The 72,089-nt window shown below is 38.7% G+C and overlaps 1 protein-coding gene across 1 annotated transcript; it reads right to left on the bottom strand.

Annotated features, from left to right (window-relative positions):
- Nucleotides 1-16,904: 16,904 nt before the first annotated feature.
- On the bottom strand, nucleotides 16,905-56,477 carry LOC128713548 (guanine nucleotide-releasing factor 2). The gene is made up of 16 exons (XM_053808412.1): nucleotides 56,039-56,477; nucleotides 30,503-30,842; nucleotides 29,203-29,450; nucleotides 27,559-29,101; nucleotides 27,326-27,495; nucleotides 26,614-26,637; nucleotides 22,674-22,827; nucleotides 21,713-22,610; nucleotides 20,777-20,945; nucleotides 20,348-20,365; nucleotides 18,200-18,368; nucleotides 17,758-18,120; nucleotides 17,527-17,679; nucleotides 17,329-17,454; nucleotides 17,111-17,242; nucleotides 16,905-17,040 (listed from the first exon to the last, which is right to left on the bottom strand). Exons 1-16 carry the CDS (start codon nucleotides 56,475-56,477, stop codon nucleotides 16,905-16,907), a joined length of 5,082 nt encoding a protein of 1,693 aa, XP_053664387.1.
- Between the last annotated feature and the right edge of the window lie 15,612 nt (nucleotides 56,478-72,089).

Here is a 72,089-nt window from a genome sequence, read left to right as displayed (position 1 = left end):
TCGCTTTCTATACTTACACATAGATGACACTGCACATACAAGTGCTTCTCATACTTACACATAGATGACGTCTCCAATTTTCCGCGCTTGCTATTCTCACCCATAGTTGTCGGCGCCGTAGCAAAAGGGATTTTATTAGCCAAGCAACACAGTTTGGAGAAATTTAATGTGATCATTTTACAGTACAACTATAAATTACTTTTCATACAAATGTATTATAAAGCCAGAAGTAACTGCGGACAGTTTATCATGCTACCACTAACGACGTCTAATCCTCGAGCTAGCCGTTCTCGACCGACATTCGCATTGCAAAGAAAAACAGTTAGATTGCGATGAAGTGCGAAGAATACAATGGTAGTTGTATAAGCATTGAGATGATAATCAAATATTTATACGTTTATTAGTGCGAATAATAGTGAATATGCTGTATGGCGTCAATTTCTGAAGCAAACCTTGGTATCAGCAGCAACGAAAGCGAATATTGCCGCGTCTCAGGAGAGTTGTTTTGCTCGCATTAGATAAATTTGTCAAAGCTTTTAAAAAAACATTGAATCTCATCTCAACTTTTATCGTCTGGCGACCTTTGCTGGTTTACTCTGATGTTTTAACGTTTTTTGTTAGTTCAGACGTTTGTTCGATTCTGCTTGAATATTTATGTGATAATAAAATTTTTAGCTTATTTACGCGGTTTACGACTTACGCGGATTCGGAGATGAGTGGATTTTATAAATTTGACAGTTCGTGTAGTTTTGCATGTGACATTCAACTTTTACTTTGCAAATTTGAAATAATTTCAAAAACGTAGACGTTAGATTTTATTATTATTAAACAAATAATTTCATAAAATGTTACTCTAGTTCTTTAAAAGAACGTAGAAATATCCATTTTGAATGCGTTTCGAACTATGGAAATTCGTATTCGATCAGTTAAATAATTAATGGAGCATCGATTGTTGAAGGAATTAGGGCTGGAGGGTTCTACCAAGCCACTCTGTCTTAGCTGGACCGGTGGACAGATACGCGAAGAAAATGATTCCGTACAAACGAATCTCTACATTTCGGGAACGTGGGCTAGTGATCTTCAGTACGAAATATCCGCAGTGCGCACCATACGATCCCTGGGGCTCCCACCGCAGTCTGTCTGTGCAAAGATGCTTGACGAAAAGTACCGACATTTAAATGCACTTCCGATTCCTTCTTTCAAGTCAGCTGTCCCGCGTATATTAATTGGCATCGACAATTACCGTCTAACGCGAACCCTCAAAACCATCGAACGAACGTCAAACGAACCAGTTGCTACAAAAACTCGACTCGGATGGGTAGTATCCGGTTGCTGCCGCTTAGATGGTCAGGGGGGCAACGAACGAGTGTTTAACCATGGCATTGCCGTCTGTGAATGCCAAAACATTGAAGAACGAACAGATGCAGCGTTGAAAGGTAGCTTTGCCCTGGAAGACGTTAGATCATCGAACGCAAAAGCCTTCCTATCAAAAGAAAACGAACGCGCACGTAATATATTAACTAATCATACCCACAAGATTGGAGACAGGTATGAAACGAGATTATTGTGGCGTTATGATGACGTACGTATGCCAAACAAACGCCTCACGGCATTGAGAAGGCTAGAGTGCCTAGAGCGTCGAATGAAGAAAGAGCCACAACTACAAGAAACAATAAGAGACTATCTTCTAAAAGGGTATATTCGTGAGTTGTCTGCAGAAGAAAAGTCGACTGAACATCCAAGAAAGTGGTACCTTCCGGTTTTTCCTGTAGTGAACACCAACAAACCAGGTAAGGTTAGAATAGTGTGGGATGCGGCGGCATCATTTCGAGGTGTATCGTTGAATTCGATGCTATTTACTGGGCCAGATCTGCTTTCACCTCTTCCGAATGTGCTACAGAAATTCAGAGAATATTGAGTAGCTGTTTCTGCAGATATACGCGAAATGTATCATCAAGTATATGTGAACAAAGAGTTTCTATGGCGCTGGAGCAACGCACATAGTGAACCTGATGAGTACATTATGCTGAGGATGACCATTGGGGCATCCTGTTCACCCAGCTGCGCCCAGTTCGTCAAGAATCAGATGGGCGACCGGTTTATCAATACACATCCACGCGCGGTCGATTGCATAAAAAATGAACATTAAGCCGACGACATGCTCACCAGCTCCGAGAGTACGCTAGAAACAATTGATATAGCGCGTGATGTTACGCGTATCCACGCCGAAGGTGGATTCCTGTTACACAATTGGCTTTCTAACTCGCAAGAAGTGCTTCGCGAGGTTAGGTGGTGGTTAGGAGTTCGGCAAAAAGGATCTTAATATGGCCTCGACGGCATCGGCGCAAAAGGTACTAGGCATGTGGTGGAAAACGAGTACAGATACGTTTCGCTTCAAGATACCCACTCGCAGACAAGAGATTCTGCAAGTCGGAGTAACACCAACTAAGCGCCAACTGCTGCAGTTTCTAATGACTATCTATGACCCCATAGGTTCGATCGCTGGTCTGCTCTTATATTTGAAGGTCTTACTTCAGGAGGTCTGGAAAAGTGGCGTTGGTTGGGACGATCCCATACCGTTCGAGCAAGAACTGCGATTGAAACAATGGTTAACCTGTTTGCCTGAACTGCGGAAGGTCTCAATTCCACGATGCTATAGACGATCATTGCCTTTAGACGGCTGTGTATTGCAGCTTCACGTTTTCGTGGATGCCGACAAGGACGGTTTTGCAGCGGTTGCATACTTCCGTTACGAAAGACAAGGAACTTTTGAGGTAGCCTTAGTGTCCGCAAAAACCCGAGTAGCGCCGTTAAAATATATCTCCGTTCCACGACTCGAGCTTTAGTCAGCTATTTTAGGCGCAAGAGTAGCCACCGCAATAGCAAACGCTCATCGACAACAAGTAAATCAACGTTATTTCTGGACTGATTCAAGAGACGTCATCTGCTGGATTAATTCTGACCACAGAAGATATAGTACCTTTGTGGCCCACCGTGTAGGGGAAATCATGGAGACTACCGACAGTAAAGAGTGGTCGTGGATATCTACCAAATCCAAAGTTGCTGACGAAGAGACAAAATGGTCACAGCTACATCGACATTTGAGTTCCAGCAGATGGTTTGAAGGACCAGAATTTCACGGTCGCCCTACACCAGAGTGGCCGTCAGAAAAAATAGAAAACAACAAAACACTCGAAGAAGAACGAAAATGTGTTAATGTTCAATGCAAGCAGGCACCGTTGTTCAATCCCGCACGATTTTCTCGATGGACGAGGTTGCATAGGGCCATATCCTATGTACTGCGTTTCAGAACCAATGCTCAATCGCCAACTGTTCATCAACGGGGTCCGTTGTCACTAGCCGAGCTGCAAGATGCAGAACTCACCATCCTTCGCGAGTTGCAGCAGCAATCATTCAACGAGGAATATCAAATACTACGCGATGCTCGAGACAACCCTAACCAAACTATGCAGCTCAATCGGCAAAGCGCGCTGTTTAAGCGTAGCCCATACATGGACGACAAGGGCCTCCTGCGCGTGAAAAGAAGAATTGATGCGTGCTCCTTCGTCGAAGACAGCGCGAAAAGGACGATTTTTCTTCCAAAATCAGCAGTTGATCGTTGCAAAATTGTTGATGATTACCATCGTCGGTACTGGCACTTGAACCATAGTATCGTTGTAAACGAGGCGCGACCAAAGTACGAGATCCCTGCGCTAAGAGCCACTTATCGCAGGATAAGAAACAAATGTCAGCTGTGTCGAGTAAAGAACGCAAAACCGATCCTACCATTGATGGGCGAGCTTCCTTCATGTCGCTTGTCTGCCTTCACGAGACCCTTTACCTTTACTGGGATCTGACTTGATCTCTTCAGGTAAATAGAGACAAAAAGGCCAGAAATGACAGGCTATTACTCTTGAGGCTAGCCCTAGCCCTCTTAAAGTTGTTGTGCCGATACAGAAGAAAGAAAGATATTCGGTTTGGGTAAGCTGCTGATCATTATCACGCTGAACGTGGATCAAGCATTGGTAATGAGCTTGACGGTGAAACCCCAGGGGTCCATTTTCTCTAAACTTTTTTCGTCTTAAAGATGACATGTGTAGGCCAACGGTTTTTCATGAATGCATCTGAACCTGTGTTTTACTTTTTCCCTCTTATCTGCGGTTTATTACAAATGCAGGTTACTGCGGTCAAGCGAAAGACAGTTTGTCATTGTTTTTGGCCATTGTGTCTACGGTTACGCGTTCACCAACATACATCAAGTATCGAAATTGTCACAAGTTCGAATTTGATATCCATAGCCACAAACGAACGCAGAAGGTCCAATTTCAACAAGAGATACTGAATCAGTAATTTCACTCTTTAAGACTTTTACGCAGTAGAATGTAAATTATCATTCAAAACTATTTGGGAAACCGTCAAAACACCACGGAACGAATTCAAATATATGTAGGAAACCGTCAAAAAACCTCGGGACGAATTCAAACATATATAGGACGCAGTCAATTAATCTCGGGGCGGATTCAAAAATTGATGGGACGCGGTCAAAACATCTCGGAACGGATTCAAAAATTGATGGGACGCAATCAAAAAATCTTCGGAAACTGTAAAAAAATTGTGGGACATCCTGTATCATGCGCATTGTACAACACTCGCTATTCAAAATAGCCGATAGGTGGGCGTAAAACTTCAATTTCTGCGTTCAGCTTCCACTTAACGCTCGAAGTGGAAGATGCTAAATCCTACACATAGAGCACACTGCATACAATATCGCTTTCTATACTTACACATAGATGACACTGCACATACAAGTGCTTCTCATACTTACACATAGATGACGTCTCCAATTTTCCGCGCTTGCTATTCTCACCCATAGTTGTCGGCGCCGTAGCAAAAGGGATTTTATTAGCCAAGCAACACAGTTTGGAGAAATTTAATGTGATCATTTTACAGTACAACTATAAATTACTTTTCATACAAATGTATTACAAAGCCAGAAGTAACTGCGGACAGTTTATCATGCTACCACTAACGACGTCTAATCCTCGAGCTAGCCGTTCTCGACCGACATTCGCATTGCAAAGAAAAACAGTTAGATTGCGATGAAGTGCGAAGAATACAATGGTAGTTGTATAAGCATTGAAATGATAATCAAATATTTATACGTTTATTAGTGCGAATAATAGTGAATATGCTGTATGGCGTCAATTTCTGAAGCAAACCTTGGTATCAGCAGCAACGAAAGCGAATATTGCCGCGTCTCAGGAGAGTTGTTTTGCTCGCATTAGATAAATTTGTCAAAGCTTTTAAAAAAACATTGAATCTCATCTCAACTTTTATCGTCTGGCGACCTTTGCTGGTTTACTCTGTTGTTTTAACGTTTTTTGTTAGTTCAGACGTTTGTTCGATTCTGCTTGAATATTTATGTGATAATAAAATTTTTAGCTTATTTACGCGGTTTACGACTTACGCGGATTCGGAGATGAGTGGATTTTATAAATTTGACAGTTCGTGTAGTTTTGCATGTGACATTCAACTTTTACTTTGCAAATTTGAAATAATCTCAAAAACGTAGACGTTAGATTTTATTATTATTAAACAAATAATTTCATAAAATGTTACTCTAGTTCTTTAAAAGAACGTAGAAATATCCATTTTGAATGCGTTTCGAACTATGGAAATTCGTATTCGATCAGTTAAATAATTAATGGAGCATCGATTGTTGAAGGAATTAGGGCTGGAGGGTTCTACCAAGCCACTCTGTCTTAGCTGGACCGGTGGACAGATACGCGAAGAAAATGATTCCGTACAAACGAATCTCTACATTTCGGGAACGTGGGCTAGTGATCTTCAGTACGAAATATCCGCAGTGCGCACCATACGATCCCTGGGGCTCCCACCGCAGTCTGTCTGTGCAAAGATGCTTGACGAAAAGTACCGACATTTAAATGCACTTCCGATTCCTTCTTTCAAGTCAGCTGTCCCGCGTATATTAATTGGCATCGACAATTACCGTCTAACGCGAACCCTCAAAACCATCGAACGAACGTCAAACGAACCAGTTGCTACAAAAACTCGACTCGGATGGGTAGTATCCGGTTGCTGCCGCTTAGATGGTCAGGGGGGCAACGAACGAGTGTTTAACCATGGCATTGCCGTCTGTGAATGCCAAAACATTGAAGAACGAACAGATGCAGCGTTGAAAGGTAGCTTTGCCCTGGAAGACGTTAGATCATCGAACGCAAAAGCCTTCCTATCAAAAGAAAACGAACGCGCACGTAATATATTAACTAATCATACCCACAAGATTGGAGACAGGTATGAAACGAGATTATTGTGGCGTTATGATGACGTACGTATGCCAAACAAACGCCTCACGGCATTGAGAAGGCTAGAGTGCCTAGAGCGTCGAATGAAGAAAGAGCCACAACTACAAGAAACAATAAGACTATCTTCTAAAAGGGTATATTCGTGAGTTGTCTGCAGAAGAAAAGTCGACTGAACATCCAAGAAAGTGGTACCTTCCGGTTTTTCCTGTAGTGAACACCAACAAACCAGGTAAGGTTAGAATAGTGTGGGATGCGGCGGCATCATTTCGAGGTGTATCGTTGAATTCGATGCTATTTACTGGGCCAGATCTGCTTTCACCTCTTCCGAATGTGCTACAGAAATTCAGAGAATATTGAGTAGCTGTTTCTGCAGATATACGCGAAATGTATCATCAAGTATATGTGAACAAAGAGTTTCTATGGCGCTGGAGCAACGCACATAGTGAACCTGATGAGTACATTATGCTGAGGATGACCATTGGGGCATCCTGTTCACCCAGCTGCGCCCAGTTCGTCAAGAATCAGATGGGCGACCGGTTTATCAATACACATCCACGCGCGGTCGATTGCATAAAAAATGAACATTAAGCCGACGACATGCTCACCAGCTCCGAGAGTACGCTAGAAACAATTGATATAGCGCGTGATGTTACGCGTATCCACGCCGAAGGTGGATTCCTGTTACACAATTGGCTTTCTAACTCGCAAGAAGTGCTTCGCGAGGTTAGGTGGTGGTTAGGAGTTCGGCAAAAAGGATCTTAATATGGCCTCGACGGCATCGGCGCAAAAGGTACTAGGCATGTGGTGGAAAACGAGTACAGATACGTTTCGCTTCAAGATACCCACTCGCAGACAAGAGATTCTGCAAGTCGGAGTAACACCAACTAAGCGCCAACTGCTGCAGTTTCTAATGACTATCTATGACCCCATAGGTTCGATCGCTGGTCTGCTCTTATATTTGAAGGTCTTACTTCAGGAGGTCTGGAAAAGTGGCGTTGGTTGGGATGATCCCATACCGTTCGAGCAAGAACTGCGATTGAAACAATGGTTAACCTGTTTGCCTGAACTGCGGAAGGTCTCAATTCCACGATGCTATAGACGATCATTGCCTTTAGACGGCTGTGTATTGCAGCTTCACGTTTTCGTGGATGCCGACAAGGACGGTTTTGCAGCGGTTGCATACTTCCGTTACGAAAGACAAGGAACTTTTGAGGTAGCCTTAGTGTCCGCAAAAACCCGAGTAGCGCCGTTAAAATATATCTCCGTTCCACGACTCGAGCTTTAGTCAGCTATTTTAGGCGCAAGAGTAGCCACCGCAATAGCAAACGCTCATCGACAACAAGTAAATCAACGTTATTTCTGGACTGATTCAAGAGACGTCATCTGCTGGATTAATTCTGACCACAGAAGATATAGTACCTTTGTGGCCCACCGTGTAGGGGAAATCATGGAGACTACCGACAGTAAAGAGTGGTCGTGGATATCTACCAAATCCAACGTTGCTGACGAAGAGACAAAATGGTCACAGCTACATCGACATTTGAGTTCCAGCAGATGGTTTGAAGGACCAGAATTTCACGGTCGCCCTACACCAGAGTGGCCGTCAGAAAAAATAGAAAACAACAAAACACTCGAAGAAGAACGAAAATGTGTTAATGTTCAATGCAAGCAGGCACCGTTGTTCAATCCCGCACGATTTTCTCGATGGACGAGGTTGCATAGGGCCATATCCTATGTACTGCGTTTCAGAACCAATGCTCAATCGCCAACTGTTCATCAACGGGGTCCGTTGTCACTAGCCGAGCTGCAAGATGCAGAACTCATCATCCTTCGCGAGTTGCAGCAGCAATCATTCAACGAGGAATATCAAATACTACGCGATGCTCGAGACAACCCTAACCAAACTATGCAGCTCAATCGGCAAAGCGCGCTGTTTAAGCGTAGCCCATACATGGACGACAAGGGCCTCCTGCGCGTGAAAAGAAGAATTGATGCGTGCTCCTTCGTCGAAGACAGCGCGAAAAGAACGATTTTTCTTCCAAAATCAGCAGTTGATCGTTGCAAAATTGTTGATGATTACCATCGTCGGTACTGGCACTTGAACCATAGTATCGTTGTAAACGAGGCGCGACCAAAGTACGAGATCCCTGCGCTAAGAGCCACTTATCGCAGGATAAGAAACAAATGTCAGCTGTGTCGAGTAAAGAACGCAAAACCGATCCTACCATTGATGGGCGAGCTTCCTTCATGTCGCTTGTCTGCCTTCACGAGACCCTTTACCTTTACTGGGATCTGACTTGATCTCTTCAGGTAAATAGAGACAAAAAGGCCAGAAATGACAGGCTATTACTCTTGAGGCTAGCCCTAGCCCTCTTAAAGTTGTTGTGCCGATACAGAAGAAAGAAAGATATTCGGTTTGGGTAAGCTGCTGATCATTATCACGCTGAACGTGGATCAAGCATTGGTAATGAGCTTGACGGTGAAACCCCAGGGGTCCATTTTCTCTAAACTTTTTTCGTCTTAAAGATGACATGTGTAGGCCAACGGTTTTTCATGAATGCATCTGAACCTGTGTTTTACTTTTTCCCTCTTATCTGCGGTTTATTACAAATGCAGGTTACTGCGGTCAAGCGAAAGACAGTTTGTCATTGTTTTTGGCCATTGTGTCTACGGTTACGCGTTCACCAACATACAGCAAGTATCAAAATTGTCACAAGTTTGAATTTGATATCCATAGCCACAAACGAACGCAGAAGGTCCAATTTCAACAAGAGATACTGAATCAGTAATTTCACTCTTTAAGACTTTTACGCAGTAGAATGTAAATTATCATTTAAAACTATTTGGGAAACCATCAAAACTCCACGGAACGAATTCAAATATATGTAGGAAACCGTCAAAAAACCTCGGGACGAATTCAAACATATATGGGACGCAGTCAATTAATCTCGGGGCGGATTCAAAAATTGATGGGACGCGGTCAAAACATCTCGGAACGGATTCAAAAATTGATGGGACGCAATCAAAAAATCTTCGGAAACTGTCAAAAAATTGTGGGACACCCTGTATCATGCGCATTGTACAACACTCGCTATTCAAAATAGCCGATAGGTGGGCGTAAAGCTTCAATTTCTGCGTTCAGCTTCCACTTAACGAAAGCTCGAAGGATATAAGATGCTAAATCCTACACATAGAGCACACTGCATACAATATCGCTTTCTATACTTACACATAGATGACACTGCATATACAAGTGCTTCTCATACTTACACATAGATGACGTCTCCAATTTTCCGCGCTTGCTATTCTCTCCCATAGTTGTCGGCGCCGTAGCAAAAGGGATTTTATTAGCCAAGCAACACAGTTTGGAGAATTTTAATGTGATCATTTTAAAGTATTTAGCTTTCTTTCTGATTTGTGCTATTTTTTTTTATTTTGGGACCTCGGATGTGGCTCAAACGCACTTTTCTTTATTTTTAAGAATTCACCGTTCACTGTTCACCTTTTTACTGCTGTTCGCTCTCTCTATGTCTCCTCAATTGACGTCCTTTCCCAAACGTCAATGATGTCGAGGTGTCTATACAATATCGCGATTAAGGTTTTTAATGTTTAAGATTGTGGCACCTCAGAAGATATATTTCGCCACAAGTACAACTATAAATTACTTTTCATACAAATGTATTACAAAGCCAGAAGTAACTGCGGACAGTTTATCATGCTACCACTAACGGCGTCTAATCCTCTAGCTAGCCGTTCTCGACCGACATTCGCATTGCAAAGAAAAACAGTTAGATTGCGATGAAGTGCGAAGAATAAAATGGTAGTTGTATATGCATTGAGATGATTATCAAATATTTATACGTTTATTAGTGCGAATAATAGTGGATATGCTGTGTGGTGTCAATTTCTGAAGCATACCTTGGTATCAGCAGCAACGAAAGCGAATATTGCAGCGTCTCATGAGAGTTTCTTTTTAAATGTTTTATTTCTAATTCCTTTCAAATGTATCACATCAAGTTTATTTCTTTTGGGGCGGCCCGGTGGCGTGATGGTAGCGGAGCCGGTCTTCACACGAACGGACCAGACCAAAATCCCATCCGGGCCAATCCCCCGTAGCAAGGACTGACTATCCGGCTACGTGGTAAAATAAGACGATACGGGCCAGGCCGTTCTAACGAAAAAAAAAGTTTATTTCTTTTTTATCTGTCATTTCTAAATAAAGTTATGTGTGGCATATCAATTTGATTTTTCTGAATGATTTTATATGAATGATTGCATTGGTGAGCTGGTGTTCATTACAGTAATCAATTAAAGTACTACTACTTTTCGAACTATGGAAATTCGTATCCGGCCAGTTAAATAATGATATTTTGAAGGAAATTCGATTTAAGCAGAAGTTCGAAATACGCCGATTTCTCTGGACCATATTAGCCGCATATCTTGGGTACTAAATGTACACTATGGTATGTTGCTTTTTAAAAGTTTTATTTCTAATTCCTTTTAAATGTATCACATCAATTTTTTTTTATTTTTTATATGTCAATCTTAATTAAAGTTATGTGTGGCATATCGATTTGCTTTTTCTGAATGATTTTATATGAATGATTGCATCGGTGAGCTTGCGTTCATTACAGTAATCAATTAAAGTACTACTACCTCTGGTTGTTCTACATCTCACCATCTCACGATGGAATCGCAAACAATTATTCACAATACGAAATGAAGATACAGCAGAGAAATAAAGAATAAAGAAAAATTGTTACTTTATTCATTCATTCCATAAGTACAGCTTTGATTATGCCTCTAGGAGTGCTTGTAGTATGATACTTATGTACTGTAGTGTTCGTATTCGTGGTTAATAAATAAATGCTTATGGGTAGTACATATTCATTAATATTTACTAATACAAATATGTGTGTAAATAAATCACATGCCCATCCATGACCATTTGTATAGTTATCATGTAAAATAGCATTAATTCTCACTGATTTCTATAACATATTTGTTATGTCTTATCTGTCTTTCTTTATCTCTATCTCCCTTGCTCTTTACGTTTCGCATTTGTATTAACATTCCTCAGTCGCTGCATCCCGATTTTTCTGTTACACTGTCAACCTGACCCATTATACCTTTGTCTCAAATGGTTAAGTAGATGACACAAACGACACACTTGTACATTTAGAAGAAACATTGAGGCGATATCTTTATAAAAAAAATTTAATATTTTGGAGAACATTTTGCAACTTCGGATTATGGCTCTACTTAAAGTAGTTGATTATCTTCCAGTTGCATAATGTTACCAACGTTTTCTATTAATGAATCCATATTTGAAAAAAATATGACGATCGCTCGGGCTCAGTCATATAGCCAGTCGATCTAGTAGACACAGAGATGCAAGATGCACACAATTATTTTCCTCATCCGTCTTACCTGTGAAGGAAGAATTGTATCCTCTAGTAGCAACAATTTTTTCTAGTACATTATTGTGATATGTGCTTTCTGTCGTACATCGGAAAAAGGAAGTCTGTAGTGAAGTAAAGGTTAACTACTGCAGCATTTGTAGTGCCAATTTCCCTTCCATTAGCACACGTACACGGACATTATCGTTTCTGTTAGATTGGTCCAATCATATAGTTGTTTATGAACAGACAAGAAAACACTGCAGTCGAATAATAGATATATGGCATCTAATCTTTGGGGCTATAGTAGCAGCATTGGTTATCTGATGAAAATGATCCAGATGAAATCATTATTTATAGTACACCACATGCTCGTTCCAATTTTCTTAAAATTACATTATTGCGAACAGATTTTATAATATGTGTGTTCATTTTTCTACTATCTTGACAGAAGTTTATTTGTGCTCCAGAACATTTAAAAATGTGTAATAATGTATATATTCAGTTACTTGCTAACTCTTTGTTTATTACTGTTGTTTAGAGACCCACTATGATACGCTTTTTTTTAAATACTTATGCTTTTATATCCAATAGTTAATTCAAGCTACAAACAAGCCATATCCTCACGAACATTTTATTTAGTGCTGACGAAAAGCGTCGGCTGATAAAACTCATATGCAAACACTGTCAGTTTGCATGCATGCCTGCTTGCAGAAACATATATACATATTTCTTCCAGTTAATTTATAACTAGCGCTTAATTAAAAACTACGGTTTTAGTTTGTGCTTCGATAATTGTAAGGTTTTGATATTCATACGAAGGCTTTCTCACTTCTTGTCCTATATAAATACATTTCTTAACATAACTATATGAATACCTGTTGTCCAATATTTAGTTAAAATATGTGAGAGATAGTTTAACACAACGTTTGAATTACTTGTTTGAAATTCAGTTTCACGTAATTCAATATTTTTTCGCTTGTATGGACATGATAGTTCACTGGTCGAAACAAACGAAAGGTACTGTTGGTGTCTTCTTCTTGTATCTTCTGTATGAATTTACGTAGTTTTTATTAATATAAATTCACGCATCCCTTTTACACCGCTGTTTCGGAAAATTAATGAATTATTTGAACATAATTGCTCACGACATATACATATCATTTAATTGGTATTCACGAAAGGAACGTAAGAAACAACACGGATCATTTGAATACTTTTGAAAAAAAAAGTTTTCTTATAAACCTTATAAAATTTCAGTAGAGTTCAGTATTTTTTTTATTTACCGAAAGATACTTTCAGTTAAAACTTGTTTGCATCTAGGATTTTCTTCAGATTCTTTAACCCTTAATTTAAGGATAAAACTGTATTTTGTAGGTGCGAATATACTTATGTTAAGGGCCAAAATCCGTTTTTTTGCAATTACTCATGCAATGATCAGAAAATATAAAAAAATGGATAGATGTAAAATTGAACTTTTTTTTACATTTTTATCCATCTCTAACAATTTTAAGTAAATTTCGAAAATCAGATATTCATAAAGCTGTTGTGTTAAGTAGTGTACTAAAAAATATTCATTCACATTAAGACAATACAGCTAATGCTGTCATCGTAGAGTAATAAATCAATAAAAAAATAAAAATAAAACATCCATGTTTTTGCTGAATAAAAGAAGTTGAAGTTTTCGATTCAAGTTACCATGCGTTGATTTTGTAAATAAAATTAAAATGCTTTGTTCGTAGCAAACAGCTCCAAACAAGTGTATCTTGAACAATATGCATCCGCACAATTGTTTTATTTTCTTTGTACCAATGCATTCCTTATAAAGTTTTGGAAGTATTTCGCTTTTGACGAATTTTACATGCGCGCACAAACTGTTTCCCAATACTCCGCCTAGAGATGGCGACATGGATGTTTGTACAGGAAATTTTCCTACTAGAGCTTTTTGTTAGTTTGATAAATGTTATTATACCAAATTATACTAATGCATTTCATTTCGTTGTATAACTAACTTTCAGGTGCGTCCCTGTGGTGTATTTGGTATCATTGCCGGGCAAAATTCAATGTAGACTGTTCCCCCGTAGCAAGGACAGACTATCCGGCTACGTGGTAAAATAAGCCTATATGGCTAGACAGTTCTAATTTTAAAAAATTAAACAAAATAAACAACTTTCACACCGAAGAGAGAAAAATTCTAGGTGAAAGAAACTAAAATCCATGCGATGATTTTAAAGATAATAATGAACACTAAGCAGTGAACTTAATCTGCTATCTTAATTATATTAATTATCCATTTGAATAAAAAATGCATGCAACTTTACCAGGGTTCACATTTTAAGTAGTATACAGGCAGTGCCCGAGATACGCGGTTCCTCTTATACGCGGATTCGGAGATACGCGGTTTTTGGAAATTTGACAGCTGAGTTAGTGTATAACACAAAATCTAAGCAAAAAGGTGTTAAATTGGTCTAAAATAGCTTTCTTTGTCATATAAAACATTTATTTTTAGTTAATTTCGATGTATTCTATCAAAAAGTAGCCTGATTTGCTGAATAAATTAAGTGTAGAGAAGGAAGTCAATTATCTAACTTTGAAGTATAAACGATTTTACTCCCGGATGCGACTTACGCGGAAATTATAGATACGCCGATTTTTCCAGGGTTATAGCGGTCCGCTATAATATCGTATCTCGGGGACTTCCAGTACTAAATTTCAACCGCGGGTAGAACGATCTTTGCGGTTGATTAAATGTTTATTTTGTATTTTTGTTAATATCCCACCCAAAGTTAATCCGATTTAGAAAATGAGTTGCACGTCAACGGTTAAAGCGAAGGTTATCCGCGAGGTTGTTGGTCACGGATTTTGATGATTTGTTACTGTTGCGTACGGTTCGTCATCTCAATGAAATATGCTATTTATGGAATATACCATCCAAGGACTAACAATTTTAGGTTTTTGATAAAAAATCGATACGACGACTTGGTACAACAAATCAAATTTAATATTCAGTAAATACTCGAGTTACGCGGTTCTTTACTTACGCGGATTGGGAGATACACAGATTTAATAAATTTGACATTTCACAGCATTTTGTATGCAAAGTTAAATTTGTAATTTACAATCTCAAACATATGTTAAATTTCATTATTATAAAAATCATATGTTTATACCATTTTAATGTAATTATCGAAATAAACGTATAAACATCAATTTTGAATGTGCATCGCAAATTGGAAATAAATATTCGGTCCCTTAATATGACATATAAAGGATGTTTTAGAGGAAACTCGAGATTCACAGATTTCTCTAGAACGCATTAACCGCGTCTCTCGCGTATCGAATGTATAGAAATTTGGTCCGATGAAATGTAAATTAGAACTTTATCATTGATGGGACAATGGCAGTTGCCAGTAGGCCGAGGAAAGGAAATAAAGGATAAATACTGAAATTAGACCTAAAGTAAGCGGCGATTTGAATCTATGCTACGTGAAATTTTGCATACCACAGCTTGAAATCTTGTTTACAGTTAAACATATACATGTCTAAACTCGCATCATTAAGCATACGCCAACCAAACAATACAAAAACGCACAACAACAAGAAAAATTAGGTATTAATATAAAAAAAGGTATATTTTATAAAACAAACTTGGTAATAGCAGAAAACTTTCACTATCTTTGACTTTGTTTCCAGTATTACTCGTTTTTGCTCATCCACTAACATTCACATTCGAAGCGAGTTTCTTCTTCGGACGACGAAAATCCATTCGACGCTCAACAGCCAAATCAGCATGCTTTGTCACTCTTGAAAAGAGAGAAAATATGAAGAAGCCCCAACTAACAAACATGCAAACTTTCTCACTTTTCTGTTGGGCAACCAAAAGATTTTTGTCGTTCGAAGCAAGTGCACGTGTTGAATGCCTATGTAATACATTCGGCGTACTATATTTAGTGTTTTCTTCACTTGTTTGCATATTTTTCAATTTGTTTTAATGACATATCAATATCATTTCAGTACCTAGTTGTATTTACTGTATGCAGTCGAATTTACTTTCAGTACATACATACTACATACTTACTCGCCACGGCATCCGGTTGGCGATATGTATGACCCTACATATTTTGCTACGCATACTAGACTTGAATGGTATTGCATTCAGATAATGATAGTCATTTACCTGGTACGTAAAATTGATTTTTTCATCAATTTCGGACCACAGGAACTGGTGTAAATAAGAGATTAATACAAAAACTTGTCGAATCGAACTTATAAATCGAACCTGCGATACAGCTTAGTCCAACTACACAGACATTCAAGTGATCGATTATACCGTTAATCTAAAACTTTAATTGTGCTTGGTAAAGTTATTGAGGCGTGCTTATATTTGGACGCATTCGATTGCCAGTTATGCTTGCAGTTTATGCTTTCTTAAACTGTTTGGTTACCTTAAATAATATTAAAACAATGCTTTTTCGAAAGTATCATTACATGAGGTGGATATAAAACAGTTAGACCACGTGTGGGGTATTAAGAAAATTAGAATAATTTATAAGTAGTACCCCGTAAAAAAGTGTTCTATATGTAAACTCTCTTTTCTATGGAGTATACAAAGTATGAAGTATAAAGTACGGAGCATGAAAGCATACAAAGCGAGTGCATATAGTGCATAAAAAATAAGAATTAAGGAAAATGCAGGAGCAATAAGAACGAATAACAATTGAGTAAACTATTAGGCTACTATTACGACCGCTACTTAGCACATTCTCGACGTATACTTTTTAACTTTATCATGGTATAATAAAATTTGCTTTGGATATTATCGCCTAATTTGCAAGATAGCGATCTATTTATAGCTAAGATAAATGCATTATTTTCGATTTGATCATCGTATAAAGTAATCTAGGTCGGATTTTCGGTTTACTGGGGATTTAACGCTGCTTTTGCTGCTATACCCAACAAGTCGTTGCAACTAGAGATTGAAATCTTTCCAAACTAATCAGATCAGTCGTTTTACTATCTTCTTTCGACAAAGCGAAAAACAATATAGTAGTGGCGTTCAATCAATCGAGCGATACAGAAGTAACGATTGCTGGTTGCAGCCGCCATCATCATCATACGGTTTTGTAGTTTTAAGTTCCAGCTGTTCATCTCTACTTCCTCGCAAACAATTCATCCTGTACTAATTGACGTTAGTCTTGCGTGATCCTCGTGGTTTAATTGTTTCTGAAATTTGCCACATAGCGTCCTCGTCCAAATAGTACTCGAAGTTGTCAAAGAAACCAATTATGCGTTCATTTTTTTTAAATGGATAAGACCTACAAGGTAGCAACAAAAAACATATAAGCCCACGGCTGTTTAAAAAAAGAATTCTACTATAATACAAACCCTTTCTTGAAACGCTTCATGTTCACCACGATATGATACTGTTGCCAACGTTTTGAAAAGTTAATCGAACCGTCCGGTAAATGATCTGGGTTGCCAATGTGAACAAATGTGAGATCTTGTAGCACGAGTCCACTGTAAAGAAAAAGTTAATTGTTATTGTAGTAATTGTTGAAGTGGTCAATTGATTATTGCTTTTTCGAAATCAAAGCAGTTCTCACATGTATGGAATACAAGGGGGTATCGTCTCGGCCAGTGCTTGTCGATAGGCCCGAAAGCTAGAACTGGAATCGATCAATGCACAGTATTCCTTTAACCCTTCAGTTATTGTTTTGTGCCATTCCAACCTTAAAGTGATGGAAAATCGAGAGCACATTAGAATTTCGTTGATACTATATTTATAGTCTGTTAGGACATACCTGCGAATTGGAGCTGAATCCAATGCCGACAGCAGTGCTAGATACGAATTGTAATTATTGATTTTTCGTAAATGTTTCATTATTTTTATAAACTTAATCACGTGTTTCTCCCTATCTTTGGCATCGTTTTGCGAAAGTATTTGAGTACGAGCCCTAAAAAGAATGAGCATTCAGTGTTTAGTAGGTACATACCTCATATTATTACCATTTCTACCAAATTATTTTACATACCAATAGGACATCTTGTTAAAGTGCTCAGTGAAACGCGTCAGGTTTGGAGACCGTTCCTCGCACTGTTCCTGTGCCCATATTAATACTTCCGGTATTTCGATCTTTTGGAAAAGTTCCGCATCGAGAAGTGTCATTTGTTCCGCTATTTCAGCCGATTTAAGATCGAGAAGAGTCGGTGGCTGGGCAACAAGTGCTCTCGACGATAGCGTTTGGATGGTCAATGACGCCTTTTGCTTATAGATCAACGCTTTCTCGATCAGCTTTACACGGAGCAACTTGGCCATCGTGAGATGCCCGGCACTCACCAACTGATAATCAAAATTCATTAATATCACCAGCAAACGTTCACTTAAATCTGGCGTGCTATAATTTAAAAATCAAAATAGAAAAAATAACATTTTCAACATTAGAGCAAACAATGTTTAGTGTAAAATATACGTACGTAAGATCATTCACCACCCGTACTAGTAGGGAAAACGATTCTTTGGCGGCTTTTTGTTTGGCATCATTCATCTGACAGTGGTAGACGGTGTAACGATGGGACAGCTTTTGGATTAGTTCCAGTGGCGAGATAAATGTGCGGAACGTAGTGATGAATGCTTCACCGTAAGCTGTAGGTTATGTAGATAGCGAAATTTTCATATAGCAGTAATCGTATAAAATATCCTAGAAACACGTGTGTATCCTTGCGCCATGGTAGATTATTTATTTCAATCAAGTGTTTAACATATGCAGGGTTCTCGAATTCAAAAGTTAGAGTTTTGTACCATTGCTAGTTTCTTTTTGAAATTGAACTGGAATATGTAAAACTAGATAAATGATTAAATGTCGCTACTAGAGTGAAGCTGACCGAGCTTTCCTAACTCACGCGCTTTAAAGTATAACGGAATGACGAATGAATTAAAAGAAAATGTACATTTTGAACGAGATCCGGAATCTCATCTACCTCATTTCATTCTCATCTGTCCCAACACATTCCAATTCAACTTGAAAACAATTCACTAAAGCACGAAAACCCTGTAATACAGTCATTGTTATACTGTAAGATTAAATTGAAATTAATAATAATCTATACGTGCATCACAGTTGATATAAAAAACAAAAAAGATTTTTGAAAAAAGTATTAAATAAAAATAAAATAACATTTTTTTGCATAGTAGGAAGAAACACGACAGCTGCATTATGAAAAACGTGTTATTTCTATTAAAAATGCTTTAACTTGTAGAAAAGTCTTCATGCCATGCACAACCATATTTAACCAACCTTTAACCTTTTATTATTTAACCAACCTTTAATTTAAACCTAAAAACTTAACAACATCACAAAACATTAATAACTATGTATGTTTCTGCAACATAGAACGACATATGTGTGATGTGCTTTGCTATACATGTATATTTTGGATAAAATGGTAAAGTTTTAACTTTTTCTGTTGTTCTTTACAAGTCGAAGAAAAGCATTAGACATTAATGTACAAACTGATGCTCCTTCTTCAATAAAAATAATATACATTCATGCACTGAAAGAGATCAAATCAAAGTGAAGTGAAAGAGATCATATCGTGAATGCTTCACTTTAATGTAGCTTTTTCGAAAAATGCCACATTGACGCCGATGTGCAAAATAAATTAACGGATTTAGCTAACTGTTTGATTTTGTGTGAAACATTTCTGTATTTATAAACAACTGTTACTGAAGTGGAAAAATAGGTCAGTCTAAGATAACGGAAAATAGTTAATCAAATTTATCATTCAATATTTAGAAGTTCACGCAAGTTCAATAAGACACATGCGTTTTTATTTTTCTTTTGTTAGAATGGCCAGGTTAGAATGGAAAGGTACCGTCTTATTTTTACCACGTAGCCGAACAGTCAGTCCTTGCTACGGGGGATTGGTCCGGATGGGATTTTAGACCGACCCGTACGTGTGAAGACCGGCGCCGCTACTATTATGCTACCGGCCCGTCCCAATAATAATAATAACAATAAAAAGAGGAAATTATCTACCCTTTTTGAGATTATGCAAAGTGAACTCGACTCTTTGTATAGATTACTCAATGCGTTTAAAAGAAGTGAAACGGAAGATTAAGATAACAAAATTGAGTATAAAATCTTTTTTTCTGATTTCAAAGAACTATCAAGCCATATTTCTAAAATTAATTCAATTTTTAATTAATTCAATAGAAAAGAATTCGCATTGGCTTTCATATTCTCTACTTAACATTTAAAAGAATCCAAATATGGTATATTTTCTTCCTTGAAATCGATGTTACAGATATGTTTATTACAATTTCAAACATTAAAAAGCAACTTGTCAATTTACCGAAATTTCTATGGCTATTATATCATCTATTTCGAATGAATGTTTCTAACAAGCTAGAGGACTTGCCCATGCTACTTATCTAAACAATCGCCAATTGCGCACGATGCTTGTTCTTTATCTTCTAATAAATCAATCTTCAAACAGCGACAAACCATCCATGAAATACTAACGTCTACCGGCAAAATTTAAAGTTTGCATGCACTCATCACAATTAATTGACAAAGTTTATGTAATCGGTTTTGGTTGCATTTGTAAGATGAAACCGCTTACCATCCTTTAAGTAATCGTCTGTCAGTAATCATCGAAAAATTTTATTACAGAAATGAAGTAATATAATATACACGTTAATAATGAAGATCAATTGTGATATATGGAAACAAGGTCGAAACTAGAAGTAGTGAGATTCATATGTGCAAATAGAATCAATATTGAATTCTTTACGACGTATCCTTTGTGATGATACAAAAAAGAAAAGTTAATGAGAAAGGGGGACCACAAAGACGAGAAAAAAATTAACATAACAAACACGACATATTAAAGAAGGGTGTGATTTGAATAAAATTACAATTTCTCGCTGTGTAGGTTAAGGCTTGGCTTTCGCTGTAAAAGAGCGTTCTGAGAGGTATGCACAGCTAAATTTAATGAAACAGAACTCTGAACGGTATCAATCGATTCTTATAATATGTTTTATATGCTTACCGTCTGATTTTTTCTGCACCCTGGTGGCATGTATAATTAATGCATCCGGTTGACCACCCTTAACATCTGGACCATCTTCGTTTTCTTTTTTAAATACTAGATAATTGCTAACGTCTAGCTCCTCCATTAGGTTCAGGGGATGCTGTTGTTCCAGGATAGTTATGCCATTCTGTAAAATCAAACATATATTGTATAGTTGGTAACTACAGATAATGTCGATCTCTATGTTAAAATGACAGTCACACATATCAGAAAAACAACAACAAAATTAAAAATAGCAGTTGACAAAGGTTAACATTTTGATTGATCATAAATGGAGTATTATTTGCTTGCATTAACATAAAAAGCAATCTTGGATAAAAAAAAGAATAAACGAGGACATGTTACGTTCAGTAACGATAATGATGATAATCTAAGTAATGATAGTTTTTACATAGATAAACTTTAACTTAAATGTTAAGCATATTAATAAATTTTAATGCGTGATTATTACGCCAGGTTATTAATGAAATGTACAATATTTACCCGTGATACTTAGATTCGAGATACGTGTGTGTTTAAAATTTGATAGATCGTGATCGGGTAGTTTGCAAATTCTCACAAAAACACGTTATGTTTTAATATTACAAAAATACTTATGGCTAAAGTTGAGTTAAATGTAGACAAATTAATTTTGAAAGTGCTTCGTCAACTGAAAATAAGTATTCGATCCTTTAATACGATTATAAATGACGTGTTAAAGGAAATTCTACTTAAAAATCTAATTCGAGTAACGCAGATTTCTCTGGAAGGCATTATCCGCGTAACTAGGGAAATAACTGTATAACATGCGTAAGAGGTTAACAGAAAGTTATTTACATAATGATTGTGAATATTGAACAACAAAAGGCTACTTTAAAGTTCATGTCAATAGGGTAAAAAGAGTAGTAAGAGCACCTTATTGTTCCGTCTAAGTATGACCTCAACCTCATCCCCGGATTTACTGTTGTGATCGTCGTTGGTTTCGCCTACCGGAGGTGGAGTGGACGATGCGTAGATCATACCGCTCGATGGTAATACCGACAGGCCACAGCTACTACTGCTAGTTTTACCATTGTTATGGATATCGTTAAAATAACTACTAGATTCAACGTTATTACTACTACTGCCAATATTATTATTGCTGTGACTATGATTGGCAACGCAGCCACTGCTGCGACTAGTAACGAGATTCGTATTAGAAGCGGGAGATAAGATATTATCTTCTCTTCCCGTAGTAGGGCCTTTTGTGGTGGCATCACATAAATGCAGATAATTTTCCTCGATCTTGGTGTGTCCAGCATTAAGTCTTTTGTTAGAGAAATTACTACTATAAGTGATTTGCTCTGTGGCAGCAACCACACCGTCACCAGCGGAAGAAATAGATGTAGAAGTGGTAGTAATAGAAGTAGTAACCGAGTCAGCATAACAATAGCTAGATGTTGAAGATGCTTCTAAATCCGGAGATTGGGTAGCTTGTGATACCTTCGATGTTTTTACGTCCAGCGTTTGAGTACAGATAGTCGTAGGCGTTAGCCCAACTGCAGATTGCGTCGATACGAGAGATGTCGTTGATGGTGAGGGTGATGTATTGATTGTTGCCGGATTTTTCTGTGGTTGGTGCTGATACTGAATGCCATGAATGTAATGATGTTGATCTTGACTAATTTTAGGACTGGCAGGAGGTGTTGATGCGATGCTGGGCGTTTTGCTGTTTATGCGCTGGCGCTTTGGTGGCAGAGCGGGTGGCTTCATATTGACGTGCGGTGAATTAGGTGGTGACACCGTAGCCGGAGCAATGCGCGACGGCGAAAGACTAAAATGATGTGAACATATAAATCATTTGCGTTCTGAAGCAGACAAAATCGTTTCAACTTACCTTATTGTTTGACTGGGAGAAATATTGTGATTGCTTGTGTTACTACTAGTGGATACCTGTTCGGAATGAGCTAGATTGTACGTGTGAACAGAGTGACGCATAAATTCGGACTGGTTCTGTGTGGCACTGCCAAATATCTCCATGTAGGCCATTACTGAAAAGTGGAAAACAATCATAAAAGGTTGGGCCAATAGGAACCAGTACGGTCATCGAATCAATTGTGATCACAGGAGCACCGCAAAACTTTTATTTGTTTTAAAGGCTAGTGCAATGAAACCAAAATAAACAACATATTATCTCTATAATAAATGAAGCGCAACCGATAGCACGATAGGAAGGATGCAACTCATTCAACCGCAAACGATAAATGAGAGCAGCAATGACAAATAGAAATATTTTCCCCGATCAACAACAGAAAGCGAAAGAAAACATAGATTAGAAAATAGAACAATATAAGTACTAATGGGAACAGCCTGATTTGGTATTCGACACCTGTGTGATTATTTGGAAATATGGGTGTTTGTGAATAATTATTGAGTAGTTTAGTGAATTTTATAACTAGCTAACTAGTATATAAATGTGAAATTCCACAATATTTTTGATTTTACTTTTTAGCCTTTGCGTCCAGGCAGAGAAGCAATAAAACGTACGAAGTATCTGCCGCCGTAGCAATCGCGAGCTGAACTGGCGAAAATATTCAGGGTTTCGAATCATATACGGGAACATTTCACCGGTTTGGTGGCATTTTTCAATTCATTTAGGGATATTTTCAGTCGATAAAGAGATATTTGCAATCATAAAAGGGAAATATGCAAACATATATGGAAATTTGACTAAAACGCTCTGGTGAGCTATCTGTCAAGTTTCATCATTCTTCTTTTTGGGTTGCATTGACTTCGGTTTGTTTAAATTTCGGCAATATTTTCCTATATAAATTGGTTTAGTTATATAATTATTGATAAGGTAAACGACATCGCTTGATAATCACCTAAATATTGTTGCGCTGCATTGATAGACATAGCATGAAAACCAATATAATTTTTAAAGCCCTTTTAAAGCCTTTTTAGACGGAGCGCATTCTTGAGATTTACGATAAATCTCAGATTGACGATAAATTTCCAGAATGATCAATCTTTCTGTCAAAAAGTGCACAATCAAGTACTGCCGTTTTAATTGTGTTTGTTTCAATGTGTGATATGGGCTATATTTTGTCCCAAAAAGACACGAGAAATTGGCTGCTGGCCGAAGACAGAGTTCATAATTGTGGCCAGATATCTGGTCCCAACAGCGCCACTGAATATACAAGTCGCAAACATACATCCACACGACATATCAACGGAGTACTTTTCGGTTACATTCCACTACGGTACCAGCACCGCTAAAAACGAGATAAAATTATGCAATTTTGAGTAATTTCGAGTTCTATTTACGTTTTCTATGGATAAAAACACTAATCAAGCACCTTTTTTTGAAAAACCAATAAGTTATCACGATTTTTTTTTGCACCAAAACACAAAGTGCCGATTGATTGATTGATTGTTTTGATTGTACCAAGATTGCACTCTGATTTACAAAAATTCTCTGAGATTATGCGTTGGTAGGCCAAAATTCTTTTTTACATATGGAGCTCATTCTTTTGACAGAAAGATTTATCAATCTGGAGATTTATCGCCAATCATAGATTTATCGTCAATCTGAGATTTATCGTAAATCTCAAGAATTAAGCTATTAAGGGCGTGGTCACAGCTTTGCCACATGTTTGTGCAAGAAATCAGGGAAGGCGAAACAAAAAACTTTATAACTCATGCTGTAGAACATAGTTATAAGCAATGCACGCGAATACGATTTAAGCATTTCAGGCATATACAATATGCTCAGGCTTTTCAGGTTTAAGCTTTTGCGTGATGGGATTGTGTTTCTTTAATATCTGTCCGCGTTGTGTATGCATTGAACTAATGAACCATCCATGGGTGTGTAAAAAATCGTTTGGAAAAAACAGGACCGGGTTTCTTTAGTAATTATACTTTGTTTTTTTATGTGGAAAGGTTTCTTACTTGAATAGAAGAAAAAATGGTGTATAAAACCAGTATAAACAATCCTGATGGCATCCAATCGAAAGGGCCAACTAGCTTTAAGTGACTGGAAAATTTAGCCACGGAAATCGGAAAAAGAACATTGAGCGTCAAAACAAGTTGACGCTGAAATTATATTATGGCTACAGTGGGATTTTGATTAGTTACTGAATTCATTTAATATTGACTAATTTATCTAATTTTCATCTTCCCAATCATCATCTTCCCGATCTCCATCTTCCCGATAAATGGTGTAGGTTAATTTTTATGGAGAAGCTATTGGCACAGAGGGCATCAAGACCATGTACACTGAAGCGGAAAGGACAAATACCGTTTGGGGGAATTTTGCCAAATTTTGATCATTTCAGCCAATGATCAGTCAGTCGATGAGGAATTTGCTATCATAAAGCGAAATTGTGCAAAAATATAGGAAAATTTTGCCATAAACGCTCTGAAGAGCAATATGTCAATTGTCATCATTCGTTTTCGATTGCATTATCTTCAGTTTGTTTAAATTTCGGCGACAAAATCACAATCTAGAGTATGAATGAATAGATTCCCACAGTCATCTTTTTACTGTAGAAACTCCATCTTCATTCGAATTCGAAAAATGACGATTCGTTTCTTTAATGTTCAAAAGTAATCAAGTTAAAGGATTCTGCACTTCTCCACAGAAAATCTTAAACAAAAAACAACATCTCAACAGGAAAAAGCTTAAAACTTACCTAAAAAAACGAGCATATTTATGAGTGCATTGCTCAAATCGTATTCGCGTACCTTGGTTCTGAAGTTATTCTACAGTATCAGTTACAAAGAACTTTGTTTCATCTTCCCTGCTACTTTACAAAAGCAAGTGGCAGAGCAGTGACCAAGTCCTTGGAAACTGCTATTCTTTCTGTACTATTTCTATCAAAGCAGTTCATCAACAATTTGCATGGTTGTAAAGCGATGTCGTTTAACTACAGTCAAGTCTCTCTAAGGTAGTGTCTCTCGAAGATAGCAAGTCTCCCTAAGATAAACATTTTTGACAGTTCCTTCATTTTCAATACATTTTTTGTCTCTCAAAGCTGCAAAGTCTCCCTAACATGGCATTCTCTATAGAGTCTCTATAAATCTATAGAGAAATCTTGCAAGATTTCTTGGCCTCCTCAGCGCCTTGGCTTGTAAATCGAACTTGGTTTTTCTCTTATTGTCTGTAGGGCGGTCCCTTCAGCTTGCAGGCTAGAGAGACTTGAGTGTAATTAACAATTATTTCACAGATTGGTAGACAAAATGATCTAATAAAAACATGCCGAAATTGAAACAAACCGATGACAATGTAACCAAAAACGAATGATAACAATTGACAGATCGCCCAAAAAAAAGCAATTTAGCAAAATTCCCCCGTATGTTTGCACACTTCCCGTTTGTGAGCCCGTTCAAAATTCCCCCACACGGTTGAAATCTTCCCTTAAATGATTCGAATCCCTAAATTAAAGCTTATCGGGCTGAATTTTACTACAGTAAGGTATATACACATAGATATAGATATAGATATATATATATATATATATATATATATATATATATATATATATATATATATATATATATATATATATATATATATATATATATATATATATATATATGTGTGTGAGTGTGTGTGTGTGTGTGTGTATGTACGTATTTCTCTAAATGTATGTGTTTGATAAGATATCGAGTATAGTTGTTGTTGTTGTTTTTTTGTTTGTGTTTTTTTTGTTAAAAACTAAAAAAAATAGGGCAGGTGGTTTTCATTGATTTTTTTTTTTTTTTTTGCTTTCAAGAAAGGGAAGAGACAGCTTTTGATATTTTGTACAATTTTATGGGAAATAAGACCAACTTACCTGAATATGCAACACTTTGAAACACTAAAGTGCATCATAACATAAAATTGAATTAGAAATCGATCGTTTGAACGAAGATTGGTTATAAATACTAATATTAATACTAAGTACCATATGAAATCAACACACATCCCACCATGAACGATAAGAAACATGTTTACAACGAGCGCGCGCGCGCACACACACACATAGGGTCCAAGGAGATTTTTTTACTGGGTAAAAATCCCATGTCGCCGCTAGTGGTGTCTTGAAAATTTTAAACTCCTTGTAAAAAAAACACACAAACACACACACACGCACAAATAGGCTGATCTATGTTATGCATCTATCTATGTCGTTTAGGTTTAATTATAGTTAAAAAAAAACAGGATATAGTTTAAGTACGATAGGTTTCTTCGTATGACTAAGTGAATGGACTTGATAGAATGAAAATAAATGTTAAATATTAGTATGTAGATTTGAAGGTATTCTTTCTTCATTTCCTTCATTGATGATAATTTTTCATTAACTCCTTTATGGTTTCCATAAGTCTTGTATCAAATGACTATGATTTTGGATCGCGTGCAAATCAATTGCAAATAACCAAACAACAATGGTAACATTTTTAATATGTTATGTTCCATAAGAAATTTACTTGTCTTTGTTTTGTATTTTAATTAATTGCTAGTCTACTTGATTAGATTTGCTAAAGGGAAGCAAAATAAATACTCACTATGCTTCTTTTTAATTGGGAGCGGTGGTGGTTCCTCTTGGAAACGGGTCATGTGTCGAGGTTCAATCAGGCTAATATGCTTGCTCGGTAGATTATGAAACACCTGCTGTCGATTGTATAGATATGACGGCGAGTTAGGCAACGGAAAGTGGCCAAATGAATCTTGAGCACTGTAAATGTCGTGAATGTTATGAAATGTTTTCGTTTGAAATTCTTTAATATGTTCAACGCACCTTCGCTCTAAGTCGACTTCGTCAACATTATCGTACTGTGACGGATGACGTTCTCGTTTAATACTGTGTGATCGCGTCTTAACAGGAAGCGCTGGTGGCCTGTCGGATAAGGAACCACCCGATCGTGGAAACACGTCATCATTTCCGATCTCATCTATACTAGAACTTTGCACGAGCAGTTTCGATATACTACTGCTTCCGAACGTAGTCGAATTCAATGAAGCCGAACAGGCAAGCTGTTCGATACCTTTCGAATCTACCGTACCTTCATCACTTGCCTGAGTGATAATAGTGTCGATTTTCTGATGAAAGCGTTGCTGTTCCTCATGATGAAGCACTTGTGATTGGTGATGCTGTTGTATATGCAGTTGCTGTTGTCGTTGCATGGAACTCTTGTCGGAGGTCACCACAAGAGCAGTTATACCGTCCACAATCGATTCAGATTTGTGCACGCAAGAAGCTGACGAGGAAGACGAACTGGCAATTTTCTGATGATGGTGAGCCGTGACGGAGGCAGCCGTACTCTGATAATGCATCATTTGTTGTTGCTGTTGTTGTTGATCCCGGCTTACTCGCAGCGAATACATTGACTCAAAGCCAGACTCGTTCGAGTTACGATTTAGACTGCTGTTACTGTTCTGCGGCAAGCCAACCAAATCAACAGGTTCTTCCCAGGCTTGAGTGCCGGTTGACGTTCCGAGTATTACTAACCCACCTATACTGGCGGCCGGTGCGCTTGCATGTGAAGAGCAACTAATGAGTGTTCTCAATTCGTCTTCCTCGCGCGAGTGATTAAGAGCTGAATCCAGCGAACCGGCACTGGCACTCAAGAGGCTGCAGTTATCTTCAGGAGAACGAGAACGTAGCGACATCCGGTCTAAGCCGATACTTCCACTTGTGCCACCGGTTTCTCTACTTCCAACAACAACACTGCCTGCTCCATCCGCGTGAAAAATGGTGGAATTGCAATCGGTTGACGTATCATGGAAGGAATGGTTTTTGGCATGTTGACTTTTTCGTTTGGGTGGTAACGGAGGCGGTGGTTCCTGTGATCGATCGGGTAATGGTGGTTTGGGAGGAGGAGGTGGACTCGAATCACGCAAGATGCTTTCGGTACTATGCGACGCACGCACCGTCTTCAAAGAAGTTTGCTCAAGAATGTCGCGTTCACGTGGTGTTAGTGGAATGTCTGGCAGTGAAGTACGTTGGCTGACCACATCCACTGTTGGTCTTTGCAATGTGTTGGAGCTTGTGCCGGAAGTACTCGACTTTGTACCATCTCCAGCATCGTTTCCTGCGGATACGATCGATTTCCGATCGTATAGCTTTTCATTTGCTAAATTAACTAGATTGTTTACGGCATTCTCCACCAGCTCAACTACTTCCTTAACATTTTCCTTGCTAAGTGATGGACAATCATCACCCTCCTTAGTCAGCAATACTTCGTCACACAATTTCAGCAGATTACCGAGTGAGACGTGAACGCGGTTGGTGGCGTTGATGAATGCCGTACTTTGCTCATTCAGTGTATAGGATTGGAGGGCTTGAGGTAACAAAAAAGAGATAATTTGTATAATCATTGATCTTATCCATTAAGGGCATAACAACACTTTCTACACTGCTTCAACTTATTCACTTACTTACCCGCATGAACGTTAGCAATAGATTCCAGTACAACCGTGCCATTGCCCGGTAACATCTCAAGCTTGTTCTTCAGTATGACGTCTTTAAAATGTGTCAGCGCATTCTTCACCTGTCGCACATGATAGTTAAGATCTTGTATCGGCTTAGATGGTTCGTCTGTGGTACTTTTCCGAATGACATAACTGCCTGAGTTGCCACTACCACTGCCAGTTCCACTACCGCCACGGGGACTATTTGGTGAGTGAGACCTACGAAATTTGCCAGATTTTCGTGCGGTTATCGAGAAAAGCATATTACAAATTCAATACCAGAAATCAAGCAAGACAAGGTGAATTGTGTTTTATTGTTTGGTTCAAGTTTTGTTTATCAGATGTTTTCAAAAAAAAAAATAGGTTCTCTATTCCTCGAGCTAGAACCAAGGCTTAGTCACGAACAAAGCACTAATCCGATACTAATGAACCTGTCTGCATAGCAGTGAGTCTATAGAAGAGTATCTTTGTACGTGTTATTCACAGTTGTGGACGACGGTTATATGAACGATATACTCTTGACAGACATGCCTTGCACCGTCGCTAACTACTATCACTCTATCTTTTCTCCTTATCGTAGATAAGCAAACAATATGCTAGCACTGATAACTAGGGTCCAGTCTAATACACAACTCGCACACAGTTTACCAAACTACACACACAGTTCGACAGCAGGCGTCGCTATAATCTTTGGTTCCCAGACAATCCAATCGTGTCTGGACAAACCGCGTCAAACGTTGAGTTTGTTGATGTTTTACATTCATTATACATTGGTACTCCAAGTTATGCAAAGTTTGGAGCAATCTACTCTTTAAACATTTTTTAACACATCATTCGTAACATTGTTTTGATCTGACCCTGACGCTGTTCTTACTACACGTACCAAACCGCGTCCAATCACATCAGACAGATTTTTGTATGGGATTGCCAGCAGGCGCAGACTGTGCCATAATCTGTCGACTTGTGTGTGTAGTTTGGCTGATACAAAGGAAGCTATTTTAGACCAGTTTTACACCTTTTTACTTTGATTTTGGGCTACAAATTGACTCAGCTGTCAAATTTCCAAAAACCGCGTATCTCCGAATACGTGTATAAGAGAAACCGCGTATCTCGGGGACAGCCTGTATTCCACAACGAGTTTAAATGATGAAACATTCCAATTGTTTTGAAGATTTTATCGTAATTGTTAATTACTATAAAAGGAAATTCATGGTTCACCGATATGGTTTAAAACTCGAATTTTAATTGGTTGGTATTTTGCTAGGACCTACCTTGACATAGTATTGGTCGGAGTGCGTATCTGAGATATTTTCTCCAAAAAATCGTCCTTGAACGATCGCGCTCGGCGTGCCAGTTTATTGCCTCGGATGCTGCCTTTATGGCCAGACGAGCCTGATACACCAGGTGTAACAGTGGTGTTTGTTGCACTGCTACTGTAACTACTGTTTTGATCGATACAACCACCACCAATCGTTGGAGTGCTGGAGGCTGATCCACTACCGCCACCCTTGCTATTACCATTAGCATTACGCCCACTCGAGACGGATGCGGACGTGAGGCCGATATTACTGCTGTTATTTGCTGCCGCGCAGTTACCGCCACTGTCGTATCCTGTTTGTGATTGAGAAATAAAAATGATCGATTAGTGTGTTGTTGGAGATTTTCATCCTGGGATGTCAATTTCATTTTATGTTTTTCGTGAATGAACGAATTAGGTTCGTATGTGCTGACAGGAGCGCTTTGCCGACCATGTTCGGTAAAAATATTTTTTTTTTATTCAATAAGGACGGCCAGGCCGTATTGCTTACAACTAACGGGGTAGCTTAATCTAAGTCAATGTAAGGCTAATCTTATCACAATCGTTTGAAGACATTTCCTTCTCCAAACCGTGAAAGGTCACCTTATCCCGGGTGTACGCGGCCGCGGTAAAAACAATTATTAATAATAAAAAGCTAATGGAATCAAAACATAAGCTTAATCGGAAATGTCGCGATGTGTGTATTTTCTGCAACTTCGACGCCATAACAATTTAGCTGGCATCACGGGAGGAGTTGCTCGATATGCTGTTTTAAACGTTCAAATTAAAATTAATTCAGTTGTAAGCCAGTGAAATGAAATAAAGTAATATACTTCATACACGCGATGTATACTTAATCTAAAAAGTCTCAGAGAAAAAGTCTCCGAGACAATTATCAACGTCTTATTGCACGGTGAAGTGGCTCTATTTTGGCTGGTGTTCTGTTGTCATTTGTTCATAAATACAAGTTTTATCCACAAAAACAAATCATTTCAAGCATAAAAAAAGTTAATATTAACTGCATACATAAAAAAACACCCACAAGTGGCATGTAAACAAACAGATGAGCCAGAAATGTCTCGGAGAAACGAACGTTTTTTGCTGGATTGAGCTAATTCAAAAACTACTCACTTTTGAACAGCGTTTATAGTTCGATTTCAGGATTTCAACAACCTTAAGCTGTCAAGGCCTATCATTTCTGGCTTTCTGTGACGTTATTTACCAGTAGCTGGGTAGTCAGTCCTGCGTACGGGAGATTGGTCCGAATGGGATTTTGGTCCGGTCCGGTCGTGTGAAGACGCCGCTACCATCATGCCACTGGGCCTTATTGTATTTAGGAAAAGGAAAAAAAACCTTATCGCTATTTACAAGGTTGTACAATTCAGTTCCGTTACAGCAATTCCGTTACTTTTATCGTTATACTATACTTTTGTATTGCTTGCAACCTAACTTTTGCTAATCGATTTGTGATTAGAACAGGTTTGGTTTGATTAGTTTGTAGAATAAAATAGATTTGAAAAAGACTGTTGAACATTAGAATATATTGAACATCAACAATAAAACTGCTGTACATAACTGCATAACCGCACGTAGCAAGATAGACAGCCCTTACTATTGAGGAACGGTCCAGAAAGGATTTGGTATCGGTCCAGTCGTGTGGGACCGGTACCGCTATCAAATACACCACCACACCACCTGGCCACGACATTTAAAAATATTCAAAAAAGATAAACTGCTAACCAGTATACAAATTCTCATATCTACTAAAAAACTATTAAAAACTTTTGTAAAACCTGGAGAAACCCCTATGCAACCTGAGAAATCTACCAGTGGAATAAAAACAAAACTGTTCTAACAGTGAAATTGCATGAATTAGACGAATAGGTATTGTATTGTATTGTATTAACACCAGCAGTTCCGGAGTTCATCCAATTTCGTGCGTTAATAATAGACTGTTATTAGCCGGACTCATACTCTAAGCCAGTTTTTGTATGCGTTTTGACATTTTCAGGCTCACTACTTACTGCTCGCCATACCAATGGCAAGCCAAGTTCAGCCTAGGCAAAAAAGTTTAAATTATTTTCTTAATAGCGGCGTTCAGACGTACGTAGAAACAGGCGTGATCGAGCGTGAACGCTGTTAGATTTCACGCTAGCGCGACGTCACGCCAGATCGTGCAATGCAGGAAAAATGAAGCGCGACGCTGCCATCGAACCGTTAACGGCCAACTTTAAAATTAAATAAATGTTTAATGCGTGATCCAAATCGGATGAAATATTCTAGTGAAAATTAAGAAAAAAATATATCTTTTTAAATCTATAAATAGTTTTCCTCAACTCGTTTAAAATTATAAAAGAAAAACAATGTCAACGGTTGTTTTTTTCAAATATAATATTGTTTTATATTTAATTTATTCCATTGAAATCTGTAAATAACTAGTGTATACATTTGTTTGCCTCAGAAATGGCATCCTATAATTAAAATTGAATCAAAATCCACCCATTTGAAACGGCGACCAAATGAAGGTGTTCACACGTACGTTGAACGATTCCGAGCGTGAACGGCCCGTTTGACAGCGTTCGCACCTAGTTCACGCCTGTTTCGACATACGTCTGAACACCATTAATGAAAGCTTCTGTCAGCTGATCGGCAAATGTCACAACAAACCATTTTGCTAGCAGGTTTGAACCAGATTAGGCCATGTTTCCCGTGTGCGAATGTAAAATGTAAACACACAAAAGAAAACAACTGAAAAAGGATTATTTCAATAATTAGACTTTCAAATTGTTTTAAATGAATTGAATTTAAAGTTAAATTTCTAAACTTTAATCATTTTTTCTCAACTTATAATTTAATAACAAAGAACCCTTGTGTCATTCTTTATGTCAAAAAGCTATGGCATGGTTTCCGGCGAACGATAGCTGCCCAAGTGACAAAAACCGATGATTTTATATTGACCTCTCGTTTTTTCATCGTTTCTTCTCGCTCTAATTGGCTGGGCACACACGTACGTCCACTGGACGTCCAAAATCCACGAAGTCATAGGCTGGGCACACACGTACGTCCACTGGACGTCCAATATCCACGAAGTCATACAAAAATTCAAAAAAATTGGGTCCTGCCGTGGACGCGCCCACAAGACGTCCACAAAGCACGAAGTGAAAGAGGAATCGGAAATAATTCTCTCGAGAGCAGATCAGTGGACTTGTTCTTACCCGTTTACGCAACCTTGCTGTTGTAGAGTAAAAAGGATGGATAGCAAAAATATGGGTAATGATCGAACCGTTGTGAGAACTAGGAAGAAAAGCATTGTTTTTTTTGTGATGAAATGTTTAAAAACCACAAACATATTGCGACGCAGCTCCCGATATTTTGGAACAAAATTATTTTTTTTATTAACTCTTTATTTGCAATGGTTTATCTTAAACCTGCATAAAAAAATATAATTACATGAACAAATTTTAGACTACGCAAAATAAGCACACGAAAATGCTCGGTAGTACTGTTTTTCAACATGTACCGGCTGAAATAGAAGGTATTAGTTTGTTCATTATCATAAACCATTTCCAAAACAACCATTAGTTTTACAGAAAAATGTTTATCCATTTCTACAACTCTTTTTTGTCTAACGTCAGCATATAAACGTATTCGTTTAGTTCAAAACGCAAAGAAAATGTTTATGAAAGGAACTAGGGGGTAAGATCCTAGATCCTCTCTGAATTTTACGTATGCTTCTATTAGAATGACGCGTACGGAGCATACGGGATGATCGGACGACTATCCACTACATTCGCACACACGTGACGTCCACGTCCTGCCCACGTCCACATCGAACTTCGTGCAAATCCGAACATAAACGCCTATCCTTTACTGTACGCGCAAGCGAGACAGCGGTTATCGCACGATCAGCCCGTATGCTCCGTACGCGACATTCTAATAGAAGCATACATAAAATTCAGAGAGGATCTAAGTTCTTACTCCCTAGTTCCTTTCATAAACATTTTCTTTGCGTTTTAAACTAAACGAATACGTTTATGTGCTAACGTCAGACAGAAAAGAGTTATAGAAATCGATAAACATTTTTCTGTGAAACTAATGGTTGTTCTGGAAATGGTTTATGATAATGAACAAACTAATACCTTCTATTTTATTTTCTATTTTTTCTATTTCTATTTCTAAAGAAACGATGAAAGATATATGCGATTACGATCGGGCACGACCGGATTCCTTCGGTTTTTTTCGGCAAAATAGTTTGACTAACTTCGCCTAGTCAAACGAAATTCTAACTGCTAGTCAAACGATTTTTGAGTTCGGTGAGATACTTTTTGCCAGGTGGGAATCATCATGACAAATATTAAATACACAACTAGTTCGTCACAACATATTACCAGACAAACAACAAACAAACCACAAAACATCACACGTGAATCTACAATAGATTTCTGTAACTATAATTGTACCAGTGTTATGACGGGTAAAGTACAAAACATCCTCTGGGATATTGTTATAGATATTAAAATATGTAGAGAATCTCACTATGACCGAAATACATGCGTGCATTGCGCGAACAAAACAACTCGGCAATGTTTAAAATGAGTTTTTTGCTAACAATTCCTACGCGCAAAGTGAATTGACGATCAAAAACTGAGGTTAAAAAGAAGGATTTTTGCAACAGTGGGCTGTGTGTGTGCGTTTGTTGACGATTGTGTATGCCAGCAACGGACACGACCGAGAAGAAATGACTCCGAAGAAGCAAACAGCACAAGAAATTTCGCTCCGATCGAGAGAGCTTTCGATGGGAGTTCCCACCTGGCAAAAAGTATCTCACCGAACTCAAATCTGCGGCACTGCAGGCACCGCGGTAGATTTGACAGCCGAGCGCGGCGAACTGGTATATGTATTCTGGTTTGACAATGAAAGTTATACGCGGCGGCCGCGGTCCGTGTGGAGGCGACCTTAAGCTTTAAGCCTGTATCTGCGAAATAATCCAGGTACCGGGCTGTATCATTCTGTACAGATTCGTAAAGGACATAGCATTTTGACATAAAGAATGACACAAGGGATCATTTTTGTAAACTACAATTTGAGGAAAATCGATTTAAGTTTAGTAATTTAATTATAATTTCAATGCAATGAAATAATATACAAGTCTGATTATTAAAATAATCTTTTTTTAGTTGTTTCCGTTCAAATTTTTTTTAAACTTTTTTTGCACACGGGAAACATGGCCTAACCTGGCTCAGACCAGCTAGCAAAATTCCTTGTTTGACATTTGTCGAGTTTGGGTTTTGGGTACTTGGGTACTTTCATTGAGAAACCAATCTAATCCTTCTTTCCTAGGCTTAACTTGGCTTGCCATTTGTATGGCGAGCTGTAAGCGGATAAGCCTGGAAACGTCAAAACGCATACAAAAAACTGGCTTAGAGCGTGATCTACCCCAGTAATAGTTTACTCTCGATGTACGATTTGTTAACATCTGCGAAAACTAACTCCATGATCTATCTTGACCTTCTTTGTGCGGTACTGTACCTTATGCGCATAAGTACCGTTATCTTCGTGCGCACGAATATACATCTTCACACGTTTGTTTCAGGCTCAACCAATAACGACTAACACGGTACGCAAATTGGTACGCAAATGGAAAGAAACCATGTTAAACCTGCGGTAGCCTTTTTTCTAGAATGATGTTTCGACATCAATCATCAAATATCATCAATAGGTTACTTCCTTGCATCGTAATGCAACTGCAGCACCTATTTGCATGATGACATTCAAAACTTGTTTCTAGTACTGTCTATTGTATCGACATTTTATAAGAGGGAATACGAATGTTCGATTGTCATTGCTTCAACCGTAGGACAATAACAAATCAAAGCGATTGTTCTCAAACTGTTAGCGATCGATCCCTACGTTGTGTTTGAGTGTTTCTTTCAAAACCAGTGAAATGTTCAAATGATTGTTCCGGGTTGGCCGTTCGGCGTACGTGCCGCTCTATTTGGTGGTTGCTTGTACAATGGAGGTGATTCGCGCATCCGAAATGGCCGTAGCACTAACGCAGCCAAAAGAACGATAACGCTGCCCCAGTGAAAATATTCATAAATTAAGAACAGGTGTGCGAACAGTCAACAAAAACGTCAGAACAAAAACAAACAGTGTGTGACGTGCAAAGCGTAAACACAAACACTGACCCAAACCTTACTGAACACATCCTTCTAAAATCATTGCATCATTGAAATATTTGCATCTTCAATACGCATCATACTTATTTTTTGCTTAGCGCGTTAGAGCCTACTGCGCATCATGACACATTTGGTCAAATGGCCGAAATGTATTTTCGCCAAAGTTGCATACACGCACAACACTTGACGCACTGACTACATAAAACAAAACTCGACGCGGTTGTGTACCCTTTGACTAGGATTCCGTGGCAACATCGATTCGACGGCGACTTGAGGTAAATTGTAAACATAAGTTCTCTACTCGTTCACCCAACAGCTGATCAAGAAGTAAAAAACATCTGCCACACTCCTCTACACTCCACACGCACTTCCACCTGCGCCGAAACGTGCAAAAAAAAATTAGTGCTAACGAGCGCCAGCACAGATAGGCAAAATGCACTAGATATAGAGCAGAGCGAAGATAGAGAGCAAAAAACAGGAGAGAAATTCATTTTTGAGCTTTCCAACTTGTTATTGCACTACCACACAACCACCACGCAGCGTAAAGCTTTTAAAATTTTTTGCCGCTCCTCCTGACAAATTTCGGGTCAAGTCCAACCTGCGTCCATTGGAGTATAAACAGGACCTGTATAGGACGTTCTAAATAGGTCCTGATTAGTTCCGAATTGCCTTCGAAATGACCGCTTGGGGATCCGATGTTAAATATCCAGCCCTGTACCATTATATTCTTTTCGCTGAAATCAAACGTTAAAGGTATGCATAATCTTCCAATAAATGAATTCACCAAACATTAAGCAATCAATGTAAGTGTTTGAAAGATAGACCGCGGGGAAGGAACCTGAGCATGATCAGTATTCTTGCATCGTAAAGTGTGAAGACTCAACTTCTCCATCATAGAGGATACAGGCCCATCATCGAAAAGTCTCGCACTGTCGGAACTCACGATTGAGTCACTTATTTATCGAGTGAACATTTGAGTTCACTTTGGTTGTAGGGAAATTACGACGGAAAGTTGTTATTAGCAATCAAACAAACTAGAAAAGAGAGCAGCTGATGAAATTTTTCACACTTCCAGCTAGATCCATCCGAAACAGATGAGGTATAAGCGGCCTAGAGCTGGAATATTACAGGTGAGGATGTTATATGCTGTAGATGTTATAGTATTAATTGCTTTATACATTTTTATTTCATACTGAACGGCCGTTTCTTTTCAGATATTGTATGAAAAAATATATTTTATAGTAAAATTATCGTTAACAAAACAGCTAAAGAAACACAACATATTTTGATGGTTTGCTGTTATAATGACAAATTGTCATTTTGATAATTTTATTGTTTGTCATTATAACAGCTATGCCGTTAGAACGTTGGGAGGTCTGCTTTTTCCACGCACTAAATAATTATTGATTTACAAAGTCCCACGTTTTACCTGATGCAATTGGTCCACGTGTTTCAAGTAATAACTTTTTTATTTTCTCAGTAACGCTTTCAGAAAAAGTTTTTCTTAAGTGTGTCGTGGTCTTTACAGTGAATGCATTCCAAATTTGAATTTAACTATTGGTTTCCCAATTAGGAAGTAGTCGTCGTTAAAAATAACTTCAATCTACCACAGTTTATTCATCTCACCAATGAAACACACTTGGCGTAAACCAGAGAATCTAAGAAGAGTTTTTTTCTTTGCTTTCAACAAATCCATTCCAGACTTCCCCTTTCTAGATTAATGGGGTGTCTTCTAGCGCTCAGACACTCCAGCACAAAGCTTTGAATGAAGAAAACACAGAAGAAGTATAGATGGTAGCAACAGAACACGACTGATCGTTGTGGACTTAGTAAATAGACGATAGACTGACGAATATACAATATTGCGATGGATGGTGCGATAGATGGAGTTGAACCTTTGGTTTTGACACGGAGTTTGACTTCAATGGTGAGAACACCACTCCAATAATGACTTGCCTTTTTTAGAAAATGTCACATACAACAGACACTGGGGTTTGTTCGAAGATGTACAATGTTCGCACTTCTCGTACCAGCTTTGTTGTTTGATTCTTACTTAACTTTATAATACTTATATATAATACTGGCGTAATACTTACACCACTGACAACATTGAGATCTTGTACATTATCATCGAATCCTCTACTAGCACTAACTCCACAAAGTCTTTCAACAGTGCAAATGTGGAATTATCACGAGTAAACCATAAACAGGAGTATTTATTAACTCGTACAATGAACGTCTGCACTCTACGCTTCACTATGTATTTGGCTGAAAGTGGCCTTTAACAATTTATCTACAAAACCGACTAGAACGAGCGAGAACCTTAACCTAACTTTTCAAGCACTCAAAGGAGTGATGGTCAAGATCGTACGAGCACGAATGATCGCTTGAAGATACTCACGGATGGACGGTCAAGGCCATACTGTTCGACTCGAGTGCGTATGTACCCGTGAATCGCAATCACAGAACGATTGCATTAGAGGAAGTTAACGCGACTACACGCTAGATGTTTTTGAATGAACGGACGCACACAGATGCACCACAATGGATCATATTAGGTTGATGCAAAAGCATTAGGAATAAGCTGTGAAAAAAGCATAACTTAATAAATGCATAGAGATTTGTCGTATTTACTGACGAATTTATAACGTTTTCTATTCACATTCATTATCAAGAAATTAATTTAAAAAACAACAAAAAATAAAAACAAAATACCTGATGTAACAGCATTTACTAGCTGATGCAACAGCGTTGTAAAAATAAGGGATATACTTTGATATAAATCGCAAAATACTTTTGTGACAACCTGTAAAACTCGGTTTAATCTATGTGTGAGCGCTATTCTGCCTAAGATAGGAACGAAGCGGCAATAACAGTATTGACTTCAACGCACCAGAGTTCGAGATCGTCCGTTCAAAGAATGTGCTGTTCCCTATCTTGGCGTATACAGGGGGAACGAAAGAAGCCAGATAAAGGGCTCCAAGAAAATGCCCGGCACTTACACAAAGCAACGTTGTTCTGTACTGTAACATTGGCAAAATAGTAAGATCGGAATTGCGGTTTTGTTTGACCTGTTGCAAAGTTGCTTTGAAGAAATAAATACACAAGTATTTTTCCCCCAATCGTTCCTAAAATATCCTCTGATGATGCAATTAGACGGTGACAATTGTCTCGGAGACTTTTTCTCCGAGACTTTTTGAATTCGCTCAATCATTTCATTTCTACGCTCATTTGGATGTTTACATGTCACTTGTGCGTGTTTATTTTTTTATGTATGCAGTAAATATTAATTTTATTTTAAGCTTAAAATGACTTGTTTTTGTGGATAAAACTTACATGCATGAACAAATGACAACAGAACACCAGCCAAAATAGAGCCACTTCATTCACGCGATGTAAATGGGAAGCCATTGTTTTATATATGGACTTTTCATCGCAAACCTCCAGTTTGCATCAAGTGCGCTGAGCATCACAGATCAGCGAGTTGCCCGGTGGCAAAGGCCTCAACTGACGGAATTATACCGACGCACAAATTAAAATGTGCTAACTGCGGAGGAAAGCATACTGCGAATTACTTAGTAAATTCTGTAAATAGTAAATTCCCACATCTCCCATCAAAACAAAATTCCACAACAAACACACCTAACACAAATACTAACATGACAATATCGCAGCGATCTTCATATACCTGCTACGCCAAAGCGGCAGAAAGTAATCAAAATGATCTTTTCAACTCGGAGGAAATAATTGAAATAGTTAAAGAAACCTTCTCAAGCATGAGGAACTGCAAAAATAAAGAAGACCAAATAATGGTGGTTTTCAAAATTGTACTAAACTACTGCTTTCCGTGATGGCAGGCGGTAACAGTTTTGTAGTTTCATACTGGAATGCAAATAGCATAACCAACAAAAAAATTAACTTTCTAATTACTTACAAAAACACAACATTGATATCATGATCGTCTGTGAAACGTTCCTCAAACCCGAACAAGCATTTAGTGTGGCTAATTATATAACATACAGAATTGACAGAATACATACTGCAAAAGGAGGCATAATGATACTTGTCAAAAGCAACATAGAGCATAAGCTACTACCCTTATTTAACTTAAGGGTACTGGAAGCCATAGACATTCAAGTTAGATCTAACAATAGTCCTATAACCATTCTAGGAGTATACCACCCTGGCGCTAATACCGACACGGTAAAGTTCCAAAGTGACATCCAAGCTCTTACAAATACTAATAATAGCTTTTTTTTTGTGGAGATCTAAATGCACGACACAGGATGTGGAATTGTGTATCCTCAAACCAAGCAGTAAAAAATCCTTTGATGAATTACAAAAAGGAATATTTTCTATATATCACCCAGATAAACCAATATATTTTTCAGTAAACTCTAAGTGCAACCCATCAACAAAAGACATAATAGTTACCAATAATCAACATAGTTAATCAGATCCCCTAACGTCGATTGATTTTACTTCAGACCATTTACCAGTCAGATTTTATATTGAAAATCTCTCACCTACTCTTAACCCCAAAGGACTAATATTGTGAAAATAATACATGTGTACATAAAAGTACATACATGCAACTCACAAAAGAGATTATAGATGGGTTGACTCAAGTGCGTAATAAAGCGTGGTCGAAAAATCTGATCTGATCGATAAACAACCCAAACAATCCCGACAGATTATGGAAATTTGTGAGAATCATTAAAAATCAACCAAAATTAATTCAAGCTTTAAAAGATAATGGCCAAATTTTGCTAACCCCTCTTGAAAAATGCGAATCACTAAAAGCACATTTCGAACAAGCCCACTTCACAACAATCGACAACTCCAGCACGCAAGAAAACGAAGTAAATCGCACAGTAGAAACCTTTCTCAATCATCCTATTCCGAACCTTAGTCCCAGAGAACTTATTAAACCTAAAGAAATTATAAACATCATCAAAAATTTCAAACTAAAGAAATCTGCTGGTCTAGACCAAATAAATAATAGAGCCATTAAAAATCACCCGAAAAATGTAATAGTTTTTATAACTTTAATCTTCAACAGTTGTCTCAAACTGGGATATTTCCCAACAAAATGGAAAATGTCTAAAGTTGTTGCAATTGCAAAACCAGGAAAGGATGGTAGCCTAGCTGCCAATTACCGACCTATAAGTCTTCTTATAAAAAACAACTAAACAGGCATAAAAATGACGTAATTTTAAACACTAATTAGAAAAATTCTACAATATTAGTACTATTAGATTCAGAAAAAGCTTTTGACACTATCAGGCATAACGCTCTGATTTATAAATATATTTAATCTAAATTTCCTAAATATATTAAACATATCATTAAAAGTTTCTTAACTAAAAGGAAAAATGCTATCCATATTTCAAATAGCACCTCAGATACACACACCCCGGTAGCCGGAGTGCCGCAATGAAGCGTACTATCGCCTATTTTGTTCAACGTTTACATGTCTGATATACCAAAAATGAAAAACTGCAATCAATATTTGTATGCCGATGATGTGGCAATCGGTTCATTTGGAAAAAGAGCCAAAACAATAATTAGGACACTTAATTCCGCCCTCCAAAGGTACTCAAAATACTGTAAAAAGTGAAAACTGAAACTAAATGGGGCCAAATCGGAAGCTATATTTTGCACGCGTTTCCGCAAGAATCATAAAATTCCAAATACACAACTACAAAAAAATAACTCACATATACCGCGGAAGAGTAATGTTAAATATCTTGGAGTAATACTAGACAAGAGAATTACATTTAGACAGCACATAGAGAACAAAATTATCAAATGCGAAACAACCTTCCGAACCCTTTATTGTTTTATAAACAGGAAATCTAAATTGGATTTAAAAAACAAACTAATGCTCTACACTGCTTTGATAATACCTATTTTAACTTATGCCTCCCCAGTTTGGCTGAATTGTGCCAAAACTCATAGAAAGAAACTTCAAATATGTCAAAATAAGTACCTCAAAACCCTACTAAATGTATCACCATGACATAGGATGCATTTAATTCATAAAGACTGTAATATAAACACCATTCAATAATTTATATCAAAACTAACCTTGAATTACAACGTTAGGAATACAATGAACTCCAATTGATGAAATAAGACAACACTAAAATAAATCATCCATACCCACATTCCCATATCCTATCCGGAAAATCCTTTATTATTATTCAAAAATGGTACCTAATCTCCAACAGAATAGCCAAAACAGATCATTATATACAACGATTTGCTAAACAATAAATAAGATAGGTTAAGATTAGCTAGGATTAGAACTTAGAATAAGATTAGGCTAAGGTTTCGTTTTTGTTTCTTCTCTTTTTTTGTCTATATTTCTCTTTACACCTAATGCGAGTTTTTATATCAAAACTTTTTTCCCACACAACTCCCATCACAACGCCTAAACAGGTAACTAAAATTAAGAACGATAAGCTCAAAAATTTGTTACATATAACGAGGAAAGATTCGAACCCGTTACATAATTATCGAATAATTGTATACTGTACTAAATAATGCTGCAATCAAATATATTCTTCTAATACTACTAAAAATAAAACAAAATTAGCTATTAAACATTTCATTTGTTCTATTTTTTCATTGCGTGTCCAAGTTTTTTTAAACGGCGTTTGCAGAATTCTTTTGATTATCTTTGAGCCGTCATTTTTTCAAAACATCGCGTATAGCGAAATTGCGTATAGCGAGTATGGCGTACTGCGGGGATTTGCTGTATACAAACAACCAGGGATGTCAAAGATCCAATCGTAGCAGCACACGATTTGAACGTAGCGGCAAGTAATCCAACCGTAGCGGCACATATCCGAACGAGATGGCATGCGAACTAGTGATGAGAAGTTGGAGGTGGATCGGTTGATCCGATCCGATCCAGGCTTGAAAAATCTGATCCAATCTTATAATATGGGATCGAATGATCCGGGATCACTGTTGAATAGCGAAATAGTGATCTCTTGTATGGGATTTGTGATCCCTAATGATCCGGGATCATCGTTGCATGGAAATAGCCATCCCTTGTATGGGGATTGTTATCCCTATCGATCCGGGATCACCGTTATATGGAAATAGCCCCCCCCCCCCCCCCCCCCCACCCACGCCAACCGTTCCACCAAATTTTTATTTGGTCGCCAAATTTAATCCCCCCCCCCCACGCCAACCGTTCCACCTGAGATAAGGGATCATTCGGTCCCATCCGATCCCGGTATCGTGTAAATTATATAGCATTACCAATAAAAAAAAATGAACTTTCCAATTACTTACAAAAACACAACATTGATATCATGATCGTCTGTGAAAGGTTCCTCAAACCCGAACAAGCATTTAGTGTGGCTAATTATATAACATACAGAATTGACAGAATACATACTGCAAAAGGAGGCATAATGATACTTGTCAAAAGCAACATAGAGCATAAGCTACTACCCTTATTAAACTTAAGGGTACTGGAAGCCATAGGCATTCAAGTTAGATCTAACAATAGTCCTATAACCATTCTTGGAGTATACCACCCTGGCGCTAATACCGACACGGTAAAGTTCCAAAGTGACATCCAAGCGCTTACAAATACTAATAAGTGGCTAGTGTTCCCGGCTAGTGATCCGGGATCATCGTTGCATGGAAATAGCCATCCCTTGTATGGGGATTGTGATCCCTATCGATCCGGGATCACCGTTATATGGAAATAGTTTTAAGTATTTTATTAAATTTAATGTTTATAAATAAGCTGCCGTTAATAATCATCAAAACAAATCTAACTCAGTGTTAAGCCTAACGTCAGACTAAGGAAGTTTTATAACATACAATTATAATGCAACATCTTCACCATCATCATCAACACCGCTAGTATACAACGAGACTTTATAAACTGCAATGGAATAAACACTACAGGTTGGCAGCACGGCTGCGTTGACACGTCAACGCATAACGTGAAGCGAACTGGTCTCTTTGTGCCTAACCTTTGTTGTGTACACATGTGCGTACTTTATTTCTACATAATTGGCGCAGCCGGTAGTCGTTTGGTTTTAAAACGGAAGTAAAACAGTGCAAGTGAAGAGAAGTGAAAATCTCACAATAAGTGTATCCGGAATTTGTTCCGTCTCTTAGCGATTTTTCAAAACTAGGGCGATTTGTGATACCGCCGTTCCACATGCAGACGTCAACGACCTCACGCACATATCACAAGTGTACCACGAGGTAAAGTGAACTTTTATTAACGCTTTTTATGAGCGTACAAAAGTGAACAAAGAGCCGAACAGATCAACTGTTCGCTCCTTATGTGGAGAAAAAACAAGTCAGAAGCGACTATTTCCGACAATTCTTCAGAAGAATTATCTCTGGGATCATTGTCATTCGAGCACTTTACTTTTAGAAAACCTGACGCTAGATAGCAAAATGGCAAATGTAAAAGAGCTTACCGAACAAATAAAAAACCTGACTGGTGTGATTTGCCAGATAGGTAAAAAATTAGAGCAACATGATGTGTTGTTAAGTAACATCACACCTGCTCGAAATACAGAACCCCCCAAGACAAATTTAGCACAATTTAGTGATTTCGAAAGCATGTTTAAAATTCCCGATCCTATTGAAATGCTACCTGTATTCAATGGTAATAAAAAACAATTACCTTGTTGGTTAAATACAGCAGAAGAAACGCTTGGCATTTTTGAAAATGTTGTGCCACCACATTTTTCGAATGTACTTCACCGCTGTAGTTAGTAAAATAGAAGGACACGCAAAGGAAATATTGTGCGTGAATGGAAACCCCTTGAACTTTAGCGAAGTTCGAGAAATACTGACCGAAGCATTGGGTGATAAGAAAGAACTTTCATCATACAATTGTCAATTGTGGCATAATCGCATGGAAGGTAGTATTGAGGAACACAAAAAAACAAAGCAAATCGTGTTCAATATAAAATCCTTAGCAAAACAAACTGCAATTAAGGCCCCAGAACCCCTTACGCAATTGTAACAAGATGTGCTAAAAAACAATTTCGCGGTTAAAGGTCACTTCGTAATGACAAAAACGGTACTAGAGGATGTAATAGTTCAAGAAAGACAAGACCTTCTGATATCGATCGAACACAATAGAGTTCATCGTGGAATTTCGGAAGTTGAACAGAAGCTCAGACGTGCTTATTTTTTCCCAAACATGCAAAAGCAAGTAAAACAATTTATTAATGGTTCTGAAACATGTAACGTGCATAAATATGAACGCAAACCATACAACATAAAAATATCTCCCCGACCAGTGACAAGTAAACCGATAGAACGAATACACATGGACATTTATATAATTAATAATCACAGTTTTTTGTCACTAATAGACTCTTTCTCAAAACATTTACAAATGCTGCACATCAAAAACAAAAACATAATACAAGTTCAGAGAAAGCTAAGTCATTATTTCGCTCAGTATGGTATACAAAAAGAAATAATCACCGATCAGGAAACAACCTTTCGATCCGCGCAACTAAGAAACTATTTAGCATCGATGAATATCGCATTGAAATACGCCTCAAGCTCAGAATCTAACTATCAAATAGAGAAGACACATTGTACAATAACGGAAATCTATAACACGAACAAACACAAATATGAACGATGCGATACAAAATCAATTGTAAGAATAGCAGTTGCATTATATAACGACACTATTCATTCCGCTACTAAGTTTACACCTAATGAGCTAACGTTTAATCAAATAAACCATAACCCGGCACAAATATTGGAAAATTCAAACGAACTCTTTTGAAGGCAAAAAGAAATGTAGACACCACGGTAAAACGACAGTTAGTCGAAAATGTGAATAAAAAAGCAGCTCCAACTTTAAACGAAGAAACAGAAGTTTTTGTAATCCCAAATATCAGGACGAAAACACAACCACGGGCAAATAAAACAAAAGCAAAAAACATTAAGGAAAAGACATTTGAAAATTTAAGAGGATTGATTCCTCTTATATTATGAAGATATTATTATATTATCGAAGCGTCATCAATGCAAAATCAAAAGATTAAAAGGCTGATGAAAAAAAAAAGAAAAAGGCTTGAGAAACAAGTGAATTTTGGTGAATTTTTTAGCTAGGGAATAGATAGGATTAATATTAAGATTTAAATATTGTAACGTTATATGAAAAAAAAGCGCACATAAGAGACGACCGAGGACGTTCGTCTTCTCCCCCCGTGGAGAAATTATAATGCAACATCTTCACCATCATTATCAACACCGCTAGTATACAACGAGACTTTATAAACTGCAATGGAATAAACACTACAGGTTGGCAGCACGGCTGCGTTGACACGTCAACGCATAACGTGAAGCGAACCGGTCTCTTTGTGCCTAACCTTTGTCGTGTACACATGTGCGTACTTTATTTCTACATAATTATACATTAAAACCTCATGCTTTCAAAATCTTTTTATATGTTTTATGACCTTCACAACGATTTTATAATTAAATTTTAATAAGGCCATTGAATAAGAGAAATCAGTCGGAAGATATTGTTGAAAATTCAAGAGCTGACAAGATTGTTTGTTTTTTTTTTCCTTTACACTGATATCGTACAACTTGCCATCTTAAGCGCCGTTCAGACGTACGTAGAAACACGCGCGACAGAGCGCGAACGCTGTCAAATGTTGCGCTAGTGCGACGTCACGCTCGAACGTGCAATGCAGCAAAAATGGAAGCGCAACACTGCCATCAAGCTGTTTCGAAAAACTTTAAAATTTAATAACTTTTTAAAGCATTAGGGAGGCCTGGTGGCATGATGGTAACGAAGCCGGTCTTCACACGAACGGACCGGACCAAAATCCCATCCGGGCCAATCCCCCGTAGCAAGGACTGACTATCCGGCTACGTGGTAAAATAAGTCGATACGGCCAGGCCGTTCTAACGAAAAAAAAGCTTTTTAATGCATGATCCAAATTGGATGAAATATTATAGAGAAAGTTAAGATAATTTTGTAAATTTCTGAATCTATTAAGTAATTCTCTCAACTCGCTTGAAAAAATAAAATAATAAACAATATTCAACTAATTGTTATACAGTATAGAAAATTTAAAAAAAAATAATAAACGCTTTTTGTTGCCTAACTAACTTTAAAAGTATTTCAAAGAAAATTCAAGTTTATCTATAATAAAAATATTAAAATGTCAAATCGTTCTACGCAGACTGGAAACTTTTTTAAAAAACGAACTCGGTTGTTAAACGAAGCTGTAAGTAGCGTCGATGACTAAACATCTTAAATCTTAAACTTAAACAAACTTAAACCCACTACATGGCCTGATCTAGCAGTGAGTGGTTTTCAGAAATTACGCAACAGGATCTTGAATCTTTGTTTTCAACATATGGTTCTGTAGCTAGAGCTGGTGGTAGTATTAGAAGTAACACTATCGCTAATACGATAGAAATCGAGGAAATGGATATATCAATGTTGTAAATGTTTACTGGCGCAGATAATACACAACAATAATTTAAATTTAAAAAATGCAATTGTGCATCTTATAACCCCGGGCCGTTCACCCTTTTAAAAACGCCTACTTAAATTGGATCTGAAATCAAATCAATTCAAAGGGCCTATTTATGGTATCATGGTAATGAAATAATTCTTCTGAAATATTTTATGTAAATATTTTTGAATGTAACTTGGTTGGTGCGAACAATTGCACTGCATGTATGTTTTTTTTTGTTCATTTAGATTCGTTCAGATTCGTGTGGTAGAGCCGGCAAAACATCCGGCAATGATTGTTAGAACTTTCGGAGGCTCTGCTAAACCTAATGTTGAAGAATTTTAAAGACCATTAGTCGAAGAAATCAATGATCAATGAAAAGAGGTTTACAGTTTGGAGAAAAGTTGCCGTTTTCTCTTTGTGCATTTATTGCCGACTCACCAATGCGGGCCACTTCAAAAGGTATGTCCAGCTTGCAGCAATTGTTGATTAAATGATAGCCAGAAAAATATACGCATCGATTGTTTTATTTGTACGTTTGCAGCTACCATCAATTACAATGCGAAACTTGGATGCTTTAAATGCACTTGTTTTGGAATGACGATGGAAAATAGCGAATAAAATAATTTTTGATTCGGTAAAAGCCGACCCGCGTACCAACGCAAGGTTTAGATAAAGACCGGGGCTAAATGTACCACAAACCATGAAGCTCCTCTAGAGGACCGATCGATGGTTTTGATATGATCGTAAGGATTCCAGTTTCGAATAGGCTTCATTTAGTGGATGAAGGAGGTACACAAAACATTTTAGCTAGCATTTTTTAAAATAATTTTGAAAATGTAGACCACTTGTTTCCAGGGCAGAAGAAAGCTAACAGATCCACGGAAATTTGTTTGGACTGACACATAGAAGGCGCTAGTAACTTTAAATCCATGTAATTTTTAGTTTGTACCAACCTTGAAACAAGTTTTGTGAAAATTTGACAGCTTTCGGTTATTGTCGTGACAATTCGTCAAATTATGACAATTCGGCTAGCGCAAAAGCTATACCTGTAGTATTAAGGAGTTGATGCATGTTGTATGAAGAGATAACTCGCCGTTTTTTGACTTTCCGCCATTTTGGAACCAAAAATTATTTTTTTTTTAAATGATTTAGCAAGAACAGTACGGCGAGTATTGTTGAATGTATCTTTGTGAAGCACATTATACACACAAACGTTGCCGACCCATTTCAAGGCCAGTTCAGTTTTTCATGCAATTCTTGCCAGTTTTATATGGGCAATCGTTGCGAGGAAGCCATTTCGTATATAATACACTTGGTTCCCGCAGTGAGTTTTACACTGCATTAAAAGAATTAAAGTATAGAGTTTAGCATTAATTGTATTTATCATCAAGGAAATTAGCAAATTTAACTAAAAAATCAAATTTAAACATGGCATTTGTAACCTGTTTTACGTTTAGATCATCTATTTTTCTTGAGTACTAATGCATCCGCGTAATACAAGCCCTTGAATATCAAGAACCGGTTCTACTGGAACTTACTGTAATCACTACACATAATTGTGTTCGTCCACACAATGGCTGAGCAACACGGAGCGCAAAGGCCAACCGCAAATCCAAGCGTTGTGCCAAAATGTACTTATTTTTTTTGCGACCAAACGATCACAATATATTTGCGCTCCCGGGCTCTCCGGGAGCTGCATTTGGCGCGCAAAGAAGAGCCGTTGTATCAAATTGTTATTACAAACGAATAAAACACATAACATATAAAAATAAATAGACAAATTACAAGTATAGGTAATCCCCGAGATGCGCGGATCCTCTTATGCGCGGATTCGGAGATACGCGGTTTTTGGAAATTTGACAGCTGAGGTAGTTTATAGCACAAAATCTAAGCAAAAACGTGTAAAATTGGTCTAAAATAGCTTCCAGTGTCATATAAAATATTTGTTTTTAGTTTATTTTAATGTAATGTAATGTGTTATTTAAAAAAATTGCCTGGTTTGCTGAAAAAATTAAGGGCAGAGAAGGAAGTCAGAGGAAATGGATATATCAATGTTGTAAATGTTTACTGGCGCAGATAATACACAACAATAATTTAAATTTAAAAAATGCAATTGTGCATCTTATAACCCCGGGCCGTTCACCCTTTTAAAAACGCCTACTTAAATTGGATCTGAAATCAAATCAATTCAAAGGGCCTATTTATGGTATCATGGTAATGAAATAATTCTTCTGAAATATTTTATGTAAATATTTTTGAATGTAACTTGGTTGGTGCGAACAATTGCACTGCATGTATGTTTTTTTTTGTTCATTTAGATTCGTTCAGATTCGTGTGGTAGAGCCGGCAAAACATCCGGCAATGATTGTTAGAACTTTCGGAGGCTCTGCTAAACCTAATGTTGAAGAATTTTAAAGACCATTAGTCGAAGAAATCAATGATCAATGAAAAGAGGTTTACAGTTTGGAGAAAAGTTGCCGTTTTCTCTTTGTGCATTTATTGCCGACTCACCAATGCGGGCCACTTCAAAAGGTATGTCCAGCTTGCAGCAATTGTTGATTAAATGATAGCCAGAAAAATATACGCATCGATTGTTTTATTTGTACGTTTGCAGCTACCATCAATTACAATGCGAAACTTGGATGCTTTAAATGCACTTGTTTTGGAATGACGATGGAAAATAGCGAATAAAATAATTTTTGATTCGGTAAAAGCCGACCCGCGTACCAACGCAAGGTTTAGATAAAGACCGGGGCTAAATGTACCACAAACCATGAAGCTCCTCTAGAGGACCGATCGATGGTTTTGATATGATCGTAAGGATTCCAGTTTCGAATAGGCTTCATTTAGTGGATGAAGGAGGTACACAAAACATTTTAGCTAGCATTTTTTAAAATAATTTTGAAAATGTAGACCACTTGTTTCCAGGGCAGAAGAAAGCTAACAGATCCACGGAAATTTGTTTGGACTGACACATAGAAGGCGCTAGTAACTTTAAATCCATGTAATTTTTAGTTTGTACCAACCTTGAAACAAGTTTTGTGAAAATTTGACAGCTTTCGGTTATTGTCGTGACAATTCGTCAAATTATGACAATTCGGCTAGCGCAAAAGCTATACCTGTAGTATTAAGGAGTTGATGCATGTTGTATGAAGAGATAACTCGCCGTTTTTTGACTTTCCGCCATTTTGGAACCAAAAATTATTTTTTTTTTTAAATGATTTAGCAAGAACAGTACGGCGAGTATTGTTGAATGTATCTTTGTGAAGCACATTATACACACAAACGTTGCCGACCCATTTCAAGGCCAGTTCAGTTTTTCATGCAATTCTTGCCAGTTTTATATGGGCAATCGTTGCGAGGAAGCCATTTCGTATATAATACACTTGGTTCCCGCAGTGAGTTTTACACTGCATTAAAAGAATTAAAGTATAGAGTTTAGCATTAATTGTATTTATCATCAAGGAAATTAGCAAATTTAACTAAAAAATCAAATTTAAACATGGCATTTGTAACCTGTTTTACGTTTAGATCATCTATTTTTCTTGAGTACTAATGCATCCGCGTAATACAAGCCCTTGAATATCAAGAACCGGTTCTACTGGAACTTACTGTAATCACTACACATAATTGTGTTCGTCCACACAATGGCTGAGCAACACGGAGCGCAAAGGCCAACCGCAAATCCAAGCGTTGTGCCAAAATGTACTTATTTTTTTTGCGACCAAACGATCACAATATATTTGCGCTCCCGGGCTCTCCGGGAGCTGCATTTGGCGCGCAAAGAAGAGCCGTTGTATCAAATTGTTATTACAAACGAATAAAACACATAACATATAAAAATAAATAGACAAATTACAAGTATAGGTAATCCCCGAGATGCGCGGATCCTCTTATGCGCGGATTCGGAGATACGCGGTTTTTGGAAATTTGACAGCTGAGGTAGTTTATAGCACAAAATCTAAGCAAAAACGTGTAAAATTGGTCTAAAATAGCTTCCAGTGTCATATAAAATATTTGTTTTTAGTTTATTTTAATGTAATGTAATGTGTTATTTAAAAAAATTGCCTGGTTTGCTGAAAAAATTAAGGGCAGAGAAGGAAGTCAGAGGAAATGGATATATCAATGTTGTAAATGTTTACTGGCGCAGATAATACACAACAATAATTTAAATTTAAAAAATGCAATTGTGCATCTTATAACCCCGGGCCGTTCACCCTTTTAAAAACGCCTACTTAAATTGGATCTGAAATCAAATCAATTCAAAGGGCCTATTTATGGTATCATGGTAATGAAATAATTCTTCTGAAATATTTTATGTAAATATTTTTGAATGTAACTTGGTTGGTGCGAACAATTGCACTGCATGTATGTTTTTTTTTGTTCATTTAGATTCGTTCAGATTCGTGTGGTAGAGCCGGCAAAACATCCGGCAATGATTGTTAGAACTTTCGGAGGCTCTGCTAAACCTAATGTTGAAGAATTTTAAAGACCATTAGTCGAAGAAATCAATGATCAATGAAAAGAGGTTTACAGTTTGGAGAAAAGTTGCCGTTTTCTCTTTGTGCATTTATTGCCGACTCACCAATGCGGGCCACTTCAAAAGGTATGTCCAGCTTGCAGCAATTGTTGATTAAATGATAGCCAGAAAAATATACGCATCGATTGTTTTATTTGTACGTTTGCAGCTACCATCAATTACAATGCGAAACTTGGATGCTTTAAATGCACTTGTTTTGGAATGACGATGGAAAATAGCGAATAAAATAATTTTTGATTCGGTAAAAGCCGACCCGCGTACCAACGCAAGGTTTAGATAAAGACCGGGGCTAAATGTACCACAAACCATGAAGCTCCTCTAGAGGACCGATCGATGGTTTTGATATGATCGTAAGGATTCCAGTTTCGAATAGGCTTCATTTAGTGGATGAAGGAGGTACACAAAACATTTTAGCTAGCATTCTTTGAAATAATTTTGAAAATGTAGACCACTTGTTTCCAGGGCAGAAGAAAGCTAACAGATCCACGGAAATTTGTTTGGACTGACACATAGAAGGCGCTAGTAACTTTAAATCCATGTAATTTTTAGTTTGTACCAACCTTGAAACAAGTTTTGTGAAAATTTGACAGCTTTCGGTTATTGTCCTAGTGAGCTAGCGCATTTTGTGTGACCTAACTTTTGTGTTTTGAGTTATCATGGAAAAGAAGGAATTTCGCGTGATGATAAAATATCTCTTTTTGAAGGGGAAAAATACAGTCGAAGCCAAAAATTGACTTGATGAAGAGTTTTTTAGAAACAGCTCCACCAAAACCAATCATCAAATATTGGTATGCTCAATTTCAACGTGGTGAAATAAGCACTGAGGACGGTGAACACAGTGGATGCCCAAAAGAGGTGGTTACGGACGAAAACATTTAAAAAACCCACAAAAATACTAAAAGCAACCGTTTTGTTAAGCTATTCGCGATAGCTGACACCCTGAAGATGTCTAAGGAAAGTGTTGGATATATCGTTCACGAGTATTTGGATATGAGAAAGCTCTGTGCAAAATGGCTGCCGCGCCAGCTGACATTTGACAAAAAAAAGAGTTGATGATTCGGAGCAGTGTTTGGAGCAAGGAATTCGCAAAGAATAATCTTCATCGATTATCTTGATTTATCTTGAGAAAGGAAAGACCATTAACAGGGACTACTACATCAAGTTATGGGAGCGTTTGAAGGACGAAAGCGCCAAAAAACGGCCACATTTGTAGAAAAAAAAATTGTTACATCAATACAACGCACCGTACCAGTAATCAGTGAACACAATGGAAAAAATCATGAATTAGGCTACGAATTGCTTCCTCACCCACCGTATTCTCAGCGACGATTTCCTTTTCTCAGATCTCATAAGGATGCTCGACAGGAAAAAAATTTTGTCGAATGAAACCAGCCGAAGATGTAAATGTAATGTAAAAAAGCCGAAACTTAAGCCTTTTTTGAGGCAAAGGACAAATACTTCTACGAAAATGGTATCGAAAAATTTAAAGACCGCTATAATCGATGTATCACCCTTGACGGGATGTATGTTGAATAAAAAAAATAGTTTAAAAAAATGTGTTTTACTATCATAGGCCAAACAATTAGCAGCACACCTGTTATACCAGCGTTTATGATGAAAATATGGCTCCCTTCTCAAATACCCCGTAGAATCCGTTACCTGAAGAAGTTCCTTAGTGGAAAGCTACAGAGTATCGGACCTACACTATTTGAGCCTCGACTTAGTGACGGGTTTTTGTCGTTTTTAATTTTTTTTACGATCTCCTCAACTTCTGCCATAAGTGCTCCTCCTACTCGTTTCAACAAGTTTAAAACATTCCTGTATACCACCAACGCTACTTTGTACCGACCAATGCTCGTCCTGTCCAGCTGCATTGAAGTACAAAATCACGACAAAACGGTAAATAAAAAACAACGTGCAATTTTTGTAACTTCTCTGTACAGTGAATTTGCGTTATGAACCAATTTTCCCAATTCCCAACATTTCCGCATTATTCGTCAAACTGAACTCTAAATTGTCCAGCACTTCCTGGCTGGTAACGCTCGCGGGATGGAACATAGGTCGTTCAATAGTCCTTTCTATGTCCTACCGATTTCCTTCATTTGGGGAGTTTATTTGGTTATCAACCACTGTGGTAGAAATAGAATCGTTTAATGTTACGGTGACTCCAGGCGACTACAACGGTGGACAACCGTGATTTTTTTACAACACTTGCTTGTGTTATCGTTTTTATGAGCCTCAACTACTCTATAATAACTGCATTTCCAGGCAAATTAGTATTATCATCCATGTCCTAGTATTAAAAAAACATCAACATTGAATAATAAACATCAGGCGGTCAGCTATAATAGCGTATCTCGGGGACTGCCTGTATTGTAGTTTTTTTTTTTATTTTATTAAAAATATGATGAAAAAATTGTGCTTTGTGGTTTAAAAGCCTAATCATCATTTTATTAGTTACAGGAACTTCATTGATCAATCGTATTATAGTTGAAAAGTATTAATTTAATTATGAAACATGTTCACAACTTTTGCCACACAGTTCCAAAAGGTCCCTTGCAAAGACATAAACAATACGACATCATACAGTACGGCAAAACATTGTGGTTGTACAATCATAATTACACATGAAACATTTTGAGAATGTAGTTACATTCATAATATCACGAAAATAGTGTACTTGCTTAAAACAATATACCATTATTCGTTCGCCATACCATCGGCAGATGCAAAAGGTCTCAAACAATTTTAAAACTTATGTAGATGAGCCAGGTTTTCCTCAAAACTCAGTTCACTCGATGTTTACAGTTTTGAAGGAATCCTCGTCGCTCGTGGCCTCGCAGCATTACATTGAGCACTTTACTCCCAGACCCTCAAATTCAACACAAGCAGATGTCACTTGCTCCACCCATACGTCATGTTACGAGCGTCTTAGAAGGACAAAAAAGCAGAAATTATTTTTTTAACTTATTTTTTCTTTTGGTTTTGATTTTGTGTTAGCTCGTAGAAACAATGTGTGTATGTCTTGAGTGGGATGAAAAAAGAAAAAACAAACACAGTCGGTTAGGATGAAAAGGTAAAAAGCGAATTGCATGATAAAGAATATAAGAGATATTAGTAAAGATCGTTCTATATTTTATGTAGCTCTATAACTAAATTAGTAATTCAAGTTGAGATCAATAGGTGATAAAAAGATTGTTTTCCTATTGTTCGGCAAAGATAAGTCACCCTAGATCATAAACTACTTAGCAAATTCCCACGTTTATGATTCAGTAAAATATTAAAATCAAGCTTACTTGAACTATCACCGTCATTAGATGAGAAATCCATCTGATTCTTGTACTGAAACTGCTGACCGCGCGCTATTGTGGATACTCGCAAGGTAACCTGCTCTCTTTGGAACACATCGTAGGTGGAAGAGTTGGAGTTACTGAAGAGTTTCATTTTGGTGGCCGGCCTTAAACCCGATGACTCTAATGAATCCTTCCTTTGTCGTGCGTCACTTCCGGCAGATGCTTCCCACGGGAACATGTCGTCCATTGCGTTCCTTTTGAATGACCCGGCACTATCAGCGGATTGGAAATGTTTCGGATGGTCGTCGTCCAAAAATGGGTTAAGGCTACTAGCACTCTTAAGAACCACAGCGGTTGGTTGATTGCGAAGATTATTTGTCTTCCATTTCTTACGCTCGAACAATGCACAATTGAAAAGGAACGAGTCGTCAAATTCAGGCATCTTGCCTCTTCTTGGGAACATAAAAAAAACTTGCGAACAGAATGTTATTTTCTGCCAATTGCACTAACACGAACTTTCGTTGCCACTGTTTGTGAAAAAACAATACAATTATTACGTCGATAAGATTTGAGTAAAATAAAGTGGGTAGTTTATGTGGAAATATTTTTAGTGTTATAAAAAGTAAAAAAAAATCAAAGTTTTGTAACTTCCCTAAGCGATTATAAAGTAATAAAATGGGAATATCCCTTTCACAAATGTAAGAATTAAAAAAAAACTTAACGCACCCAAGTGTCATACTGCGTCAGGGTAGCTCCTACCTACATCATAAGTATCCAGTCCACTTTAATACCGATTATAAAAATAACATTATAAATCTTCTTAACGGCCTCTCAAATTAATATCTTGTACAGTTCAACAAGAGACATATTTTGTAAGGTATCTTTTTCATCCAGTTTACAAAGATAAATTATTTATCAATGGAGCGTATCATACTCTCTCACACTCTTCTTGGCGTAACGACCTTTTAGGTAATGCCTGTCATTTCTGGCTTACTAAACTTAATATTACCACATTAAGTAGCAAGTCAGCCCATGCTACGGGGAATTGCTCCAAATGGGATTATGGACAAGTCGTGTGAACACCGCCGTCGTATCACACAATAAATTTGTTTTTCTATACACATTTTGGCGTTTCAAGGCTTATCCGCTACCAACTTTCCTCACAGACTGGCAATCAGATGGTTAGAAAAACAAAAAGTTAGACTTATTTCCTAATCAAAGATTCGGTCAGCTAAACAAAAAAAGTCAAAACAATGCATTTTGCTAGCAGATCTGAAGCAGGTTAACCTATATTACACGTATCACAAAAAATGTTAATACAAATTTAAAAAATAACATCAGTAACATCATCAGTTGTACATGTTTCAATATTACAACAACATACAACGTATGGTTTATGTAACGTAACATGGTTTATGAAAACATCCTTTTTGTGCTATGGAAATCGTTCTTTAAACATGTGTTTTTTTCTGATTTTGTTCCTCTTACTTTAACCGCAGTCTTTGAGCCAATGAGAAAGGATATAATGCTTTGATTTGTTTCGATTCTTTATTATATCTGAGGATTCTTTATTACATCTGACGATTTTAAGGTCGATTTTCTGTGAAAAATTATTTTGATCAGTTATCCAAAATGGAAGATTCGTATTATGACTTTTGTTTATGTTGTTTGTTTGGGAAGAGCTTTAACAAAAGGCAAGCATTCGAACATTCTATCAAGAATTTGCATTCGCTAACACAAACGGGGACACTGAGGTATTTGTGAAACTTTTTTCCGTCAGCTAATTGTAAAGGAAACTCTCTAAACTCGCTTGTTGTTAAGTAGTTTTATGTTACAGCATACGCTTGAATCGTCACATGTTACTACAATTGAATCACGAGTTGTTACCATTGAATCGTATGTAAAGTGATTCAATCATATGCCGTTTTAATACTATGGTAATAGAATCGCGTGCAGCTACGTTTGAATCGTCTTTCACTAACATCGTATTCTGACAGCAGATGTTTGTGTCTAGGTTCAAAAGTTTGAATAGCTTCGTATCGTCAAAGAATTGTTCATGTTACATCATTGTTGATGTTACTTTACTCATCGTTATATGCAAATAAACTTTTCGAAAAATTTTCGTTGCAAATCCGTCACAAAAGCATGATGTTATCAAAACGTAACCGAGGAAACAAAATGTATGACGTCTCATTCTGCGAACAACAGCACCAGCAGCAGACTCCAGCCAGCAGCGACAAAATTTTTTCCACAACCAATAGAAGCAGAAACCATTTAGCTAAGTCTTATTTCACGTACACGTATTACACAAAAACGGATAAAAAACTTGAATCATTTTCTGTCTTCTGGCTTTCGCAAGAAACCGATGTGTAGCAGCCAACAGTTCCTCTGGCGTTAACCCTTTTGCTTTTAGCGGTGTGGTTCAAACTCCTTAAGCCTCGGGTCCACGGCGACATTTGCAAGTGTTTTGCAAGCGTGAGTTCATAGCCCACTGTTTCGAAAAATTCGCCCACTGTTAATAGTTCATGATTGAGCAAACGTAGCAAAACAAGCGATACGTCATTCGAAAGCCACGAGTGTGTACGAAAAGGGGAAAAAATAGTAAGTGCAATAAGTAAGTGGAACCCACTTGAATTATGGAAGAGGATAACTTGTATTACCATGATCCGCGCTGGACACACGAACCGTGACATTAAGTTCGCGGTGCAGTTGGTGTGGAAGTTGGTGCACTGTCACTATCACTATGCACTTGCAAACACTATCAAGCATTGAATGAAGATCTTAGCTATGCATATCACAAACACCATAGGAGTCAGATTTTGACGCAAAAAGACCGCGACCAGCGTCTGGCACACGCTAAAAAACTCCTGAACAATATCAAACATCCCGCGGAGCCAGGAACGATCTGGTTCTTTTCTGACGAAAAGATTTTTTTTCAAGACCAGAAACTGAACGTTCAAAACAACAGATGGCTTGCTTACTGTGCCGACGTTCCACGGGTGCTGCAAACAAAGTTTCCACAGGCGGTCATGGTGTTCGGGTGCGTGTCATCGGAAGGGGAATGTGATGCCACAACATTTATTTGAGCAGGGCCTGAGGCTGAACGCGGACGGCTGTGTAACGGTCGTCAAGCCCAGGATGACCATAGTGGCCAATGGTAGGCCGTATGTATGGTAGCAAGATTCGGTACCTTGCCATACGGCTGGAAAATTGCAAATATGGCTCGTGGACCATTTTTACGACTTCACAGCCCCCAATGATTGGCCTCCCAACTCCCTGGACCTGACCCTAACCCAATGGACTATTTCATATTCGGCATGATTGAAAGGGACACCAACCGAAAGTCCTGCAACATAAAAGTGGAACTGATTCGAAAAATTAAATCCGTTTTTGCGGCCCCATTCAGCGTCATGGAGATCTGGGTGACCACTTCGAGTAAATTATACAGCCAACATGATAAGCTCAACTTTGTAGAAACACATTTTTTTCTTTTTTGTATATTTATCGTGCACACCGTGCATATGTATTATTACGGTTTCACGAACGTTGAAAAATCACTAGAAAAGATCAGCAAAATCGTTATTCAAGAACAGTGAATCGTCAGCTGAAATAAAAGGTGTTAAAAACGTTGAAGACTAACCCTGCATTTTCGGAAGGGGATGTTGCAAAAAATACGGTGCCTCAAAGCACGAATTCATTAATCTGAATAAATCTTTGAACCGAATGAATGAATCTGAATCTCTATTCCAAAGATTCATAAATCGTCGAGATTCATGAATCCTCAACGTTTCATTAATCCCTTCGGAAACATAATTATGAACTTTTTTTATTATTTTTGCGTCCGAAATAAGAAATTTTATACAGATGAAGTTATTATTAGTACTGCCAGCATTAACGCCAGCTTGCTTAAACTAATCGAGCTGAATTTTATTTCAGTGACCTTTAAATTGCCCTTAGAATAATCTCAACGTGTTAATGCGTATTTGGAAACTAAAAATATTTCGATAGTTTGAAGAAAAAATAACATTAAATACATCTTTGATTCAGTGCACAGAAAATTGACACATGCGCTCTTTTATCTGCTGTCTTGATCTCGTGGCACAAATTTTCTGTTATTCGGACCGGAATCCCTTCAGCATAGGCTAATGACGGCGCAGTGCGTTTTTGTAAATAAGCTTATTAGTGGATTTATTGACGCCAAGTACATTCTTGAAAGTATTAACTTCCAGACTCCTAGCAGGAATTTAAGACCAAGGCCAGTTTTTAGGGCATCGAAAGTTACGGTCACTAGAATATAATTCAACTCGATTAGTTTAAGCAATTTACCTTTAAGAATGCTGCTATTAATAGTGCAGTGCTAATAATAACTTCATCTGTATACAATTTCTAATTTTGCATGCAAGAATTATAAAAGCCAGCCCATAATAATGTTTCCGGAGAGATTTATGAATCTCTGAGGATTCATGAATCTCTGAGGATTCATGAATCCTTAGAGAGTCGACTGCTGATTTTAATGACTCTTTGTCGAAGATTCATATGAATGCTGCAGCAGTCAACGCATGCAACAATTTGCTCATGCGTTAGAGGTACAGCCCCTGGAACAAAATTCAGTCCGATAAACTTTAAGCGGCTTCCGTTAAGGGCTGTCTTGCTAGAAGCGCTTAACAGGCTGAAGGATAGGCAAAAATAACCCTATAACAAACGCAAGCTTAACGGACACAAAAATATTTATCCTCCATACAAACAGGCGTGACATCAGTGATTTGTATGGAAGACATTTTTTATATTTTATATATATTTTTGCGCCCGCAAGAATGGAGAGAAGTGCAAGTTGTCACTATTTTGAAGCCTGGCAAACCACCATCAAGACACGACTCATATCGTCCGATATATCTGTTGTCGTGTCGGAGGAAACTCCTAGAAAGAATGATTCTTTTCCGACTAGAAGAATGGTTGGAATCCAACAACCTTCTCTCAAGTACCCAGTTTGGTTTCCGTAAAGCTAAGGGTACCAATGAATGTTTAGCGCTTCTGGTAACAGAAATTGAACTTCCTCGTGCTTGCAAGCAAAACATGGGCTCTATTTTTTTTATAGGTATACAGGGGGCGTTTGACTGCAGTTTCTCCACACAAACTGAGCCAAAAACTGCAAACCGCCGGGCTGGGACCTAAAATGAATAATTTCTTATTCAACCTTTTGTTGGAAAAAGCTATGAATTTTAACAATGGTCACGTTCAATTGAAACGAACCAACTACCATGGACTTGCACAAGGGTCCTGTCTGAGCCCCCTGCTATATAATTTTTATGTGAGTGAAATAGATTCTTGTCTAGCACCCAACTGCAGTATTAAACAATTGGTAGACGACAGCGTCATTTCAGTCGCTAGCAGGGACGCCGTCGAAATACAACATGCTTTACAAATCCCTCTGGATAACCTTGCCGAGTGGTCCGATAACCTTGGTATCAAGTTCTCTCCAACGAAAACAGAAATGGTAGTCTTTTCTCCTTTTAGCGACACCGAAAAAAACAGGGAGAAAGGACTATATGAACCTAACATTGATGTCTTTTTATATGGGGAAAAGTTATCAATCACCGACAATTTTCGATACCTTGGTGTTTGGTTCAATTCCAGGCTAAACTGGAACATGCATATCACCCAGCTGATCAAAAAATGTTCAAAAAGAATCAATTTTCTAAGGACAAGCACAGGGTTTTGGTGGGGCGCACACCCATCAGATGTCCTGCGTCTGTATAAGACTACGGTACTCTCCGTATTGGAATATGGAAGCATATGCTTCCATTGGGCATCCAATACGCAGCATGAAATCTACTCACATGTCCCTAGAAGTGATGGCCGGAGTGATGCCGGTGAGATTACGTTTTGAAATGCTGTCGCTTCGCCTTCTAGTTCGTTCTTCAGTATCAAATCCCTTGATCATAGACAATTTTAAAGCGCTTATAGAGACAGGTTCTAAGAGCAAAATCATTAAAATTTATAATGATTTTGTTGCTCTACAAGTCAATCCTAGCGCCCCACAAGCAGTAAACCGTGCTGCCCTTCCTGAGTGCTACAGTTCCATTGTTAGTACAGACTCCTCGTTGCGTGAGGAGATCAAGATCATTCCTCTTGATCTTCGTCCGAGAGTCGTACCGGGCATTTTTGTGAACAGATACGGCCATATTAACAAAATGAACCAGTATTACACTGGATCATCCTCTGAGGAGGGCATTGGCTTCGGTGTGTATAGTGAGAACACCGAAGCCTTCTTCAAACTGAGGCAGCCATGTTCCGTGTTCACGGCGGAGCTTGCCGCAATTTTTTACGCACTATTGTTAATAGCAGCGAGTCCCCCGGATCAGTACTTCATATTTACAGATAGCCTTAGTGCTATTGAAGCACTGAAAACTCCAAGGGCTGTTAAGAGCCAAGACTATTTTGTAGTAAAAATTGTTGAATTGCTCGGCTCAATGTTTAACAAGGCGTTCAGAATATCGCTAATCTGGGTCCCTTCTCACTGTGGAATTCCCGGCAATGAGAAGGCAGATTCACTGGCCTAAACAGGCGTCAGAGAAGGCGTTTTTTACGACCGATCCATCTCTTTCCATGAGTTCTTACGCACTCCACAGCAACTTTTCCTGTCTCGTTGGCAGAGCATGTGGGAGGCGGATGAACTCGGGCGATTCCTTTTCTCAATCTCTCCGCAAGTGTCCCTGCGGCCTTGGTTCGGTGGGCTCCCTGTCGATCGTGCGTTCATTCGAATGATATCCCGACTCATGTCGAATCATTTCGCATTGGATGCACATTTACAGCGTATCAATCTGGCAGATACAAAAGTGTGTGGCTGTGGGGTCGGATTCCATGATTTGGACCATCTTTTATGGTACTGCGTGGAATTCGAAACCGCCAGACCCTCCTTGATAGGAGCAGTCGAACCCAGCGGTAGAATCCCGGATACACCGATTCGAGATGTTTTGGCTGGCAGGGACATGAAATACGTGAGGCTGATCTTTAGCTTCGCCAGGGACAACGATCTTATCCTATGAATCCCATCCTTATTTCCCCGTGTATCCTTTCGCTCTCCATCCTTTGTTATTCGTTGTCGTTGTCCTTGTGAATTAATGTTTTTTGCAGTGCCATTTTTAAACCGTTGAGGAAACAGTCGCCTTTGAGGACAACACCAAGGCCGCAAAAGGGAGCCAGACTAGACAGGGTGTTTGTATCGTTCAGTCTGTGTACATTTGTTTGTTTTGTTTCAGTCACGTCATGGCCCGTCGAAAAATGTCCAGTCCCGTCGGAAAATGTCGAACACAGGAGGTTGTTCCCGTAAAGACCGACGCCATAGCACATCAGCCACACCACAAGCAATAACTCCACAACCACAACAATCACCACAATAACATCACCGGACCTACACCATCACACAAAACAATAGGACAACCAAAACGAAAAACAACAATAGTACAAAACCCAAAACGACACAAACCCAACATCCACCATACACCAACAACCAATCCAACCGAGTATGCCCGGGATAAGACAATTCGCAAGGAGGAAATGCCTTGTAAAATTTGAAAGATTGTATAAACTCAACACTTTGTTGATAATACGGCAAACGCCGTCATCATGTAAGAAATAAATAAATATATTTTTGCGCCCGTTAAGCACGCGAGGTCTATGTGTTTGACTATCCTTCAGCCTGTAAAGCGCTTGTAACGGGTTGTCTTAACGGACGCCGCTTAAAGCTAATCGAACTGATTTTTTTTACAGGGGCATAGACCCCCGCGAGCTTAACGGGCCCAAAAATATGTATCCTCCATTCAAATCAATGATATCACGCGTGTTTGTACATACATATTTTACATATTTACATATAGGATACATATTTTTTACTTTTGTATTATGTGACATTATGTTAGACCGTCTCTACACAGTTAGCGATTGTCGCAATTGCGACTGTGACAAAAGTAGCTAAGTTTTCACAAACAAATTTTTTGACATTCTTGCTACTTCTCGATCTGTCAAAGTTGTTTACATTTTTTTACAGATTTTTTTTTACACACACAGGTTTTTTTACACACACACACAGTTTGTTTACGATTTTGGTTGAACCGGTTGCAAGTAATCATTATCGAAATTAATTAAATTAACGAACGAACAAAAATTGATTAACGAGTTTGGCACGAGTTGATTGACGAATGGCTAGTGATGGTGTTTGAAAACTCAGTTGGTGGCTAGTGATGGTGTTTGAAAACAGTCATCATCAAGAAAGTTCGACGGGTAACACCGGATGGTACCAAAATGTAAAAGTAAATAAATAAAAAATAAATACATGTAGGAATGATAATTGGTTTATTTTTTTTGCGCTTTTTATCCGCTCCTGTTTGCTATAAAATTATAGAATACTACCCACTTAACATTATCGTTCGTTCGTATCGTTGACATTTGATTATAATCCCACATACATAGTCTGATAATTTATTCCAGCACGCAAGCTTACTCAAATTAATATTACTTTATTCCATTTTATTGGTTCACAACCGAATTAATTTGAATTTAAACATTTGAATCGACAGCATAACGGGCAACTGCACCTGTGACGACATATAAACTGTCATGGCGTCGAAGTCGCACAAAGTCGCAGAAAATACACACATCGCGACATTTGGCAATTTTTTTTGTATAGAGTTTGACAAAATCGCAGTCGCAATTGCGACAATCGCTAACTGTGTAGAGACAGTCTTAGATAGCAACATACATTATTACATTATTATATTACATTAGTACATTATTCGTCTTGAAACTTTAATAACTTCGGTTGATTTGAAAATTAAAATATCATACTTGGAACTCAAAAGCGGGCATTTTCTTTCTTATTTCTAATCGTGAAGAAATTAGAATTTTAATCATTCATTTAGTATTTTTGATTTGTGTTTTTGCATATGAAAACCTAACTTTCTAACAGGCTACACTCCAGGGTGTATCGAATTACGTGAACTAATCTTGGTGTTTTTCTCTCATTTACCTTTAATTTTCATTATATAAGAAGTTTATACCCAAATAATGTTCATGTAACCATATATTTCACTTCTTTCTGCTTCACATAAATAGTAAATGTGATTGAATTAACACTTATATGTATTAATACGTAAACATATTTGAATTAATACCGCAAGAAACATATGTTACATTAATGCACGGTCAAAATAAGAGCCCCTTGCCGTCATGTATAAAAAAAATCACCAAATTTCGTTCTAAATATAAATATATTCTTAAATGCATGGCTTTCAGTATTTTTTTTTACGGTGGCGCAATGGTCATATTTTAAAAACAAAGCATTTTTAAACATTAAAAAATAAAGCTCTTGATGTTTTGTCTACAGTCAACGTAGTCAAAAACATGACGATTAAAACATGTTTTCATAATAGCAATTTGTTCTCCGTTTGTTTTGAAAAGCTTTTCCTCAGACAATTTTATTTCAGATCCATTATTGACTATTTTAAAGGGTTTAAGAGATAACAAGACAAGGCGAGCGCCTATCACCACAAGCGCAGCACATGGCAGTGATGTGATTATGATGATGTGAGAAGTGATGTACGATCCTACTAGTATAAATGTGTAGTAGTAGTAGTAGTAATAGTAATGGTTGTTGTTGTTGTTTACTTTATTGCATGTGATAAATAGTGTACATGTATGTATTGTAATGTTTACCTAATGGGCTCGCTTTGGTGCGTTCCTCATTATACTTTATATTTAAATGTTTGAATTAAAGTTTGTTAACTAGTATTATCTGTATAGGTGATAGGAGAATAGGGTGGGAAAATTTGCAAAACCCACCACCGGACAAGAATAAAATATTATTTATTTTAATTTTATTTTTTTAGATGGACGACAACTTACGAGGGAGAAGTAAAAAAAACCAAACCTAAACTTAATTATCTAACAATGGATAAGCAGAAAGATAGAAGGAGTGTGAGGAAAAATGGTTATAGTTGATCGATAGCGATTTTTTTTTTTATTAATAATGGTAGTTCAGTTTCGATATGATGGTTTGGATGGATTTAATTTTACAAATTCTGTGTATATAACTAGTTTAATACCGGTGCGGCCCGGTGGCATGATGGTAGCGGCACCGGTCTTCACACGAACAGACCGGACCGGGCTGTATTATTCTGTACAGATTCGTAAAATACATAGCATTTTGGCATAAAGAATGACACAAAGGATCATTTTTGTAAACTACAAATTAAGAAGAAACCGATTAAAGTTTAGAAATTTTATATTAATTTCAATTCATTTGAAATAATATCCAAGCCTGATTAATAAACTAATCCTTCTTCAGTTGTTTTTATAAAAAAAAAAATGATTACATTTTTCGCACACGGGAAACATGGCCTAACCTGGCTCAGACCAGCTGGTAAAATTCTTTGTTTTGATATTTGTCGAGCTTGGGTTAGCTGCTTTCATTGGGAAACCAATCTAATCCTTGTTTCCTAGGCTTAACTTGGCTTGCCATTTGTATGGCGAGCTGTAAGCGGATGAGCCTGGAAACGTCAAAACGCACACAAAAAACTGGTTTAGAGTATGGTTCCAGCCAATGTCAGTAGTTATGGGACTAACAATACGGTTAAGAGTCAGTTTCCACCTAGCCTCCGTCGTGATCGGTCGTACTTTTTAGGACGAGTCAGCCAAGTGATAAAAACCAACAACAAGAACCCAGCCAATGCACCCGACCGCTCGACTTAGAGCTATGGGCCGGTCCAGAATCAATACGCTCAAGAGAGCAAAGACCGCAACCGTCCCAACCGGCAAACCCAAACGGCCGAGAGATGAGCCAGTGCATGGAGTCCACACTCACAACGAGTTTCAGCTGTTAAGCAACACTGACCCAAGCATGGACATTGCGGATCAGAATCCTATACGCAATCGCCGAATCTCACTACAAGCGGTCAACGAGAAGACAAAGAACCCACGCATACCACCAATAATTGTAACAGGTACCACAGTTAGCGACGTGCACCGACGCATCGTATCCACGCGTGAAGTGAACTATACAACCAACCACACAAAAAAGGGCATTGTGGTCACCTTATCCACCGTGGAGGATCATCGCACGGTTAAGAAGCTTTTTGAGGAGCAAAAAGTTTCCTTCTACACACACCAACTAGTGGACGACAAAACCACAAAATTTGTAATATTTGGACTTTCAACCATGGACACTAATGACATCCAAACCGCTCTCGAAGAGAATAATGCAAAACCGTTAGCCGTGAAGAGCTTGACGATCAAAAACAAACGGCACAATGACCAAGCCTTGTACTTACTCCACTACAAGAAAGATACGATAACATTATCCGAACTGAAGAAAATACGAGCCATAAACCACCACAAGGTTTATTTCGATCACTTCAATAGCAATAGTGGCCCTATGCAGTGCTCCAACTGCCAAAATTTCGGCCATGGCAGTGCAAATTGTTTTTTTTCCCTCCTGCATGTATTAAATGTGCCGGCACTCACACCTCTAAAGCCTGCCCCCTGTTGCAAACCACACTCATACCTGATGGCAAAATCGCTACCAACAAGCTTCGTTGCGCCAACTGCAACGAACACCATACGGCTAACTACCACGGTTGCAAATCTCGTCCAACTGTTAATACACGCATCAGGAAGCAACCCATCTCGTTCTCCCTACGGCAAGAGATGTTCCCACCACTACCGATACAAAACGCTCCCGAACCAACGGTCACCACAACGCATCGTAGATCACCAACCTACTCCAGCTTATTCACCGAACACAAGAGAGTTCATCCATCAGAAGCGGATATGTATGCTGCTGATGAAATTAGTGATATCATCGAAGATGTGTTTACACGCATGAAATCGGTGCGCTCAAAGAAGGATCTCATAACAGTTATCGTACGGGTAACGGCAAAATATTGTTTTCCTCGTGTGTGAATCACCTAAAACCCTCAATATCCTATCATGGAATGCAAACGGCATTCCTACTAAGAAAGATGAATTTTTTAACACGCTATTAGAGAAAAACATAGACGTAGCGACAATCAGTGAAACCTTTCTAAAACCTACAATCCGTTTCTCACATCCTAAGTTTATTGTGCATAGACTAGATAGAACAATAGGCGAAAAAGGAGGAGTAGCCGTTGTTGTTGCGAAAGAAGTGCCTCATTTGGCTTTGAAAGCCCTCTATCTCAAAGTAATAGAAGTATTGTCTGCATTCCTTATGTTAACAAATGTAAACAGTCCGACCGAGATTGTTATACCCAGCCGATCGAGGTATCGATATTTGCCGATGGTGGGCGCCACAGTCGACTTGCAAAACCCGAAGGAGCCCGAAGCAGCGTTGGAGCGATGACCGGAGAGGCTGGGTTGACGACCGAGGATCGCATATAAGCACGTGCCGGCGCTCATTCGAGCCTCTTTTTTGACTGGCAAACAAGTACAAGTGAATTTTTTAACCCTGATGTACCCTGGTGCCGTACCGGGTACCGAATAAACGTGTTAAAAGGACTTGTGGTGTCGAAAGGGAGTATTAAAACAGAAACATTCGAAAAGTCTGTTGCGGTAACGCAACACCTTAACTATCACCTCACAAAGGACTATAATGACATGCCCGAAATGATTAAACCCAAAGAGATCTATAATATTCTCAAAATACTAAAAACAAAAAAGTCCATAGGAATCGATCTAATTAGTAATAACGCACTAAAACGTCTCCCTAGGAAAGCTGTAATCCTTCTAACCTTCATATTTAACAGTTGCCAAAAATTGAATTACTTCCCTGACTCCTGGAAATTATCAAAAATTATACCCATAGCTAAACCTAAGAAAGACCCAAAGAGCCCTAGTAATTACAGACCGATTAGTATATTAGGCTGCTTGGGAAAAATATTCGAGAAAATCATAACCAAAAGACTCAACGCGCATACGAAACATCACAACATTATCCCGTCATTCCAATTCGGGTTCCAAGCGAATCTTGCCACCACCCACCAACTGAATCGACTTCTTCTTCTTCTTCTTTGGCCCGCTCTTATTGTTGAGCACGTCGTGCTGACATGGCCTGGTCACCAATATGTTTCCAGGAGACTCGATCCAGGGCTGCCGCTCTCCATCCTCTGCTGCACCCGATCTCCGACAGGTTCTGCTCCACCTGATCCAGCCAACGGGCTCGCTACGCTCCTCTGCGGCTCGTGCCGAACGGGTCGCCGACGAGGACCTTTTTGGTGGGGCACGAGTCCGGCATCCTCATGACGTGCCCCAACCAGCGTATCCTTCCGGCCTTTGCCACCGTGAGGATGTCAGGTCCCCCAAACAGCTCAGCCAGCTCGTGGTTCATTCTCCTCCTCCACCCGTCGTGCTCCAAGATACCGCCAAAGATCGTCCTTAGCACACGGCGTTCGAAAACACCGAGTGCATTGGCATCCTCTGTGAGCATGGTCCAAGACTCATGACCACAGAGGACAGCCGGCCGTATCAATGTACGGTACATTGTGCATTTCGTGCGCAGGAGAAGGTTTCTGGATCGTAGGAGTTTGTGGAGCCCGTAGTAGGCACGATTCCCCTGAACAATGCGCCTTCGGATTTCGCTGCTTACGTTGTTGTCCGAAGTTATGATCGTACCGAGGTAGCAGAACTCCTCTACTACCTCGAGATCATCGCCGTCGACCGATACGCTGCTTCCCAGCGTGGCTCTATTACGGTCAGAGCCTCCGGCAAGCAGGTACTTTGTCTTCGTCGCATTGATCAGTAATCCAATCCTTGAGGCTTCGCGCTTCAGTCTGGTGTACGCCTCGCACACCGCCGCAGATGTCCTTCCGATGATGTCGATGTCATCCGCGAAGCCAAGGAATTGGATGGAACGGGTGAAAATCGTGCCCCGCATATCGAAGCCCGCGCTTCTCATGACACCTTCCAGAGCGATGTTGAACAGCAGACAGGAGAGTCCGTCACCTTGCCTCAATCCCCGGTGAGACTCGAACGCATCCGACAGCATGCTCGATACTCTTACCTTGCACTGCACCCTGTCCATGGTGGCCCTCAACAGCCGCACCAGCTTTCCCGGAAAGCCGTACCGCTGCATGGTGTTCCATAGCTGCATCCGATCTATGGTGTCGTAGGCCGCCTTAAAGTCGATGAACAGGTGGTGCGTGGGGATTTGATGCTCTCGGCATTTTTGGAGGATCTGCCTGAGAGTAAAGATTTGGTCGGTCGTCGATTTTCCTCCAACAAAACCGGCTTGATAGCTCCCGACGAAATCTGAGGCAAGTGGGGCAAGTCTGCAGAAGAGAATTCGGGACAGGATCTTGTAGGCAGCGTTCAGGACTGTAATGGCACGGTAGTTCTCACAGTCCAGCCTGTCGCCCTTTTTGTAGACTGGGTGGATGATGCCCAGCTTCCATTCCTCCGGTAGTTCTTCCTGTTCCCAAACTTTCACGATCAGCTGGTGCAAACTGACGGCAAGCCTCTCCGGCCCCATCTTGAAGAGCTCGGCAGCTAGGCCATCGCTGCCTGCTGATTTGTTGCTCTTCAGCTGCTTGATGGCACTAATTACCTCTTCCAAAGATGGCGTGGGCACCTCGTCACCTGCCACCAGACTGATGTGCTGCTCGATTCTGCATTCTGCCCCCAAATCGGGGTCTCCTGCCTGTGCTCCGTTAAGGTGTCCGTCGAAGTGGCAGTTCCACCTGTCGATCACCTCTCGTTCGTCCACCAGAATACTCCCCTCTGCATCGCGGCACATTGTGGTGTTGCGGACATCACCACTCCGCGCCGCGTTCAGCATCCTGTAGATCTTACGAGTTTCCCCCGACTGAGTAAGCCGCTCCATCTGCTGCTCTTCCGACTCCCCCAGAAAACGCTTCTTCTCCTGAAACAGTCGGGTCTGCTGCCTCCTCAGCCGTCTGTAGTTCTCCACGTTCTGACGAGTTTCCCGTTGCAGCATTCGGGCGCGTGCTGCATTCTTCTCGGATAGTGCTCGCCTGCACTAATCATCGAACCACTCCTTTCTCTGGCTGCGTGTCACGTAGCCGACATGTCGTTCCGCTGTTGTGCTGATGGCACGCTCCACTATACGCCAGTGGGCTGTGGGGGACATCGTGGTGACTGCGTCGTCGTCCGGCAGAGCCTCCCCGAGGGCTGCCGCGTAGTCCCCTGCCACATCAGCTAGTTTCAGCCGGTCCGTGTTTAGCCGCGGGGTAGGCTGTGACCGTGACTTGTTAGCCACGGACAGTTTTTGGCGAAGCTTGACCATGAGTAGGAAGTGGTCCGAGTCAACGTTTGCACCCCTGAGGGTTTTGACGTCGATGATGTCTGAGAAGTGTCGTCCGTCGATCAAAACGTGGTCAATCTGGGAATAAGTGTTCTGCGGTGATCTCCAGGTGTAGCTGAAGCGAGGTTTGTGCTGGAAGTAGGTGCTGCGGATAATCATGCACTTGGAGGAGGCGAAATTGGCAAGGCGTTGGCCGTTGTCGTTTGACAGCTGGTGGACGCTGAAGTTGCCTATCGCTGGTTTATACACCTCCTCCCGTCCGACCTGAGCATTAAAGTCCCCGATGACGATCTTTACATCGTGTTTGGGGCAGCGATCATACTCCCTCTCCAGCTGCCCGTAAAAATCGTCCTTATCGTCATCGGTGCTCCCAAGGTGCGGACTGTGCACGTTGATGATGCTAATGTTGAAGAAACGGCCACGTATCCTCAACCTGCACATTCTGTTGGTGATCGGCCACCACCCGATCACCCTCTTGCGCATCTCACCTAAGACGAGGAACGCCGTACCGAGCTCGTGCTTATCTCCACCACTCTGGTAGATCATACAATCGCTGCGATACGGACGCTCCATCACTCCCTTCCAGCGCACCTCTTGAAGTGCTACTATTTCGAAGCCACGGGCCCTCACCTCGTCCGCGAGTATTCGGGTACTCCCAGCGGACGTGAGGGATCGGCAGTTCCATGTCCCGAGTTTCCAATCGTTAGTCCTTGAACTGAATTAGTTAGTCCAACTGAATCGACTAACGAACACTATAAAAAGCAA

This window comes from Anopheles marshallii, chromosome X (genome assembly GCF_943734725.1).
Source record: "Anopheles marshallii chromosome X, idAnoMarsDA_429_01, whole genome shotgun sequence".
NCBI classification, from domain to species: domain Eukaryota; kingdom Metazoa; phylum Arthropoda; class Insecta; order Diptera; family Culicidae; genus Anopheles; species Anopheles marshallii.
Note: the sequence above shows the minus strand (reverse complement) of the source record. Positions and strands in the feature narration are given on the sequence as shown.

Coding starts and splice junctions, on each gene's coding strand:
- LOC128713548 (XM_053808412.1), bottom strand. CDS start 56,477: ATGCCTGAATTTGACGACTCGTTCCTTTTCAATTGTGCATTGTTCGAG. Junction 27,496..27,558: donor GAAGTCGACTTAGAGCGAAG/GTGCGTTGAACA, acceptor CGACATTTACAG/TGCTCAAGATTCATTTGGCC. Junction 20,946..21,712: donor TACTTAGACGGAACAATAAG/GTGCTCTTACTA, acceptor TTGATTTTACAG/AATGGCATAACTATCCTGGA.